This window comes from Gallinula chloropus (assembly GCF_964237585.1).
Source record: "Gallinula chloropus genome assembly, chromosome: 1".
Lineage (NCBI taxonomy): Eukaryota > Metazoa > Chordata > Aves > Gruiformes > Rallidae > Gallinula > Gallinula chloropus.
In genome coordinates, this window is record NC_140085.1 from 378,262 (window position 1) to 439,209 (window position 60,948).

A 60,948-nucleotide genomic window follows, 5' to 3' on the forward strand; every position below is an offset into this window, starting at 1 on the left:
GAGAGAAAGGGAGAAGGAAATTAATAGTCAAAATAACATAGCCACTGTTTCTGGGTAGACTGTTGTGACAGACAGGCAGGAACCAAAAGAGCGTAGAAACAAAGTCACTGATTCACTGTTTCCAGGGGGACCATTTACAGTGATGCACAGGCCAGAACAAAAAAACCAGCGGGAGCCCAAGGCACTAGGTCACTGCTTTTTGGGGGACCTTTGGCCAGCGACCCTGACCTTTGGCCTTCTAAGCTAACCTTTGACAGTTACTTTAGACCCTGACTTGTGACCTGATGACATTTGACCCTTGTGATTGTGGGTTTCCCAGTCACCAGTTGGAAAACAGTTAATTCAGTTACAAACTGAATTCTATTAATTTAGCAGGCGGCAATTAAGCAAACAGCGCTGGGCGGCCAGAGCGTCTCAGCTCTACCAACGGCACGCACTGTCCCTTTCCGAATTCAGGTTTTTATAGTCCTTTAGTTCCGGGTCCCGATTGTTTCACTGAGGCTTCTTCTGCACATGCGCCAGTTGTTGTTAGGGGGTTGTCTTTTACCTCCTGGTGGTCGATGGGATGAAGTTGCTCCTCTTCCTCACTTGTCCCTTAGTTGACCCCTCTCCCATATTTGGTCATCTTTATCAGCAAGCTCATTCATTGGCTCCTTAATTTCTATGGTTTCCACTTCTAAGTTACCTATAACTCAGTTCTATGCTTCGTTAGCAACTAACAATATACGTTACACAATCATTTTTACAAAATCAGAACGTTACGACCTGTTTCAAGGTACATGTGGTTTACATCTATCACAATCCCCCCTTTTTATCACCATTTTGTTCAGTAAACCATTGTAATTCTCGGTGGCTTAGTATAAGAGTTTTAGTCAACCGGGGGAAGAGTTAAACCATGATTCATACCAGCCTTGTTGAGATTCTCTTTCTCGTCCTCTCTTTTCCAACCCTTCCCTAAGTTTAGCCACAGTATCTCTAACAATGCCGGTATGATCTGCATAAATACAGCATTCTTCTCCTAAGGCTACACAAAGTCCGCCTTGTTTTAAAAATAGGAGATCTAAACCTCTCCATTTCTGTAACACCACCTCAGGTCGTGATCTTAGGGATTTTTCCGTTAACATTAACTTTAAGGACCTTTGAATCCTCCCACCTAACAAGGGTCCTTGACATGGTCTAATTAATTGCTCCCAGATACATACAATAATTAAAATAATCAGCCAGGATGGGTGGTGCTATTCCGATTTCCTACAAGGTTTTTCTTGATCCTATTTATTGCCCTCTAGCCCCCCTTTTTCTTTTCCTAGGTGGGTGTGTTCCTGAGGCAGTGTTAAGCCGGGATTGGCACTAGGGCAGCTCCTCTGAGGCTTGCGCGTTACTCTAATCTCGGGGTTCCGTCCTCCACGGTTTTTTACACCTCTGCCTCGCCCGTCGGCTCGGTTGCTTTGAGTCACGGGGTGTTCCATCTTCCCGGCAGCAGGGGTATTCTTCAGGAGGCTCCGAGATTTTTTGCTTAGCGCACCTTCGTTTGAATTTCTCCCGGTTATTCGTTTTACTCTGGGGAGCTGCACCATACTCCACTTAGGTCTCTCCGGCAACACACCTGGACAATAGTTATTGAAAGAGGAATGGGCTCGTTTGGGTGGAAACAATAATATTCTGGTAACCTATATATATTCTACCACTGTGGTGACCATTTTTCAATTTCCCCTTAAGCTGTTTTATACTCAAATATTTCTTGTGTCAATTTCAATTTTTCTGTGTAATTATTCCCATAAATTCCCCTAGGAGGGGTTCCTTCCTAACAATGAGACCACCACCGTCCTTGGCAGATTTTACAAATAAAACACACAAAAGGATAACAATTACAACGTTTGACTCCACACTTAACTGTAAAGTTTTTACACACTTAGAGTTACAAGTTTCTCCTTCATCACTTATCTGTATAAGAGCATCGGTGTTTAAGATCTCTTTAGGGTCATTCTGAGACTTCCAGGGGAATTGGTGACCTTCCAGGATGGCTCTTGCAATGTTGAATCCGAAATAGGTCCCTTCACTCGACTGGCATGTGTCCATCCACACTCAGCAGTCCTAATGGCTGTATCTGTTGTAAGAAAGACAAGAAAAGATCCCTCCCTTTGAGGTGTTAAAGAAGTTTCTTTCCAAGTCTTTATCGGGACTTTGTCACCCAGTTGTATCTTGTGTATCGCCATATCCAAGGGGGGGGGGGGGTTGTGCCAATATTCCTTTTCTTATTAACTCCTTTCTTCCTGCCATTAGTTGTGTTTTGTAAGCCTCTACTAGGGAATCCTCCAATCGCGGATGATTCCCCGGGTTACTCATGTCATATGACATCCCATATAACATTTCAAAGGGAGAAACACCCACATCAGTTCTCGGCTGTGTTTAGATATTTAATAGAGCCAATGGTAAACACCTAATCCAGGACATCCCTGTTTCCAATTTTAATTTTGTTAATTGTTTTTTAATTTCTCCATTCATTCTTTCAACTCTGACAGAACTTTGTGGGTGCCATGGTGTGTGGTGTTGTCACTCCATTCCAAAATCTACAGTTTCAACAATCCCACATCGGGGAGTAATTAATTTTTTTTTTCTAATAATATTTTAACCTCCACCCAGGCCGTGGTTCGTGTTGTCGAATCGGTAAAATCAATTTGTGTATTAGAAAAGGGTCTATGGGCCAGGATTCTTCCTCCTGCTTTTTCCATATGCATCTTGTGCTTCCCTCCAGCCAGTGCAAGCAGCTTCCATGCTTGCTTGGTGAACCGGCCAGGGGAAGCAGCTGAGCTGCCTGCTAAGTCAGCACACCACCATGCGGCTGTAACTCTGTGATCTCCCTGGCCAAGTCCACCCTGCAGATACACTGGCACCAGCAAGATGCCAGCACAGGGGAGGGGCACAGTGCCTGGGAGGAGGAAAACTATTGTTGTAGGCAGCAGTACTGTTAAAAATACTAGTTAAAACATTTTGTGAAACTACAGAATTCAGATGCTTTATTTTTCTTAGATATTGTCTATTGACCCTTTGACGCGGTATACATCCCCTTAAAATTTGCCTAGCCAGATCATATAAACCAATGCACATGTACTTAATTACAAATTGGTCAACTAAGGTTTGAGTGCCCCAGTGTGTACTGCTGTGTATTCTTTGTAAAATTCTGAGGGCCATTGTTTTAGGAAAAACCTCTCGGCTGTCAGGTAATTCTCAGGTTCCTGAACTATTCTTTTGTATTCCCATCTTTATTAGTTTTTCTTACTCCTGTGGTGTGAATTTCGGTACCTGTGGATTTAGTTCTTTCTGCCTCTTATCCGATATATCTGTGTCCCTAGTCTCCAGAATTAGTAAAGCAGCTCTTTTAGCTTCTTGGTCAGCTAAATTATTTGCTCTTATTTGCGGGGTTAACCCTTTCTGGTGTCCCCTCAAGCGTACCACAGCAATTTTCTTAAGGCCCCTTATGGCTTGTAAGCTCTTGATGGATTAGTCTTTTCCTTGTAAATTTGTTAACCCTCTCTATTCCCAAATCTTCTAAATGTATAAGCTATTCCAAAAGCATATTTTGAGTCTGTGAATAAGGCTCAAGATATAAAAATTGAGCCGGATTCTGCAGAGAGGTAGTTTCTACAGACAACTTTGGAGAAGCAATTAATATCCATTTGTCCACCTTTTTTGTTGTAATACTCCCCTGATGTTACGTGGGGAGATTACTTTCAACTCTCCTCCAAAGGTAATTTTGAGAACTTCCTCAACCAATAGTGCCGTGGCTGCTATTATTTGCAGACAAGTGGGCCATCCCCTACTAATTGTGTCTAATAGTTTGATAGGCTATAGGTTTTTGCTTCCTGCCCACTCCTGAGCCAATACCCCGTATGCGACACCTCCCTCTGTATTAACAAATAAGAAAAAGGGTCTCTGCAAGTCCGGTAAACTGAGCATGGGGGCATTTGTCAATTCCCTCTTAAGTGTTTCCAATTTTTCTCCATCCTCTGGAGTCCACTTTAGCAACCCATCGTGAGATAATTTAGCATATAAAAATTTTGCTTTTCCACTACAATTCTCAACCCATTGCCTACAATACCCAAAAAGTCCCAATAATTGTTACACTTGTCGTTTATTTCTGGGCAGAGGCATAGAGAGTATTCCATTAACCCTTTCACGATCCAATTTCTTAGTTCCTTTACTGAGTCTGTGCCCTAGGTACTTTACTACTACTTCTACAGACTGTAATTTTTGCTTAAACACCTTTAAACCCTGTAAACCTAAAAAGTTTAAAAGTTTAATACTCTCCCGTCTAATTGTTTCCTCATCTTCTCAGGCCAACAACAAGTCGTCCACATACTGGACGAGGGTTACTCCTTGGCCCGGCTCATATTCCCGTAAAAGCTGTTAGTCTTTTAATTTCTGGTTTCAATCCCTTCCTACCCTCCTCAGGTAGTGAGCATTGTTTAATTTGTACCGGGACCTCAGGGTCCTTAATCACAATCACAAAAGGTTTAATATTTAATCTTCCCGTGGTCTCTGGGGTATACCATACCTCGGGGTTAATTTGCTTTTCGTCTTCGACTTTAAGGGAGAATAATTTAACTCGTAATTGGGGATTTTTTGTGGGTTTTTTTTTTTTTATTTCCAAAGAAAGTCCTAGTTTAACCATTAAGTCTCATCTCAATAAATTATAGTCGGCTTCAGGCACCAGCAACAATGACTCTAAGCTAATTTTGGAGTTGCTTTCAAATAATATTTCCTTGACCACGGGTATCGCAAAGGGTTCCCCTTTAGCGCCAATTACCTGTACTGTCTCCGAGGAAATTTTACATCCCCGGGGGTAAACTTTGGATGGTGGATCTTTCCGTCCCTGAGTCCACGAGGAACTCAATTTCTTACTGCTGGGGACATACTTTCAGTTTTACCAGGGGCTCTGTCTTACTCCTTATCCCCAGAAAATAAAGTTCTTGACACCCCTAGTCTTCTTTAAACATTTTCTCATCCCCCCATTGCCACTTCTTGTAAGGGGTTCTCTTTCACTTAAAGCATATAAATTTGCCCTTGTATCAGAAATTATCCAAAGGGCTGCATATTCACTTTCTTCTAAACTAAAGGGTTCCTTTTCTTTTACACACAAATTTAGAGCTTGACATACCCAGTCCTCAAAGGAACCAAACCTGTGCCAGTGAACAGATTCACCCCTTATGGGTTGTCCTGCCCAGACTTCCATACATTAATGTATCATCCTTACTTTACTCTTACCCCGCCTAGAAGGGTAAGCATCCCGGTACTGAATCATCAGTCCCGATGGACTACTCGGGGGTACTGGGGAAAGATTCACAGGATCTCCCCCACCCATAGTGACAGTGGGCCTGCTTTTCCTCTGTCCCATCTTCCGGGGTCTGTACTCTTACCCACCTCTCAGGGTGCATCCTCTCCCGCCCTGGGAATCCTAGCCCCAACCGAACGACAGACTGGCCTATACTCACGTGTCCTGCATCTTCGTCCGGGGCTTCGTGCGCAAAGATTAAGGGGCTTTGCTGGCTTTTCTTTGCTTATTGCCAAGAATTTCGGTTCGTCGGTGGAGAGCCGAGCGGATACTCTGGCAGGGCCGCTGATACAGCGGGGCGCCTCCCTGCTCAGAGGCTCACGTCCGGTTGTTCTCCATCTGAGTCATGGCACCAAATTGTGATTGTGGGTTTCCCAGTCACCAGTCGGAAAACAGTTAATTCAGTTACAAACTGAATTCTATTAATTTAGCAGGCAGCAATTAAGCAAACAGCGCTGGGCGGCCAGAGCGTCTCAGCTCTACCAACGGCACGCACCGTCCCTTTCCGAATTCAGGTTTTTATAGTCCTTTAGTTCTGGGTCCCGATTGTTTCACTGAGGCTTCTTCTGCACATGCGCCAGTTGTTGTTAGGGGGTTGTCTTTTACCACCTAGTGGTTGATGGGATGAAGTTGCTCCTCTTCCTCACTTGTCCCTTAGTTGACCCCTCTCCCATATTTGGTCATCTTTAACAGCAAGCTCATTCATTGGCTCCTTAATTTCTATGGTTTCCACTTCTAAGTTACCTATAACTCAGTTCTATGCTTCGTTAGCAACTAACAATATACGTTACACAATCATTCTTACAAAATCAGAACGTTACGACCTGTTTCAAGGTACATGTGGTTTACTAAACAAAGGCTCATCTATCACAACCCTGACCTTAGACTTTTTGGTCCCAAACACCCTAACCTGATGACCCTAACTATACCCCTGATGACCCTGACCCCATAGACCACAACCCCCACCTGTGCGTGGAGGGTTCATCAGGATAAGCTGGTGGGCTTGGTGAGGATGGGAAGGGTGTTATTCATTGGTGGCAGGAGCGTGTATTCCCTATATTTGTATAAATAAAAACAATTTAAAAAACCACTATATGTCTGGTACAGCAGTAGAAAATGGATTGCAACCTGAGAACAGTTTTGGATTTTTATTTAATGAAATTTAATTATTTGAAAAGCTTTTTACTGCTCCCACATGCAATGCCATTTTCTACTGCTGCTGTGGCTGCTGTTTTTTTAAACTGAGGCAAAGGGGAGTGGACAGAGGCAGACACAAAGGGTAGGGGATGGAAGCGGGCATGAAGGAGGGGGAAGGAAGGGGTCAAGGGTGTGGGGCAAGGTGGGGCAGGGAAGGGGTGGGGCAAAAGAGGGGGTGTAGGAATCAGGGGGAAAAAAGGGTAGTGGTAAATAAGGGCGGGGTCGAGGGGAGGTCAAGGGGAAGAGGGGGGCAGGGTCACGGGGAAGAGGTGAGGAGGATAGGGTTGAGGGGATGGCAGGGGGCAGGGATGAGTGGGGCAGGGTCAAGGGGAGGGCAGAGGCGGCATCAGGGGCAGGGCACGGGGGGGGTCTGGTAGGGAGCGGTGTCGATGTGAGGGCAGAGGGCAGGGCCAAGGAGAGAACAGGGGGAGTGGGGACAAGTGGGGCGGGGTTACAGGTATGACAGGGTCACAGGGAGGGCAGGGACAAGGGGAGGTCGGGGTCGTGGGGCAGGGTGGCGGGGAGGGCGGGTCGCAGGGAGGGCAGAGTCCCAGGGAAGGTGGGGGGCAGGGTCAAGGGGAAAGAGGGGGTGAAATCAGGGAGGGGGCAAGGTCGAGGGGAGGGCATGGGGCAGGGCAGAGAAGAGAGCAGGTCAGAGAAGAGGGCAGGGTCAAGGGGAGGGCAGGGGGCAGTGTTGAGGGGAAGGTGGGGAGGGCAGCAACAAGGTGAGGGTGGGGGTTGGGGTCGAGAGAAGGCGGGGTCAAGAGGAGAGCAGGGTCAAGGAGAGAGTGGGGTCACAAGGAGGGTAGGGAGGGCAGAGGGTGAGTTTGAAGGGAGGGTGGGGGCAAGAGAATGGCGGGGTTGAGGGGAGAGCAGGGAGGGCAGGGATGTGGGGAGGGCAGGGTCACAGGGAGGGCAGGGAGGGGGGAGAGCGGGGACACAGGGACAGCAGGGTCGAGGGGAGGGCAGGGGGGCAGGGATGAGTGGAGTGGGAAGGCGGAGAGGGTGGGGGTGGGGTTGAAGGGAGGGGGCTAACTTGAGGGGAGGGCAGAGACGAGGGCAGGGGCTGGTGTCAAGAGGAGGGCGGGGTCGTGGGGCAGGCGGGTGGCAGGGGTGGGGAGGGGGCGGAGTCGAGTAGAGGGTGGAGTGGAGGGCAGGAAAAGCAGGGGGGCAGGGTCGGGGTCGCAGGGGCAGGGTCAAAAGGAGGGCAGGTGGCAGAGAGGAGGACAGGGGGTGGGGTCAAGGGGAGGGCAGGGGCGGGGTTGGGTGGGGGCATGGTCACAGAGGGGGCAGGGTCAAGGGTAGAGCATGGGCGGGGTCGAGAAGAGGGCAGGGTCAAGGAAAGGGCAGGGTGGGGAGCAAGGCAGAGGACAGGCCAGGGGGCAGGGCAGAGGAGAGGGTGGGGGGCAGAGGGGAGGGCGGGGTCAAAGAAAAGGCATGGGGGTCGAGGGGAGGGCAGGGGGCACATGGGGCAGGGCCACAGGGATGGCAGGGTCACAAGGAGGGCAAGCTCGAGGGGAGGGCTGGGTCAAGGGGAGCAGGGTTGGGTGGGGTGGGGTCACAGGGAGGGCAGGGAGTGTGGAGGGCGGGGTCAAGGGGAGGGCAGGGGGGAAGAGACAAATGGGGTGGGGTCACAGGGAGGGCAAGGTTGCAGAGGGGGACAGGGTTAAAGGGAGGGCAGGGGGCTGACTTGAGGGGAGGGTGGGGTGGTGGGGCGAGCTTGTGGGGGGTCATGGAGGGGGCAGGGGCAGAGAGGAGGGCAAGGGTGGGGTCGAGGTGAGCACAGGATCAAGGGAAGGACAGGAAGGGTGGGGACAAGGGGATGGTGGAGGAGGAGTGTGGGGGGCAAGGTCGATGGAGGGCAAGTTCAAGGGATGACGACTGGGTGGTGTTGAATGGGTTGCATGGGGGCGCTGTTGAGGGGGTAGGAGAAGAGGATGGTGTCAACAGGAGGTGGGGAGGGTGCTGTTGAGGGGAGTGCAGGGAGGACATGGTCAAGGGAAGGGCAGTATTGCATGGAGGGCTGGGGGCGGGGTCATTGGGAGGGCGGGGGTGGGGGGCAGAGGGGATGGAGGGATCGAATATCAGTAAAATGCCACACACTTAGAATCAACAATCAATAGATAACCGTATAGTGTCATCTTACAACCCCCTAAAAATACAATACTAAATAAGTAAAATTTTTTAAAAACCCCACATTTGGAATGAAAGACTGATTATCAAACCCCACAAGCAAGGGATGCCTGCGACTCTCCCCTGCAACGCAACACTGGCCCGCTGGGAATGGCTCGCCTGGGCCGAGTCGCCTTCCCTGGAAATGGCCCCCTTTCCTCCTCACTTTGCATCTTCAAAAGGGAAACTGCCACACACACAAATCTTAAAGGTAGAACAGAGCTGCGCACCATTTCATCACGCCGACACCACTGGCCGACCTACCTCCTTGGGGTCTTCCCCTCGACTCCTCTGTCGCTGCATTGGTATGCATCGCCTCTGGCCCCATCTGAAAAACCCAACAATTTATTAAGCAAGTCTCCATGATGCCAACTCATTGCTGCACCATTGCAGACCTCTCGCTTCCATTTAGGAACCCTATCTGGAGTCTAACTGCAAGCAGCCATTAAAACACAAACAGAAAAAAAACCCAGCCGGCATACCTCAGAGCCCCACAGCCTTACACCCCTGCAAAATCCCATCTGCTTCTTCCAACGCTGAAGGGCCCCACCCAGGCAGCTCCCATCCTCTCCCAGGAACAGGACGGAAAGGACGGTCTGCACACCCTGCTGACGGTACCGCCTTTACCAAGGCCTCCCGGGCAGAATCCGGCACGCTAACCCTGGACTCTTACTGCTGTGCCATGTCACCCCAGCTCCACAGCCCCGGGCAGAGCAGCTCCCAGCCAAACATGCACAGAATGACACAACACAGAACCCTGTGTACGATATGACTCCAAGATGGCCAAAGACTGTCAGCAAGAAGAGCTCCTGTACAGGCAACTGTCAAACTACGCCACTGAGAGCGGACGGGAGGAAGCTCTATGGCAACCCCAGAAGAGGGGGGACTGTACAGTAAGTCCTTCCAGCGAGCCGTTCAAAATTGTGATGACGGATGCTCAAGAAGACCATCTTCAAGACCTAACGATGGAAAGATGCAAGGAAAAAGCCTCGGGATGTGAGAATAGGTGACCAGAGAACAGAGCTCCCGCCAGAGCCTGCAATGATGCCCTAAGAGAGGACCGACCGGAAACTTCCAAGACGCAAGGACAAACCGTGCCATGACCCTGCCAGGCAAAGCAAGAAGAGCCCCATGGGCACTATGTTGATGAGCGAGCGTGGGCATCCGAGACCCTAGAGACTATGCCCGAGAGGCACGCTGTGCCCCTTTGAGCGCAAAGAGGATGCTGACACCCAGAGAGGGACTAAGACACAGAAGACACACAAGACACACCACACAACAAGAAGCGCACAGACAGACACGTGCTGGAGCTGCCCTGCCCGGCACACCCTGGCATTGTGCTGACAATTGACCTGCTCCTCCCCATGCAGCCTTACCCAGCCTCACCCCCACCCCTCCCATTTTTGCCCTCTTATCCGGCTCCTCCTACTTAGCTTTGAGGAGTCCGGAGAGCCAAAATCCTTTCTTGACAGGGTAAAACATCTACTGCATGTCTGCTTACTGGGACGCTTTGCTGTGTCAAGCCTCGGGTAGCTCCTGTAAAGCAAAAGAGATGGTTAGAACTTCACAGACACAGTCACCCCTGAAAAAGCGATTGCTGCTTTAGCCCGCTACTCTCAGCTCACCTGGCCGAGGTCACCGCTGGTGCTGACCTCTGGCTTTGCTTGGCAGTTTGAGAATTCAGACAAAAAAAATCAGACCCAAACGGATAAGCTACTCATACAGCCACCGGTGGCATCTTACCATGCGTAACATACGCTGACCTGCTTTCTTAGGGCGCTCCGCTCATCCCGCTGCATCTGCAAAGAGCATTGAGCGAGTCACCCGGATGCAGACCGACAGTTTACCGATTCCTCAGGTCTCCGCAGGAAGCCTCCCTTCCTCCCAGGCTCCAGTTCCCTCATTATTTATCTCCCTTGCTCCCCGGTCCCCAGTTGGCACAGTTCCCCAGAAGCCGCAATTGCGGGGCATACCTCATCTTTTGCAGGCAAGTGCTATGTTTGGTCTTCCACTGAACTCTGGGCTCTGCTACAGGCCTGTGAAATAAAGGGCTAATGCTTACAGTTCACAAGGGGCCATGGTTACCACCACAGGTAACGGCCGCCTCACCTTCTCTGTGTGCCATGGCCATGTCCCACCACCGCCTCCAGGGCCTGAAAAAGAAACAGGTTCCCACCTTCCATTACCATACCTTAACAAATCGCTCACCTGGCCCATGCCATTTACTGGTAGCTGCGCAGACGCTCAGGCCTGGCCTATAAACACACAAACAATGGATGCCTGTAACACTCACGTGCAACACAACACTGACCCGCTGGGAATGGCTCGCCTGGCCCGAGTCACCTTTCCTGGAAACGGACTGCTCTCCTCCTCGCTTCGCACCTTCAAAAGAGAAACAGACACACACACAAAAATCTTACAAGGTGGCACAGAGCCGCTGATCATTTCATCACGCTAATGCCACTGGCCGACCTACCTGCTTGGGGTCTTCCCCTTGACTCCTCTGTCGCTGCATCCGTATGCATCGCCTCTGGCCCCGTCTGAAAAACACTAGTGTCTATTAGGCAAGTCCCCCGATGCCAACTCATTACCGCACCATTCCAGACCTTTCGCTTCCATTTAGGAACTCCCGTCTCACATGGCACACGACAAGCGTAATACAGAGGCAGACGGCGCACAACAAGCGTAATACAGAGGCAGACGGCGCACAACAAGCGTAATACAGAGGCAGACGGCGCACAACAAGCGTAATACAGAGGCAGACGGCGCACGGTGAAGGCAATAGAGACACACTATGCATTATACCACCCCAATAGAGAGGCGCATGGCACAAGGCAAGCGCAATACAGAGGAACGCTATCCCTTAGACCACCCCAATACAGAGGCACACGGCGCAAGGTGACTGCGCAGCATCTGCAAAATCAGAGCCAAACGCTCCATCTACCTGCCATGTCATGCTTTGGTGTTAGACACCAACACAGACGACAACCGCTTCACCTTCTCAGTGCGCTCAGACACGTGGCTATGTCCCAACGATGCTCTCTATGGGGCCTGCAGGAAACAAAGCAGAAGGCCACATGCCAAGAGACCGCCCAAAACCTGTTCCCATCTCCCATTCCCTTACCTGACCGATCGCTCGCAGCCTCCGCCACTTACAGGTGCCTGCGCTGAGGTTCGTGCCGGGGCTATAAAATAAACAAGCGATGCCTATAACTCACCTGCAACGCAGGCACCCTCTCCATTGCCGCTCCCCATCTTGCCCTTTTCTCCTACTCCCTCGACTTAGCATTGAAAAGTCCAGGGATCCCAAATCCATTCTTGAGAGAAATGGAGATGCACACTGGAGGCGACCCTCAGGTGCCACCTGTAAAACGTAAGAAACAGCAGTTAGACCTTCACTGACGGGATCTGCTCAATGGAGCCACGCTTCGGGTATTGCGTACAACGCCTTCCACCAAAGTCTAAAGCCAGTAACATGCCGTAGGAGAAATCAAGTCCCAATACTTATAGCCAACAAAGGACCTGCTGCAAACTGCACTGGTTCTAAAAGGATCACAGTTCTGAGAACAATGAGGAAAAGCCATAAACTGTCCCGTAACCCGGAAGAGAGTTGCCTTTGATACCCATGACTTTATTAGGAAATGCTAAAAGCCTATACGCAAGCAAGAAGCTTACTCAAGCCCTAGCCGGATAAGCTTATCATCAGACCTAGTAACAGAAGCGGTGCTAACGGCTTACAGTTTGAAGAGCAAAGCTGGTGAAATAAAACCCCAACAGTCCATCTTGTGCAAAGTCAGGAACGCCGGTAAAATGCTGTGCACCCAGAAGCAAAAGACCAACAGCTAACCTGATAGGATTGAGTTGCCCTGGCAAAGGCAACACAAAAGACACAAACTAAACGCAACTCAAGCTTCATCAATAAGTACATTTGACTAGGTAGACACTGGCCACACTTAGCTAGTTGCAAAACACTTACCTTGAATGCACGAACCAAGACAACAGCAGCAACTCCAATGCTTCAGCTGCAGAATGAAAACCAGAACACTATGACAGGAGACAGAGAGTAGAATGAGCTGCCAAAGGCAAGGCAGGTGCCTTATATACCCCAGGCTCCACCCACTGCCCTTCCCACAGTGGCCTGGGAAAGGGGATGATGCTGCCTGCAGAGGGATTAAAAGCAGCTGGAGGAGCAGGTGTGGCTCTTGTGACCCAAGTTGTTTATCAGAGAATCAATGCTGAATGGAGAAAAGGATTCTTGCTAAAAACATTCTCTACTCTGCCTTAATAAAGGGCTAATGCTTATAGTCCATGAGGGGCCTGCTGTGACCTCCAAATGAGCTAAAAAAAAAAAAAAACCACGGTGCTCTGGGAACTGTTAGGAATGTCGTGAGCTGACCGGGAACCAGGAAAATGCTACGTATTTGGTCCCCGTTATTTTGTTGGGAAAGGCTAAGGCTCTACAGGCAGATAAAAGGCTCATCCTAACCCCACCTAGACAATCTCATCATTGTGCCTGCTAGGAGAAGCGATGCTCAGGACTTAAACATTACAGAGCAATGTTAGTTAATAAAAGGTGAGGTTCTATCTTCTGTATGGTCAGGAAAGTCAGTAAAACACCACACACTTAGAACCAAAGACCAATAGATAATTGTATAGGGTCATCTTACAACCCCCTAAAAATACAATACAAGATAAAACTTTTTTAAAACCCCATATTTGGAATGAAAGACTGATTATCAGGCAAAGTGGCACAGACAGATGTGGCAAGAGATTAATGTTTAAGATTTGGGGAACCGGAAAGGTAGATGGGCTGGCAGAGAGAGCAAGAAAGAAGCAGATGATCATAGAATATCCTGAGTTGGAAGGGACCCATAAGGATCATCAAGTCCAACTCCTTGCTCCACACAGGACCAGCCAAGTCAGAGCATCTGACTCGGTGCATCATCCAGACACTTGACCTCAGTCGAGTGGGGTGCTGTGACCACTTCCCTGAAAAGCCTGTTCCAATGCCTGACCGTCCTATGAGTAAAGAGCCTCTTCCTAATATCCAACCTAAACAACCCCTGTTGCAGCTTCACAACATTCCCTCAGGTTCAGTCACTAGTCACCAAAGAGAAACCAGTGCCTCCCCCCATAAGGAAGCCATAGAATATGAGGAGGTCTCCCTCCTCAGTCTCCTTTCTCCATGTTGGGGAAAAAAAGAAAAAGGAATGGGCAGGAGGCAGGTAGAGATCTGCACGGCAGCAGAAAAAGCAACTCCCTACCAGCTTCTAACACTAGCAAGAGACCTTCACCACCTTGATGCTTCTCTCCACCTCCGCCCTTTCCTCCTCCATAGCGATGCCTGCCAGACCCTTACCTGGTCTGATGTCTTGATTGTCCTGTTTTACAAAACTTCCTCACTACACAGCAGCTTAGTACGTAGTCAACAGAGGCACTGAGCTCCTATCATCATGTGCTAGTCGACTACCTTGTAGGCAGCTTCAGGAGATTCTTCCTCACTGTGAGGACCAGCTGTCCTTTCCCAGAGGCAGCTGCATACCTGCAAGACAACAACACACAACACACACACCTTTTTGGATCTTCTCCTCAGCCCGTTCCCCCTTGTCAGCTCCCACAGACATGCTCAAATAACCCCCTTTAGAGCTGGAGCCCCTTTATGGAGCAGGGTTGGCCCCACCCTCAGCCTCATTGGCCACACCTGGGGCTGCCCCAGCTGCAGTCCCACAGCACATCACCCCCTCCTCTGCACCTGTCCACAGCCATGGGTTCTGCATCCAGTGGCTACAAACTCATCCAGACGCGACAAAAAGTTTACTCATTTGTGCACATAACAAATCCCAGCAGCAAGCTGGCTACAAGGTTCGGTGCCCAAATGCAGCAGGAGACAGAGAAAGAAAAACCAAAAGCAGGAGGAAGGATAGAGGGACATAGAAAAGAGTTGTGGGACAGGGAGATGGAAAGCAGAACATTGCTAACAAGAGAGGAATTAAACCTGATATGGAGTTAAAAGAACCACACAGCCATTTGCTGGCTCGCTCCTCTCTAGTAAAATGGGGGAAGAGGATCAAAAAGAAAAACATAAAACTTGGTTCCGGGTCTCTCTGGAGGCACCTAGCCTGGGCTGGTCCTGCTGCTGCACCTGTCAAGTAAGTTCATTATACCTGAGACTCTGCTGTGCAAAACCTAAGGTCAAGCTTGAAAGAGGAGGAAGTGCACCCACGTGTGTGTGCAATGAATACGAGTGTGAATAATGCATGAATGCTCAGGCAACAGCTATTAAGGGCAAGGCAGGGGAGAGGGAGGAAGAGGGTCTGGGAACTAGTCAGAGAGATGGAGAAAGAGTATGTCAGAAGGTATGGGCTCCATGTAATAGAGGTACTAGGTGGACTCGGCTGTGCTAGGCTCACATTTGGACCTGATAATAAAGGTCTTTTCCAACCCTAACAATTCTAGGAGTTAATAAATAAATAAAAACAGGATCTTGAGCAACACAGAAGGAGAGAGATGGATAAAACAAAACCAGCCATAGGCAACAGGGCAAAGACAGAGGAATCAAAAGGTGGAGAGAGGGAGTTGTACTGGAGAGTAAGAGGAAAATGTGTCCTGATGGACTTCCACGGAGCAAGGGAGGAAATAGAAATTAGAGAGAGATGGACAGAGAAAGAGAAAGTTAAAACAGTGGTGGTTGACAGGGACTCAGAAGGGCAGAGCAGGAAGGAGAAAGAAAAGAAGGGACAGGCAATACAGCAGAGAGGAACAAAAAAAAAAAAAAAAAGAGAGAAAGGGATCCTGACAAACTGAGAGGGGAAAAGAAAAATCTAGCAGTGGGCTACAGATTAGAGGGGAGAGGCTTTAGAAAAACAGGGACAGGGAACAAGACAGGGGGTGCAACAGAGAAAGGGGAAAATAGTGACGGGACAGAGAGGAAAGAATTAAAAATGAGGGGCAGAGAACAAGATCAAGAGAGACAAAGAAATTGAAATGGGGTGTTACACTCTCAAACAACAGGAACACTGAGCCAGACAGAGCCAAAGATGGCAAAAATACCAACGGGCTACAAGGGAAAACGCAAAAATAGTGGCTGAGGGCCCTACGTGACAGAGAGAGGGAACCAGAGAGAGATGGAAAAAGAAAAAAAGACCCCTTTCTTTGGCTCAAAATACTTGCCCATGTCAACTGTTGCTTCCAGGGAGGGGGGTGGCCAGCAGAGCTGGTGTCTGTGACAGACCTGCCAAAACAAAATTACGTCCCAGACCAAAATGCCCCCGAACTAATCACACAGTCACAGTATCCAGGCAGCATTCAGGGACCGTTGCATTTCATTGGGGTATTTCATGCTCCAAATTTTAATCTTTATGGTATTTCAATGGTAAAATAGTCCCTGGAGAACTTCCGACCATAAACACACACACACACAAAATCAAAATCTGCTATCTTGGTAGTTAAACGGCCTCCGGAGGACTTTCGGCCAGAGATGAAACTCACTGCGGCATTTCGGCGGTAAAATGGCCGCCGGAGGACTTACGATCATAGAGAGGAAACCGCTGTGGCGCTTCGCCACTAAAATGGCCGCCGGAGGACTTACGATCATAGAGGGGAAACCGCTGCGGCGCTTCGCCGCTAAAATGGCCGCCGGAGGACTTACGATCATAGAGGGGAAACCGCTGCGGCGCTTCGCCGCTAAAATGGCCGCCGGAGGACTTACGATCATAGAGGGGAAACCGCTGCGGCGCTTCGCCGCTAAAATGGCCGCCGGAGGACTTCCGATCATAGAGGGGAAACCGCTGCGGCGCTTCGCCAGTAAGGTGAGGTTCCATCTTCTGTACGGTCAGGAATGTCAGTAAAATGCCACACACTTAGAACCAACGATCAATAGATAACCGTATAGCGTCATCTTACAACCCCCTAAAAATACAATACTAAATAAGTAAAATTTTTTTTTAAAACCCATATTTGGAATGAAAGACTGATTATCAAACCCCACAAGCAAGGGATGCCTGCAACCCTCACCTGCAACGCAACACTGGCCCGCTGGGAATGGCTCGCCTGGGCCGAGTTGCCTTCCCTGGAAATGGCCCCCTTTCCTCCTCGCTTTGCATCTTCAAAAGGGAAACTGCCACACACACAAAAATCTTACAAGGTGGCACAGAGCTGCGCACCATTTCATCACGCTGACACCACTGGCCAACCTACCTCCTTGGGGTCTTCCCCTCGACTCCTCTGTCGCTGCATTGGTATGCATCGCCTCTGGCCCCATCTGAAAAACCCAACAATTTATTAAGCAAGTCTCCATGATGCCAACTCATTGCTGCACCATTGCAGACCTCTCGCTTCCATTTAGGAACCCTATCTGGAGTCTAACTGCAAGCAGCCATTAAAACACAAACAGAAAAAAAACCCAGCCGGCATACCTCAGAGCCCCACAGCCTTACACCCCTGCAAAATCCCATCTGCTCCTTCCAACGCTGAAGGGCCCCACCCAGGCAGCTCCCATCATCTCCCAGGAACGGGACGGAAAGGACGGTCTGCACACCCTGCTGACGGTACCGCCTTTACCAAGGCCTCCCGGGCAGAATCCGGCACGCTAACCCTAGACTCTTACTGCTGTGCCATGTCACCCCAGCTCCACAGCCCCGGGCAGAGCAGCTCCCAGCCAAACATGCACAGAATGACACAACACAGAACCCTGTGTACGATGCGACTCCAAGATGGCCAAAGACTGTCAGCAAGAAGGGCTCCTGTACAGGCAACTGTCAAACTACGCCACTGAGAGCGAATGGGAGGAAGCTTTATGGCAACCCCAGAAGAGGGGGGACTGTACAGTAAGTCCTTCCAGCGAGCCGTTCAAAATTGTGATGACGGATGCTCAAGAAGACCATCTTCAAGACCTAACGATGGAAAGATGCAAGGAAAAAGCCTCGGGATGTGAGAATAGGTGACCAGAGAACAGAGCTCCCGCCAGAGCCTGCAATGATGCCCTAAGAGAGGACCGACCGGAAACTTCCAAGACGCAAGGACAAACCGTGCCATGACCCTGCCAGGCAAAGCAAGAAGAGCCCCATGGGCACTATGTTGATGAGCGAGCGTGGGCATCCGAGACCCTAGAGACTATGCCTGAGAGGCACGCTGTGCCCCTTTGAGCGCAAAGAGGATGCTGACACCCAGAGAGGGACTAAGACACAGAAGACACACAAGACACACCACACAACAAGAAGCGCACAGACAGACACGTGCTGGAGCTGCCCTGCCCGGCACACCCTGGCATTGTGCTGACAATTGACCTGCTCCTCCCCATGCAGCCTTACCCAGCCTCACCCCCACCCCTCCCATTTTTGCCCTCTTATCCGGCTCCTCCTACTTAGCTTTGAGGAGTCCGGAGAGCCAAAATCCTTTCTTGACAGGGTAAAACATCTACTGCATGTCTGCTTACTGGGACGCTTTGCTGTGTCAAGCCTCGGGTAGCTCCTGTAAAGCAAAAGAGATGGTTAGAACTTCACAGACACAGTCACCCCTGAAAAAGCGATTGCTGCTTTAGCCCGCTACTCTCAGCTCACCTGGCCGAGGTCACCGCTGGTGCTGACCTCTGGCTTTGCTTGGCAGTTTGAGAATTCAGACAAAAAAAATCAGACCCAAACGGATAAGCTACTCATACAGCCACCGGTGGCATCTTACCATGCGTAACATATGCTGACCTGCTTTCTTAGGGCGCTCCGCTCATCCCGCTGCATCTGCAAAGAGCATTGAGCGAGTCACCCGGATGCAGACCGACAGTTTACCGATTCCTCAGGTCTCCGCAGGAAGCCTCCCTTCCTCCCAGGCTCCAGTTCCCTCATTATTTATCTCCCTTGCTCCCCGGTCCCCAGTTGGCACAGTTCCCCAGAAGCCGCAATTGCGGGGCATACCTCATCTTTTGCAGGCAAGTGCTATGTTTGGTCTTCCACTGAACTCTGGGCTCTGCTACAGGCCTGTGAAATAAAGGGCTAATGCTTACAGTTCACAAGGGGCCATGGTTACCACCACAGGTAACGGCCGCCTCACCTTCTCTGTGTGCCATGGCCATGTCCCACCACCGCCTCCAGGGCCTGAAAAAGAAACAGGTTCCCACCTTCCATTACCATACCTTAACAAATCGCTCACCTGGCCCATGCCATTTACTGGTAGCTGCGCAGACGCTCAGGCCTGGCCTATAAACACACAAACAATGGATGCCTGTAACACTCACGTGCAACACAACACTGACCCGCTGGGAATGGCTCGCCTGGCCCGAGTCACCTTTCCTGGAAACGGACTGCTCTCCTCCTCGCTTCGCACCTTCAAAAGAGAAACAGACACACACACAAAAATCTTACAAGGTGGCACAGAGCCGCTGATCATTTCATCACGCTAATGCCACTGGCCGACCTACCTGCTTGGGGTCTTCCCCTTGACTCCTCTGTCGCTGCATCCGTATGCATCGCCTCTGGCCCCGTCTGAAAAACACTAGTGTCTATTAGGCAAGTCCCCCGATGCCAACTCATTACCGCACCATTCCAGACCTTTCGCTTCCATTTAGGAACTCCCGTCTCACATGGCACACGACAAGCGTAATACAGAGGCAGACGGCGCACAACAAGCGTAATACAGAGGCAGACGGCGCACAACAAGCGTAATACAGAGGCAGACGGCGCACAACAAGCGTAATACAGAGGCAGACGGCGCACAGTGAACACAATAGAGACACACTATGCATTATACCACCCCAATAGAGAGGCGCATGGCACAAGGCAAGCGCAATACAGAGGAACATTATCCCTTAGACAACCCCAATACAGAGGCACACGGCGCAAGGTGGCTGCGCAGCATCTGCAAAATCAGAGCCAAACGCTCCATCTACCTGCCATATCATGCTTTGGTGTTAGACACCAACACAGACGACAACCGCTTCACCTTCTCAGTGCGCTCAGACACGTGGCTATGTCCCAACGATGCTATCTATGGGCCTGCAGGAAACAAAGCAGAAGGCCACATGCCAAGAGACCGCCCAAAACCTGTTCCCATCTCCCATTCCCTTACCTGACCAATCGCTCACAGCCTCCGCCATTTACAGGTGCCTGCGCCGAGGTTCGTGCCAGGGCTATAAAATAAACAAGGGATGCCTATAACTCACCTGCAACGCAGGCACCCTCTCCACTGCTGCTCCCCATCTTGCCCTTTTCTCCTACTCCCTCGACTTAGCATTGAAAAGTCCAGGGATCCCAAATCCATTCTTGAGAGAAACGGAGATGCACACTGGAGGCGACCCTCAGGTGCCACCTGTAAAACGTAAGAAACAGCAGTTAGACCTTCACTGACGGGATCTGCTCAATGGAGCCACGCTTCAGGTATTGCATACAACGCCTTCCACCAAAGTCTAAAGCCAGTAACATGCCGTAGGAGAAATCAAGTCCCAATACTTATAGCCAACAAAGGACCTGCTGCAAACTGCACTGGTTCTAAAAGGATCACAGTTCTGAGAACAATGAGGAAAAGCCATAAACTGTCCCGTAACCCGGAAGAGAGTTGCCTTTGATACCCATGACTTTATTAGGAAATGCTAAAAGCCTATACACAAGCAAGAAGCTTACTCAAGCCCTAGCCGGATAAGCTTATCATCAGACCTAGTAACAGAAGCGGTGCTAACGGCTTACGGTTTAAAGAGCAAAGCTGGTGAAATAAAACCCCAACAGTCCATCTTGTGCAAAGTCAGGAACGCCGGTAAAATGCTGTGCACCCAGAAGCAAAAGACCAACAGCTAACCTGATAGGATTGAGTTGCCCTGGCAAAGGCAACACAAAAGACACAAACTAAACGCAACTCAAGCTTCATCAATAAGTACATTTGACTAGGTAGACACTGGCCACACTTAGCTAGTTGCAAAACACTTACCTTGAATGCACGAACCAAGACAACAGCAGCAACTCCAATGCTTCAGCTGCAGAATGAAAACCAGAACACTATGACAGGAGACAGAGAGTAGAATGAGCTGCCAAAGGCAAGGCAGGTGCCTTATATACCCCAGGCTCCACCCACTGCCCTTCCCACAGTGGCCTGGGAAAGGGGATGATGCTGCCTGCAGAGGGATTAAAAGCAGCTGGAGGAGCAGGTGTGGCTCTTGTGACCCAAGTTGTTTATCAGAGAATCAATGCTGAATGGAGAAAAGGATTCTTGCTAAAAACATTCTCTACTCTGCCTTAATAAAGGGCTAATGCTTATAGTCCATGAGGGGCCTGCTGTGACCTCCAAATGAGCTAGAAAAAAACCCACGGTGCTCTGGGAACTGTTAGGAATGTTGTGAGCTGACCAGGAACCGGGAAAATGCTACGTATTTGGTCCCTGTTATTTTGTTGGGAAAGGCTAAGGCTCTACAGGCAGATAAAAGGCTCATCCTAACCCCACCTAGACAATCTCATCATTGTGCCTGCTAGGAGAAGCGATGCTCAGGACTTAAACATTACAGAGCAATGTTAGTTAATAAAAGGTGAGGTTCTATCTTCTGTATGGTCAGGAAAGTCAGTAAAACGCCACACATTTAGAACCAAAGACCAATAGATAATTGTATAGGGCCATCTTACAACCCCCTAAAAATACAATACAAAATAAATAAAACTTTTTTAAAACCCCATATTTGGAATGAAAGACTGATTATCAGGCAAAGTGGCACAGACAGATGTGGCAAGAGATTAATGTTTAAGATTTGGGGAACCGGAAAGGTAGATGGGCTGGCAGAGAGAGCAAGAAAGAAGCAGATGATCGTACAATATCCTGAGTTGGAAGGGACCCATAAGGATCATCAAGTCCAACTCCTTGCTCCACACAGGACCAGCCAAGTCAGAGCATCTGACTCGGTGCATCATCCAGACACTTGACCTCAGTCGAGTGGGGTGCTGTGACCACTTCCCTGAAAAGCCTGTTCCAATGCCTGACCGTCCTATGAGTAAAGAGCCTCTTCCTAATATCCAACCTAAACAACCCCTGTTGCAGCTTCACAACATTCCCTCAGGTTCAGTCACTAGTCACCAAAGAGAAACCAGTGCCTCCCCCCATAAGGAAGCCATAGAATATGAGGAGGTCTCCCTCCTCAGTCTCCTTTCTCCATGTTGGGGAAAAAAAGAAAAAGGAATGGGCAGGAGGCAGGTAGAGATCTGCACGGCAGTAGAAAAAGCAACTCCCTACCAGCTTCTAACACTAGCAAGAGACCTTCACCACCTTGATGCTTCTCTCCACCAGTTAAAAGCTGGCAACAGGAAAAATGAACAGACTAAAATACCCAAAGAACCCCCACAAAGCCCAAAACCCAAAGAAGCTACAAAACCCATTTAGAAACACCCACAAACCTCAGACCCCACAAGAAAAGTCACAAAACCCTGTGACTCTGGGAACATCCAGGAAAGCCATGAGCTGTCCTGAAACCCAGAAGATACTACACCTTTGATACCCATTACTTTATAGGAAAAGACTAAAACTCAGTACGTGGACAAGATGCTCGCCCTAATCCCAACTAGAAAAATCTCATCATTAGGCCTGTTAGAAACAATACTCACAGCTTACAGCATACAGAACAAAGCAAAAATAATAATAAAAAAGTCACTTTACAATCCCCTGAAAACATAAACACTCAAAACTACACACAAAGATGCTTTCCATTATATACATGCTGCTTAACCTGAAGTTCTTACCTCAGATATATCTCCCCAAACAGCCAAGCCATCGCAGATACACGTTCCTAAAAAGCCAAGCCAACTACAAAGCTCCATCTGCCAAAAGACAGAGAGAGCACTAACCCCAAAGAAAACCTTCAGGAAAGTAAGCAGCCTAGGCCAAGGCCAGCTGCTCATATACCCCTGGCCCCACCCACCACCCTTCCCACAGTCCCCTGGGAAAGGGGAGAGTCCTGTCTGCAGAAGATTCAAAGGCAGGAATGGGTTTTCTGACTTAAATTGATGGATTGCAAAGTGCTGAATGGAGAAAGGGACTCTTACTGAAACCAATAATTGCCACTTTTACTGCATCTGTCATATTGATGCTGCAACTTGGTATGTAAATAGTTTTTATTTGTACAGCTGGAGCCCCTTCATGGACCAGGGCTGGCCCCTCCCTCAGCCTCATTGGCCATGCCTGGGGCTGCCCCAGCTGTAGCCACACAGCACATCATCCAGCACATCATCCCTGCACCTGTCCACAGCCACAGGCTCTGCATCCGAGGGCTGCAAACACATCCAGAAGTGACAGGAAAATTTTACTCCTTAGTGCACATAACAAATCCTGGTAGTGAGTTGGATACAAGGCTCGGCACCCAAATACAGCAGAAGACAGAGAGAGAAAAATGAAAAGCAGGAGGAAGGATAGCAGGATGTAGAAAAGAGTTGTGAGACAAGGAGATGAAAGCAGGATGTGGCTAATGAGAGATGGATTTAACCTGGTAGAGAGTTAACTACACAGCCATTTGCTGGTTTACTCCTCTCCAGTGAGGGGGGGGGGGGGGAAGCTAATCAAAAAGAAAAGCATAAAACTCATGGCTTGAGATAGAAACAGTTTAATAGGAAAAAAATTAAAGACAATAGTAATAATAAAAGAATGTACAAGCAATACACAGCACAACTGTTCACCAGCCAGAGCCAATGCTCCTGAGTTGCCTGCCCCCCTCAGTTATACTCAGAGTATGATATCATACACTTGGATTATCCCTTTGGCCAGTTCCAGGCAGCTGTCCTGGCCCTGTCCATTTCTGACTTCTCAGGTGCCCCTAACCTTCTTGTCAGCTAGCTGCTATGAGACACTCAGGAACCCTTGACTCCTTGGCAAGAACTAAAATACTAGTGATATATCACCATTGTTCTTATCCTAAATACAAAACATCACACTATACCATCTGCTAGAAAGAAAACTAACTCTATCCCAGATGAAAGAATGACAAATGAGGACACAAAAAATGAGATGCTGCAAACAAGAGAGGGAAAGAACAAGCAATTCATCCATAGAGAGGACTGTATCTCTCCTCAGACAACAATCCCATCTTCTGCCAGAGCATTTTGAGATGCCACTGTTTCCCCAATCGATGCTAATGACAACTGTAGCCCTTTTACAGAGAGGGGCCTTCTTCATCACCCTCACTGCCCACCCACCCCCTGCCAGGCTCCTCTGGCACCAGCCCACAGCTGCAGCAGTGGCCCTTATACTCACTGTGTAACCTGACTCTGTGACAGCTACTTGCAAGCACAAAGGACTACAAACACAGCCATGAGTGCAAAAAGGACAGCAAGTGGTTATTGATTAGTGTGTGTAAAGCCCAGAAGTGAGTCTGCTCTGGGGCTTGGTGTCTGTACAGTAACCCTTCCTTGAGGACAACTTGTCAGCTGTTACTGGAGCAGCAGACACAGAGAATGAAAATACAGCAACGGGGAACAAAACAGAGGAACAGCAGGAGAAAAAAAATGAGCATTATTAAGGAACACATAAAGAGGTACAGGAGAAAGGACAACAAGATGGAAAATAATTCAAAAGGCATGAGGAGACCTGCAGGGATGTGGCAAAAGAAAAACACGGTCAGAGAGCAGAAATGAGGGAAAGGAAATGACAAGAAGGGAGCAGAACACATAGATTAAAAAGAAAAGAAAGAAAAAAGGCAGGAAGAAGAGAAAAGTACAGAACAAGTCAGAAGGAGGTGGGGCAGGGAGGCGGTGCTGGGCGGAGAAGAGAGAGACAAATCAAACCAAAGAAATGGAAGGGAAAAAACAGTGATGAACTGTGGTAGAAGAAAAATAGACCAGGAAGCAGGACAGGAGGGAATAATGGGACAGTGAACTGGGCAGGAGGATATAGCAACAAATGATAGGACAGCCAGTGGGGTGGAAATGTACAGACATAAAGTTAGGGAAGAAAAGAAAATGGACAGGAAAGGCATTAGAATGAAATATTAGAGATGGAGAGAGAGCAGGACAGTAACAGGACCGAGGCAGAGAGATGGACAAAGGGGGGGGGTGGGGGGGGGGGGGAGGATGAGGAAAAAAACCACATCACCATCACTGGCAGAAGGCCAGAGGGACAAGGAAAGACAGAAAGACACAAAAAAGGGCGCAGAAAACATGTGAGGGACAGGTAGATAAAAAGTGGGACAATACAAAAAACAGGTGGACTCAGAGGAGGATGCTGGGAGAGAGCCAATGAAAGTGCCAGTGAAAAATGACAGAAAGATGGAACAGGAGAGGAAAAAACAGAAACAGGAACAGAAAGCAGGACAAAGGCTCAGAGAGAGTAAGAGAGAAGACCAGTGAGATGCAGAATGAAAATGACACCAAACTGCAGAGAGAAGGATAAAGATGAAAAGAGAAATTGAGGGCGGGGGGGAGAGAGAGATAAAAAGCCAGGACATGGAGTGGCATGTACAGGTATAGAGAGGAAAAGAACAAGTTAAAAAAAAAGGGTGGTAGGAGTGGTGGGGGATAGGGGGATAGGAGAGGGGTGCAGGGGGAGGCAGGGGGATATGGAAAGGTGAGAAAGAGAAAAAGAAAAAAGAAGATAGATTGATGCAGTTCAGGGCAAAGAAATGGAAAAAGAAGAAACAATGAGCAGCTACAGGACCGAGATAGAGGATGAGGAAAAAATGCTGAGAGAAAGCAGGGCAAAAGCATAAAGGTTAAAATAAAAGGGAGAATGAGTACAAGAGGGATAGAGAAAGAGGAAGCAGGGCAGAAGAAAAGAGAGAAGAGAAAAGGTAAAGGGAAGCAAAGAAAATCACAGCAGCATGGGAAAGAGATGGGGGCAGGGCAGATGGGGCCAGTGGCACTGCCTGATCCTCAACAGCTCATCCCCTGGCCTCCCTCAAAGCCCTTTCCCCAGGACAAAGGACAAGCAGATGCAGCCAGGAGGTCAAAGGCTGCAGGTGTTTATTCAGCATGGAACCAGTCCTGGGAGTCACTTTGTTCCAGAGGCCACTCCAAGGTACCTCAGCACTCGTTCCCAGAGCTGTGCTCCGCAGTCCAGTGGGAAACGGACAGCTGGCCTAGCAGGCTGCTGGAGATATGGGCTGCTATGCCAAGGTGGAAGACGCTACCAACAATTGAGGAGCAGAACACTAGAGTACAGAATGTTAGAAAAGTGGTGCCAGTGTGATAGCTGGGCTGTAGCAAGAAAGCAGGACATGGGGAAGGGGACGGCCAGAGAAAGATGGAGCCAGGGAGCTTGTCAGATACGGAGAAAGAAGCAGCAGGCAGATAGGAAGAGAGGCAGGAAAAAGTCCATACTGTCTTAGACAGGTAGAGGAAGGAATTAAAAAATAGGGACAGTCAGTCAGAGAGAGATGAACAAAACAAGTAAGCAAAAATAGCCACAACCAAAGTAAACCCTGTCCTGGTTCCAGCCAGGACAGAGTTAAGTTTCACAAGGAGCCAGCACAGTTGACCTGAGGTGGCCCAGACTGCTTTCCATACCACGTGACACTACACCACCCATAAAAGGGGCAGGTCAAGGAGGAGTGGGGCTGTGTGGTGCTGACACAGTCTGTGTGTGGTCCAGCATCCATGAAGTACTCTAAGTTATCAGAGGCTGATATGTTTTCTATGTTTGTCTATGTTTTTGGTCACAGACTCTGTTGTTGCTCCCCTCACTGTGCCGTGTCCGTAAATTCGCCTTATCCCAGCCCGTGAGGCCTTTGTGTGTTTCTCCTGGTTTAGTAGAGGACAGGTATGGTTGGACTCCATGATCTCAAAAGTCTTTCCCAACCGAGTAATTCTGTCATTCCTGCTGTGGTAGGGGGGAGCGAGCGGCATGTGGAGATCAGCTGCTGCCTGGGGCTGAACCAGGACACCCTACAAACTGCCAAACCCCACAAGCACACACAATCCACCAACGCAAATACCAAAAACCAATTTAAAAAAAAAAACCAAAAAATTTACACAAACCCTAGACGCAAATAAACACACAAACCCCAAAAAAACTCACAAACAACAAAAAAACTCCATACAAACCCTCAACTCACCTAAAAAAAAAAAAATTCAACCTCTCCCAACTCAACCTCGTCCCCGAGCACACACACAAAACAACTATGACATACTAAAGAGCAGAGAGGGAGCAATTGATGACTGGGAAAAAGAAGCTGGTAAGACAACATAAAACCCTACGATATCTCTCCAGTAAAATGGCCGTCAGACATCTTCCGAGCATAAAGATGAAGTTGTCTGTGGTACTTCGGGGGTAAAATGGCTGTCGGAGGACTTCCCGGAATAGAGAGTAAACTCTCGATGGTGTTCCGGCGGTAAAATGGGCATCGGAGAACTTCCGGGCATGGCGGCGCCCATCTCCGTGCGGCTCCGGCGGAAAAATGGCCGCCGGGAGGCTTCCGGGCATGGCGGCGCCCATCTCCGTGCGGCTCCGGCGATTAAATGTCCGCCGGGGGGCTTCCGGGCATGGCGGCGCCCATCTCCGTGCGGCTGCTGCGATTAAATGGCCGCCGGGGGGCTTCCGGGCATGGCGGCGCCCATCTCCGTGCGGCTGAGACGGAAAAATAGCCGCCGGGGGGGTTCCGGGCATGCCGGCGCCATTCTCAGTGCAGCTCCGGCGGAAAAATGGCCGCCGGGGTGCTTCCGGGCATGGCGGCGCCCATCTCCGTGCGGCTCCGGCGGTTAAATGGCCGCCGGGGGGCTTCCGGGCATGGCGGCGCCCATCTCCGTGCGGCTCCGGCGGAAAAATGGCCGCCGGGGGGCTTCCGGGCATGGCGGCGCCCATCTCCGTGCGGGTGCGGCGGTTAAATGACCGCCGAGAGGCTTCCGGGCATGACGGCGCCCATCTCCGTGCGGCTCCGGCGGAAAAATGGCCGCCGGGGGGCTTCCGGGCATGGCGGCGCACATTTCCGTGCGTCTGCGGCGGTTAAATGTCCGCCGGGGGGCTTCCGGGCATGGCGGCGCCCATCTCCGTGCGGCTACCGCGATTTAATGGACGCCCGGGGGCTTCCGGGCATGGCGGCGCCCTCCTCCGTGCGGCTGCGGCGGTTAAATGGCCGCCGGGGGGCTTCCGGGCATGGCGGCGCCCATCTCCGTGCGGCTGCGGCGGTTAAATGGCCGCCGGGGGGCTTCCGGGCATGGCGGCGCCCATCTCCGTGCGGCTCCGGCGTTTAAATGGCCGCCGGGGGCTTCCGGGCATGGCGGCGCCCATCTCCGTGCGGCTCCGGCGGTTAAATGGCGACCGAGGGGCTTATGGGCATGGCGGCGCCCATCTCCGTGCGGCTCCGGCGGAAAAATGGCCGCCGGGGGGCTTCCGGGCATGGCGGCGCCCATCTCCGTGCGGCTTCGGCGGTTAAAAGGCGGCCGGGGGGCTTCCGGGCATGGCGGCGCCCATCTCCGTGCGGCTCCGGCGGAAAAATGGCCGCCGGGGGGCTTCCGGGCATGGCGGCGCCCATCTCCGTACGGCTCCGGCGGTTAAATGGCGACCGAGGGGCTTACGGGCATGGCGGCGCCCACCTCCGTGCGGCTACGGCGGAAAAATGGCCGCCGGGGGGCTTCCGGGCATGGCGGCGCCCATCTCCGTGCGGCTTCGGCGGTTAAAAGGCGGCCGGGGGGCCTTCCGGGCATGGCGGCGCCCACCTCCGTGCGGCTACGGCGGAAAAATGGCCGCCGGGGCCTTCCGGGCATGGCGGCGCCCATCTCCGTGCGGCTCCGGCGGTTAAAAGGCGGCCGGGGGGCTTCCGAGCATGGCGGCGCCCATCTCCGTGAGGCTCCGACGGAAAAATGGCCGCCGGGGGGCTTCCGGGCCCCCGTTTGGGGGCGCGAGCTTGGGGGGGGCTACACAGCACAGCTGCCCCGTTCGGGAAGCTAAGCAGGGACCAGTTCGGTCAGCGCCCGGATGGGCGACCTCACCCCGTCTTCGAATCCCCGCACCTAACAGTGCCCCCGCCACGTGCGCCCCTCCTCCCAAAATCTGACCCCCCCCGAGGGAGTCCCATCACCTTCGAGGGTTCCCCGGACCTGACAGTGCCCCGGCCGACCCCGCGACGGGCGAAGGAAACCCCGCCTCACCGGGAGGGAACTTTCGGAACGCTGCGGCTTCCGTGCGCTGCGCCACCCGGGCGCAGTACCGCTGCGTGTCCGCAAGGCGGCAGCACCGAGTGATCCCGCGAGGGGGGGGGCGGGGGGGGGGTACCGGCGCCTCTCCGGGAGGGAGCGTCCGGTGACCTCACAGCTTCCCCGTCCGGGAAGCTAAGCAGGTACCAGCTCGGTCAGCGCCCGGATGGGCGACCTCACCCCGTCTTCGAATCCCCGCACATGACAGTGACCCCCCCCCCACCCGCGCGCCCCCTCCCAAAATCTGCCCCCCCCGAGGGAGTCCCATCGCCTTCGGGGGTTCCCCGGACCTGACAGTGCCCCGGCCGACCCCGCGACGGGCGGCGGAACCCCCCCCTCACCGGGAGGGAGCGGCCGCCCCGCAATGGCGGCGTCCCTCGTTAAAGCGCCCTGCCGCTCGCGCTGCGCCGCCCGGCCGCAGTCCGCACGCAGCGGGCTCTGCGCGCACCCGCGCAGGAACGCGGCGAGTGTGCACGGAGGCAGCAGAACGCGGCGGCTTCCGTGCGCTGCGCCACCCGGGCGCAGTACCGCTGCGTGTCCGCAAGGCGGCAGCACCGAGGACCCCCGTGTTCGAATCCCCGCTCGGGCCTTTCCGCCAGTGCTCGGGCCTTTCCGCCAGTGCTCGTATCTCTCCGCCTCTGCTCGGCCCTTTTCGGCTCCCCCTGCCCCACTAATTACCCGTCTGCCGCTGACCTGCGCTCATTAACAACCCCCCATCTCCTCCAGCGAATTCAACCCCCCTCCCAACCCTACTGCGACCCCTCTGAGAGCCCTCGAACCCCACCATGGCCCCTGACCCCCTAGAAGACCCCCGAAGGAACCCCCAACACCCCAAAAATAGACCCTAGAGAGACCCCCCCAGAACCCCTCAGAGACACACCCCCCCCCCCCCAAAGAGCCCCCCCACGATCCCCTAAAAAGGCCCTTAGGGCCCCCCAACTCCCCAAAGCCCACAAAGAGCCCCCCCAAAAAACCCAGACCCCCCAAACAGACCCCATAAAGAACCCTAACCACCCCCCAAAAAACCTGAGACTCCTTAAAGACGCCCCCAAGCCCCTCACATCCCCCCCAAAATGAGACCCCATAAAGATCCCCTCAAAGAACCCCACACCCCCCCTTAGAGAACCCCCCCCAAAAGCCCTAGACCCCACCAAAAAGAGACCCTGTAAAGACCCCATAGTCCCCCAAAAAGAGCCAACCGCCCTGACTCAGCTGCTGCCAGCCCCATCGATGGAAAGATGCCACAACAACAGTGGCCTTGGCCACGCTTTCTTGGAAACAACTGGTTCCCTCATCACCTCTGAATAATAAAAATTCTAAGGCATTTTACAACAATGTCCAATACAACAGTAAACTGCTGCCAAGTATAACCCAGAAAATTGTTAGCCGATTCTCCTCTGTCGAAACCGTTGCCAGCTTTGGGCTGAGATGCCTCCAAGGTTTGGTCACCTTCGTCTTCAGCCAACATTGCCAAGTCTCTTGGCTGTTCTTCTGGATCCCCTGGAAGAAGACTGGTGACTGCCTGGAGAAGTGACTCAATCTGCTCTTCTGTTAGTCTTTCCTCACTTTCTTCCACCATCTGCAGGTCAAAAAACAATACATTGTTATTCAATCCATACTTCCTTCCTCAGCTCCAAACAGGAAGACTCGGCCCCAGTAAATACTGCTTTCAATGGATGCAAGACGTAGCCTGAACTCATCACAAAAGCATTTTACAAAGTGGAACTCTTGTAATATTTATAACAACACAAAACAAAAAAGCTCCCTTGTTAGCCACGACAGCTGGCATGCCACAGTGAGACCCTGCTTCTGTTACAAGGAGAACACCACGCTCAGAACAGGCTTTCCTCCTAAAGCCTCTCAGCCTAAGAAAAACCAAACCAAAATACCCAAAGAATTCCCACAAACTAGAAACCCCCACAAAGCCCAAAAACCAAAGAAGCCACAAACCCCCATTAAAGACACACACAAACCCCAGACCCCACAAGAAAAGCTGCGGGAACTCAAAACACCACAGAAGCCCCTAGCCCTCCCCCAAACCCGCAACCCACAGAACCCCAAAGCCTTCAAAAGGCAGAGAACCAAACCCCCCCTTAGAACCCCAGTTAAAAAAAACAAACCAACAGAAAAACCTCACAAGCCCACACTAACCCCACAAATCCCAGAGCCTGTAAAAATCCAACCCACCCAACCCCTATAGCCACAAAAACCAGGAAAAAAAAAAAAAAAAAAATCAGTAAAACTACAAACACCTTACCAACCTCCTTGGCTCATTTTCTGAGAGGAGCCTGCACCAGCAGACAGACTAACACATTTTAATCCTAAACTCGGTTCTCTGCGTTCTTTCTCTGCCCCTTCTCTACATCCTTTTCTTTCAACTTCCTCTTCCTACCCACAAGGCTGTCTAAACCAATGGATAGAAACACTAACCCAGGTAACAGTACATCCAGTTCAGATAAAGGCAATGAAATCACCAGCGCCAATACTACGACCTTCTTACAGGTACCACAAGCTCCCAAGAACTCACCTGTAACAGGAAAAGAGGAGAAACCATAGAGACCTTAAATGCAATACGCCAAAACCCGAAAGAGACTTATTCTTGTATATTGAATGTTAAAATCACATGCATAATTACAGAATTCTTTACAGCTGAAAAAATATTTTTAGAAGACGACCCTGACAGTCTACCTGCAACTGCTGCAAGATGTCTATAATAAACCCCCACAATTTTCTGTAATTAAAAACAAACAAACAAAAAAAAAAAAAAACCAGGAAAGAATGCAATCAATCATCCAGGTAATTCTGAGTTAACTGATGCCCTGAATGGGACAAGTCGAACCCAAGCTAACACCAGCCAGTTTACTGCAATGCTTGTCTAGCATACACATATATAAATCAAAATGACATGTGGCTAGAGGCCAGGTGCAAAAAGAATAAGACATTTGCACACCACAGCAGACAACCTGCCGAGGGCCACGATATGATATGCTGCAGCAGAGTCTTGTGGCTGTTCGCTCAAACACGCTGGTGGAATAGTCTGCATAACCGGCCCTGGGCACGATTTACATGGGGTTTTCTAAGCTATGCCTGATGTGGCTAAGGGATTTTTACTGGGCAATCCTGGTTTAAGACCAGTCTCGGCTCCTAAGGAATGCCAGCCAACAAAGATGTTTTCAGCCGTTAACAAGAGGAACAGAAATCCAACGACGAGCTGCTGCTTTTAAAACGTGGAGTCATCATTGTGACAAATGGCACCACACAGATCTCTGTTAACACATTTGTAGACAAAGTGGAAGACCTGGGGTTGGGGACAGCTGTGCAACTCAGCCTTCATTTCCCGAGGGCAGGTATGCTCCGTCAGCTGCTGCCAGGTGTCATCGACAACAAGAAACGGGCTGCACTCTGACGGCTTGTCCACCTCGAACTTCTCAGCGCAGAGCTGGCGAACATCTTCGGTGGTTATAGACAGTCTCACCAGGAAAGATCTTTCCTGTACATCCACAGTACACTCCCGGGAACGCAACATGAAGGTGGTTCTGTAGAATGAGAAAACACACATCAGCAACTCAAAAACCCCAACAGCTGAAGTGTCAGCAACAAACCTGTCCCCACACTGAGACTCACCCCCGCGATTCCCACGCCCGACAGCCACCTCGCCAACTGCAATACTGGTGGCAAAACTGTGGCAAGCGGAACAGAAATTCCTAAGCCAACACCCTCCTTTCCTCATATTACACTCTAACCCTGCAATTACAGCCAAACAGGACTTGTCCTGCCGAGCAAAACCAGGAAACAAAATGCAGTGAGGCTAAGCAATGTCTGAGGCAGCAGGGTCGAGAGATGGTGCTGCTGCACTACTGCCACAAAACAGGCACCTCCTATCGCCGTGTCAGTCAGAAGGAATAAGAAAAAAGCCTCTGCCAGTGGCAGCAAACGGTGCTGATCCCCAAGTTACTGCGTGATAAGCCATCTGCATTCTTATGCTGCAGCACGCAAAGTGTTTTAGGGTGCTTCAGTCCAGTCAGGACACTTTCATTGCATTAAACCGGTGACAATCTGGGGTCCGAGCCCGATTTAACCGGCTTTCCCATGACAGCTTTTTTTCTTTTTTACAGTAAGGCTTAGAGGGAAGCAGAAAGAAAGCTTCCTCGGCAACATTAGGCTAAACCCTAATGGCAAAAGCCTCGTGGCAAAAGCTGGACCTTTTTTCTGTGTTGAAACTGACATGTTCTTACAACTCCGATAACATGGAAAAAGTCTAAGTGCACCCTACAAGGAAATGCAGTTCTACCTTTCAGAAAGCATTTAAAGAGGAAAAAAAACCAAGCAACAACTGGGGGAAAAGCAACCACAAACATCTTTTGAACACATGAACAAAGCAAGCTGCTGTAGTGTGCTTTTTTTAAAAAAAAAAGACATTAACTGTGGTTACAGACTGAAAAAGATACAATTAAAGGAAGTGGAAAAATGGCACAGTGAGAAAGACCTGTTTATCAACTCAGCGGGTGCCAATGTCTGTATGCTAAACCAATCAGGCACGCTAAATCACAATGGCAAAGATGTACATTGCACAAAAGCAAGCCAGCAAAAGCTACCATTGAGAAGGTGGTTCTACCACTTAAGTTCCAAGAAGCACTCTTATCTTTAACAAAGTATTTTTACAGCTTGCAAACTGAAACACTGAAGCTTTGCAGCAGCATTTAAACGAGGTCAGGACTGACCCTGACGAAACAGGGCCTATCCGTTTCTGTTACCGGGGTGAAGCAATTATGAAAAATCAGCCCTAGAGGAGGAAAATCAAGCTGCAGTTTTAGTTCCTAATGTATGTAACACACAGATGTTTTTAAAAGCACGCGCTTTAGACAGACGGGACTGCTTCGAGAAGAGGCTGAAGCTCCCACAAGCACTCCTAACATATACTAAGTATCAAAGTTATTTATGGAGCGGCAGAAAATTGTACTCAATCATCCTCACAATATGGCATGTTTTGCCTTTTCATCCTAGAGACGGAGGGAGGATGAAGGCCTTCCGGGGTCCGATAGCTGATAAAACTGCAGGAGCCCATCACAAGTGTAGCTACCACATTGTTAAGTCACGATGACTCCCCCTGCTCGATCGAAAATATCTCACCTCATAAGGCAGAGTCCATCAGTAGATTCCCAGGTCACACAGGCCTGCACTCTGCGAGCTGAACAGCTTTCTGTACTTCCACTTTACAGCGGAACCATGAGACTCTCTTGTTATGCTACTGATGTTGCCAACTTTAGGACCACCCTTGGATGGATTTCTACTCCAACAATGTCATCAAAATCTGCGCTGTGAAGAAGAACCCACCTTCCCTAGTCCTTTGCTTCATTTTAAGAAAAATAAACGAATGACAGGTTACCTTCTCCATGCAGAAAACACAGATCCATCGATTCCACCACGTACTCAACTTCAGTATCCAGCTCCAGCATGTCACACCTACTCACCCAGTGTGATAACACAGTCAAGAAGTCATCATTTTCATTCAGCCTCCCTGAGACAAAGGGAATAGAGACAGTCAGAGACAAACTGCGCTTTCCTTACCAGCCTCACCGTTTGAAAGGAAAGTGTTGCTTCGCTGCCTTCGCTGAGAAGTACATCTGTATTACTCTAGATCCTCCTGTAACCAGTGCGCAGCAAAGTGGGTGTCACCTGACACTGGCTGGACAGGACGCCAATGCCAGCTTCGTCCCATACTCTCTAGCGAGCGCAAATCTGACGATGCACACTTTGAGGCGTGCTCTCCTCAGGCAGCAACTCTGTCTTCTACAGGATCTGCTGGAGATGCCCCTCGTTTCATGAACTGCTGCCAACAGCACCTGCATTTATGGAGAATAAAGCATATTCAAGGGCCAGCTTGCTGCCTGGGACAGTGAGATATAGAATGAAAAAAAAAAAAAAGAACACCAGACAACAGGCTAGAGAAATTTTTGGAGAAAACAAGACAGGTGCAGATCACGACAAAGAGATGGAAAAGGAAAGTAACTGCAGTGGCCTGCAGGACAGAGATGGAAGACGAAAAAAGGAGGAAGAGAAAGCAGGAAAAAAGCACAGAGAGAAAAAGAAAAGGGAGAGGGAGATGAAGAAAGAGAAAGGGAGAGAAGAAAAGGGAGCAGGACAGTAGAATAGAGAAGTACAGGCAAGGGGAAAAAAAAAAAAAAATCAGAGGAGTAGTAAGAAAGGGCAGGGGTCAGTGGAGGGCTGGGAAGGACCAAGACTCACAAGAAGGACAACAGGTTCTGGATGGGTAACCACCCAACTCTTAAACTTTTGGGGACTTAATGGGTACAAGGTATCCAAGAAGAAAGCTCAAATAGCAAGCCAAACAGTAATGTCTCCAATGGGCTTGGACATTTCACAAGGGCAACAAAGGCTGACAAGGAAACAAAAGGCAGAGCAGAACCTGTGCTCCATTTTCATTTACCATAAAAAATTATAGAAACCCTGCGAGCCACGGAACCCCCAAAAACCCAATTAAAACCACAAAAGAAACCCAAACCAGAAAACCAAGAAAAGACCAGAGCAAAATAACCACCGAGCCGAAGAAACCAGCAAACCCGGAAACCCCAGACACCACAAGAACCCCCGATAACCACTGAACGCCACAGCAGCCACAAGAGAAGCCCTAAGCCCTCCTCTGCCAAAAGAGCCCCGCGAGACAGAAAACCCACAAGCCGCAACTAGAGAGAGACACAGACCCACGCAAACCCCCAAATCCCCCCAAACCTGCCAGCCCCGCGGCCCGGACACGCTCAGACTGACCGGAAGAGCCCAGTCGCGCCCCGCCCCGCCGGCCCCTTCGGTGCCCCGTGTCTCCCGTGCCGGCTGCTCGGGGAACGGGAGCTCTGGCCCGGCCGCACCCCCAAGCCCCCGCCGCGACCCCCTCCGCGCACTGCCCGCGCGGCGCGGAGCCCCCCCTCCCGGCCCGGACACCCCGCCGGACGCCGCGGAGACACGTCCCGGCACGGACCGGCGCCGGCAGAAGGCCGGCCGCGGCTGGGGGGGGGTGGAAGGCGCGGCGCCTCGCCGCCCGCGCGCCCCGCACCGACCCCCGGCCCGCCGCGACCACTCGCGCCGCGACCCGCCGACCACCCGGCCCCGGCCGACCCCGCGACGGGCGGCGGAACCGGAGCCTCACCGGGAGGGAGCGCCGGCATCCCGACGGGCCCCCTCATCGCCCCGGAAAGCACGGGCAGGCTCCTCGTGGCAGCTCCGCGGTTATACTGCCCGGAAAGGAGCGGGGCATGCCGGGATATACTGCCCCGGAAAGGAGCGGGGCATGCCGGGATATACTCCCCCGCAAGGGAGCGGGGCATGCCGGGATACGTTCCAGTGCGGCTCCGGCGGAAAAATGGCCGCCGGAGGACTTCCGGGCATGGCGGCGCCCATCTCCGTACGGCTCCGGCGGTTAAATGGCGACCGAGGGGCTTACGGGCATGGCGGCGCCCATCTCCGTGCGGCTACGGCGGAAAAATGGCCGCCGGGGGGCTTCCGGGCATGGCGGCGCCCATCTCCGTGCGGCTTCGGCGGTTAAAAGGCGGCCGGGGGGCTTCCGGGCATGGCGGCGCCCATCTCCGTGCGGCTACGGCGGAAAAATGGCCGCCGGGGGGCTTCCGGGCATGGCGGCGCCCATCTCCGTACGGCTCCGGCGGTTAAATGGCGACCGAGGGGCTTACGGGCATGGCGGCGCCCACCTCCGTGCGGCTACGGCGGAAAAATGGCCGCCGGGGGGCTTCCGGGCATGGCGGCGCCCATCTCCGTGCGGTTTCGGCGGTTAAAAGGCGGCCGGGGGGCTTTCCGGGCATGGCGGCGCCCACCTCCGTGCGGCTACGGCGGAAAAATGGCCGCCGGGGGGCTTCCGGGCATGGCGGCGCCCATCTCCGTGCGGCTCCGGCGGTTAAAAGGCGGCCGGGGGGCTTCCGAGCATGGCGGCGCCCATCTCCGTGAGGCTCCGACGGAAAAATGGCCGCCGGGGGGCTTCCGGGCCCCCGTTTGGGGGCGCGAGCTTGGGGGGGGCTACACAGCACAGCTGCCCCGTTCGGGAAGCTAAGCAGGGACCAGTTCGGTCAGCGCCCGGATGGGCGACCTCACCCCGTCTTCGAATCCCCGCACCTAACAGTGCCCCCGCCACGTGCGCCCCTCCTCCCAAAATCTGACCCCCCCCGAGGGAGTCCCATCACCTTCGAGGGTTCCCCGGACCTGACAGTGCCCCGGCCGACCCCGCGACGGGCGAAGGAAACCCCGCCTCACCGGGAGGGAACTTTCGGAACGCTGCGGCTTCCGTGCGCTGCGCCACCCGGGCGCAGTACCGCTGCGTGTCCGCAAGGCGGCAGCACCGAGTGATCCCGCGAGGGGGGGGGCGGGGGGGGGTACCGGCGCCTCTCCGGGAGGGAGCGTCCGGTGACCTCACAGCTTCCCCGTCCGGGAAGCTAAGCAGGTACCAGCTCGGTCAGCGCCCGGATGGGCGACCTCACCCCGTCTTCGAATCCCCGCACATGACAGTGACCCCCCCACCACCCGCGCGTCCCCTCCCAAAATCTGCCCCCCCGAGGGAGTCCCATCGCCTTCGGGGGTTCCCCGGACCTGACAGTGCCCCGGCCGACCCCGCGACGGGCGGCGGAACCCCCCCCTCACCGGGAGGGAGCGGCCGCCCCGCAATGGCGGCGTCCCTCGTTAAAGCGCCCTGCCGCTCGCGCTGCGCCGCCCGGCCGCAGTCCGCACGCAGCGGGCTCTGCGCGCACCCGCGCAGGAACGCGGCGAGTGTGCACGGAGGCAGCAGAACGCGGCGGCTTCCGTGCGCTGCGCCACCCGGGCGCAGTACCGCTGCGTGTCCGCAAGGCGGCAGCACCGAGGACCCCCGTGTTCGAATCCCCGCTCGGGCCTTTCCGCCAGTGCTCGGGCCTTTCCGCCAGTGCTCGTATCTCTCCGCCTCTGCTCGTATCTCTCCGCCTCTGCTCGGCCCTTTTCGGCTCCCCCTGCCCCACTAATTACCCGTCTGCCGCTGACCTGCGCTCATTAACAACCCCCCATCTCCTCCAGCGAATTCAACCCCCCTCCCAACCCTACTGCGACCCCTCTGAGAGCCCTCGAACCCCACCATGGCCCCTGACCCCCTAGAAGACCCCCGAAGGAACCCCCAACACCCCAAAAATAGACCCTAGAGAGACCCCCCCAGAACCCCTCAGAGACACCCCCCCCCCCCCAAAGAGCCCCCCCACGCTCCCCTAAAAAGGCCCTTAGGGCCCCCCAACTCCCCAAAGCCCACAAAGAGCCCCCCCAAAAAACCCAGACCCCCCAAACAGACCCCATAAAGAACCCTAACCACCCCCCAAAAAACCTGAGACTCCTTAAAGACGCCCCCAAGCCCCTCACATCCCCCCCAAAATGAGACCCCATAAAGATCCCCTCAAAGAACCCCACACCCCCCCTTAGAGAACCCCCCCCAAAAGCCCTAGACCCCACCAAAAAGAGACCCTGTAAAGACCCCATAGTCCCCCAAAAAGAGCCAACCGCCCTGACTCAGCTGCTGCCAGCCCCATCGATGGAAAGATGCCACAACAACAGTGGCCTTGGCCACGCTTTCTTGGAAACAACTGGTTCCCTCATCACCTCTGAATAATAAAAATTCTAAGGCATTTTACAACAATGTCCAATACAACAGTAAACTGCTGCCAAGTATAACCCAGAAAATTGTTAGCCGATTCTCCTCTGTCGAAACCGTTGCCAGCTTTGGGCTGAGATGCCTCCAAGGTTTGGTCACCTTCGTCTTCAGCCAACATTGCCAAGTCTCTTGGCTGTTCTTCTGGATCCCCTGGAAGAAGACTGGTGACTGCCTGGAGAAGTGACTCAATCTGCTCTTCTGTTAGTCTTTCCTCACTTTCTTCCACCATCTGCAGGTCAAAAAACAATACATTGTTATTCAATCCATACTTCCTTCCTCAGCTCCAAACAGGAAGACTCGGCCCCAGTAAATACTGCTTTCAATGGATGCAAGACGTAGCCTGAACTCATCACAAAAGCATTTTACAAAGTGGAACTCTTGTAATATTTATAACAACACAAAACAAAAAAGCTCCCTTGTTAGCCACGACAGCTGGCATGCCACAGTGAGACCCTGCTTCTGTTACAAGGAGAACACCACGCTCAGAACAGGCTTTCCTCCTAAAGCCTCTCAGCCTAAGAAAAACCAAACCAAAATACCCAAAGAATTCCCACAAACTAGAAACCCCCACAAAGCCCAAAAACCAAAGAAGCCACAAACCCCCATTAAAGACACACACAAACCCCAGACCCCACAAGAAAAGCTGCGGGAACTCAAAACACCACAGAAGCCCCTAGCCCTCCCCCAAACCCGCAACCCACAGAACCCCAAAGCCTTCAAAAGGCAGAGAACCAAACCCCCCCTTAGAACCCCAGTTAAAAAAAACAAACCAACAGAAAAACCTCACAAGCCCACACTAACCCCACAAATCCCAGAGCCTGTAAAAATCCAACCCACCCAACCCCTATAGCCACAAAAACCAGGAAAAAAAAAAAAAAAAAAATCAGTAAAACTACAAACACCTTACCAACCTCCTTGGCTCATTTTCTGAGAGGAGCCTGCACCAGCAGACAGACTAACACATTTTAATCCTAAACTCGGTTCTCTGCGTTCTTTCTCTGCCCCTTCTCTACATCCTTTTCTTTCAACTTCCTCTTCCTACCCACAAGGCTGTCTAAACCAATGGATAGAAACACTAACCCAGGTAACAGTACATCCAGTTCAGATAAAGGCAATGAAATCACCAGCGCCAATACTACGACCTTCTTACAGGTACCACAAGCTCCCAAGAACTCACCTGTAACAGGAAAAGAGGAGAAACCATAGAGACCTTAAATGCAATACGCCAAAACCCGAAAGAGACTTATTCTTGTATATTGAATGTTAAAATCACATGCATAATTACAGAATTCTTTACAGCTGAAAAAATATTTTTAGAAGACGACCCTGACAGTCTACCTGCAACTGCTGCAAGATGTCTATAATAAACCCCCACAATTTTCTGTAATTAAAAACAAACAAACAAAAAAAAAAAAAAACCAGGAAAGAATGCAATCAATCATCCAGGTAATTCTGAGTTAACTGATGCCCTGAATGGGACAAGTCGAACCCAAGCTAACACCAGCCAGTTTACTGCAATGCTTGTCTAGCATACACATATATAAATCAAAATGACATGTGGCTAGAGGCCAGGTGCAAAAAGAATAAGACATTTGCACACCACAGCAGACAACCTGCCGAGGGCCACGATATGATATGCTGCAGCAGAGTCTTGTGGCTGTTCGCTCAAACACGCTGGTGGAATAGTCTGCATAACCGGCCCTGGGCACGATTTACATGGGGTTTTCTAAGCTATGCCTGATGTGGCTAAGGGATTTTTACTGGGCAATCCTGGTTTAAGACCAGTCTCGGCTCCTAAGGAATGCCAGCCAACAAAGATGTTTTCAGCCGTTAACAAGAGGAACAGAAATCCAACGACGAGCTGCTGCTTTTAAAACGTGGAGTCATCACTGTGACAAATGGCACCACACAGATCTCTGTTAACACATTTGTAGACAAAGTGGAAGACCTGGGGTTGGGGACAGCTGTGCAACTCAGCCTTCATTTCCCGAGGGCAGGTATGCTCCGTCAGCTGCTGCCAGGTGTCATCGACAACAAGAAACGGGCTGCACTCTGCCGGCTTGTCCACCTCGAACTTCTCAGCGCAGAGCTGGCGAACATCTTCGGTGGTTATAGACAGTCTCACCAGGAAAGATCTTTCCTGTACATCCACAGTACACTCCCGGGAACGCAACATGAAGGTGGTTCTGTAGAATGAGAAAACACACATCAGCAACTCAAAAACCCCAACAGCTGAAGTGTCAGCAACAAACCTGTCCCCACACTGAGACTCACCCCCGCGATTCCCACGCCCGACAGCCACCTCGCCAACTGCAATACTGGTGGCAAAACTGTGGCAAGCGGAACAGAAATTCCTAAGCCAACACCCTCCTTTCCTCATATTACACTCTAACCCTGCAATTACAGCCAAACAGGACTTGTCCTGCCGAGCAAAACCAGGAAACAAAATGCAGTGAGGCTAAGCAATGTCTGAGGCAGCAGGGTCGAGAGATGGTGCTGCTGCACTACTGCCACAAAACAGGCACCTCCTATCGCCGTGTCAGTCAGAAGGAATAAGAAAAAAGCCTCTGCCAGTGGCAGCAAACGGTGCTGATCCCCAAGTTACTGCGTGATAAGCCATCTGCATTCTTATGCTGCAGCACGCAAAGTGTTTTAGGGTGCTTCAGTCCAGTCAGGACACTTTCATTGCATTAAACCGGTGACAATCTGGGGTCCGAGCCCGATTTAACCGGCTTTCCCATGACAGCTTTTTTTCTTTTTTACAGTAAGGCTTAGAGGGAAGCAGAAAGAAAGCTTCCTCGGCAACATTAGGCTAAACCCTAATGGCAAAAGCCTCGTGGCAAAAGCTGGACCTTTTTTCTGTGTTGAAACTGACATGTTCTTACAACTCCGATAACATGGAAAAAGTCTAAGTGCACCCTACAAGGAAATGCAGTTCTACCTTTCAGAAAGCATTTAAAGAGGAAAAAAAACCAAGCAACAACTGGGGGAAAAGCAACCACAAACATCTTTTGAACACATGAACAAAGCAAGCTGCTGTAGTGTGCTTTTTTTAAAAAAAAAAGACATTAACTGTGGTTACAGACTGAAAAAGATACAATTAAAGGAAGTGGAAAAATGGCACAGTGAGAAAGACCTGTTTATCAACTCAGCGGGTGCCAATGTCTGTATGCTAAACCAATCAGGCACGCTAAATCACAATGGCAAAGATGTACATTGCACAAAAGCAAGCCAGCAAAAGCTACCATTGAGAAGGTGGTTCTACCACTTAAGTTCCAAGAAGCACTCTTATCTTTAACAAAGTATTTTTACAGCTTGCAAACTGAAACACTGAAGCTTTGCAGCAGCATTTAAACGAGGTCAGGACTGACCCTGACGAAACAGGGCCTATCCGTTTCTGTTACCGGGGTGAAGCAATTATGAAAAATCAGCCCTAGAGGAGGAAAATCAAGCTGCAGTTTTAGTTCCTAATGTATGTAACACACAGATGTTTTTAAAAGCACGCGCTTTAGACAGACGGGACTGCTTCGAGAAGAGGCTGAAGCTCCCACAAGCACTCCTAACATATACTAAGTATCAAAGTTATTTATGGAGCGGCAGAAAATTGTACTCAATCATCCTCACAATATGGCATGTTTTGCCTTTTCATCCTAGAGACGGAGGGAGGATGAAGGCCTTCCGGGGTCCGATAGCTGATAAAACTGCAGGAGCCCATCACAAGTGTAGCTACCACATTGTTAAGTCACGATGACTCCCCCTGCTCGATCGAAAATATCTCACCTCATAAGGCAGAGTCCATCAGTAGATTCCCAGGTCACACAGGCCTGCACTCTGCGAGCTGAACAGCTTTCTGTACTTCCACTTTACAGCGGAACCATGAGACTCTCTTGTTATGCTACTGATGTTGCCAACTTTAGGACCACCCTTGGATGGATTTCTACTCCAACAATGTCATCAAAATCTGCGCTGTGAAGAAGAACCCACCTTCCCTAGTCCTTTGCTTCATTTTAAGAAAAATAAACGAATGACAGGTTACCTTCTCCATGCAGAAAACACAGATCCATCGATTCCACCACGTACTCAACTTCAGTATCCAGCTCCAGCATGTCACACCTACTCACCCAGTGTGATAACACAGTCAAGAAGTCATCATTTTCATTCAGCCTCCCTGAGACAAAGGGAATAGAGACAGTCAGAGACAAACTGCGCTTTCCTTACCAGCCTCACCGTTTGAAAGGAAAGTGTTGCTTCGCTGCCTTCGCTGAGAAGTACATCTGTATTACTCTAGATCCTCCTGTAACCAGTGCGCAGCAAAGTGGGTGTCACCTGACACTGGCTGGACAGGACGCCAATGCCAGCTTCGTCCCATACTCTCTAGCGAGCGCAAATCTGACGATGCACACTTTGAGGCGTGCTCTCCTCAGGCAGCAACTCTGTCTTCTACAGGATCTGCTGGAGATGCCCCTCGTTTCATGAACTGCTGCCAACAGCACCTGCATTTATGGAGAATAAAGCATATTCAAGGGCCAGCTTGCTGCCTGGGACAGTGAGATATAGAATGAAAAAAAAAAAAAAGAACACCAGACAACAGGCTAGAGAAATTTTTGGAGAAAACAAGACAGGTGCAGATCACGACAAAGAGATGGAAAAGGAAAGTAACTGCAGTGGCCTGCAGGACAGAGATGGAAGACGAAAAAAGGAGGAAGAGAAAGCAGGAAAAAAGCACAGAGAGAAAAAGAAAAGGGAGAGGGAGATGAAGAAAGAGAAAGGGAGAGAAGAAAAGGGAGCAGGACAGTAGAATAGAGAAGTACAGGCAAGGGGAAAAAAAAAAAAAAATCAGAGGAGTAGTAAGAAAGGGCAGGGGTCAGTGGAGGGCTGGGAAGGACCAAGACTCACAAGAAGGACAACAGGTTCTGGATGGGTAACCACCCAACTCTTAAACTTTTGGGGACTTAATGGGTACAAGGTATCCAAGAAGAAAGCTCAAATAGCAAGCCAAACAGTAATGTCTCCAATGGGCTTGGACATTTCACAAGGGCAACAAAGGCTGACAAGGAAACAAAAGGCAGAGCAGAACCTGTGCTCCATTTTCATTTACCATAAAAAATTATAGAAACCCTGCGAGCCACGGAACCCCCAAAAACCCAATTAAAACCACAAAAGAAACCCAAACCAGAAAACCAAGAAAAGACCAGAGCAAAATAACCACCGAGCCGAAGAAACCAGCAAACCCGGAAACCCCAGACACCACAAGAACCCCCGATAACCACTGAACGCCACAGCAGCCACAAGAGAAGCCCTAAGCCCTCCTCTGCCAAAAGAGCCCCGCGAGACAGAAAACCCACAAGCCGCAACTAGAGAGAGACACAGACCCACGCAAACCCCCAAATCCCCCCAAACCTGCCAGCCCCGCGGCCCGGACACGCTCAGACTGACCGGAAGAGCCCAGTCGCGCCCCGCCCCGCCGGCCCCTTCGGTGCCCCGTGTCTCCCGTGCCGGCTGCTCGGGGAACGGGAGCTCTGGCCCGGCCGCACCCCCAAGCCCCCGCCGCGACCCCCTCCGCGCACTGCCCGCGCGGCGCGGAGCCCCCCCTCCCGGCCCGGACACCCCGCCGGACGCCGCGGAGACACGTCCCGGCACGGACCGGCGCCGGCAGAAGGCCGGCCGCGGCTGGGGGGGGGTGGAAGGCGCGGCGCCTCGCCGCCCGCGCGCCCCGCACCGACCCCCGGCCCGCCGCGACCACTCGCGCCGCGACCCGCCGACCACCCGGCCCCGGCCGACCCCGCGACGGGCGGCGGAACCGGAGCCTCACCGGGAGGGAGCGCCGGCATCCCGACGGGCCCCCTCATCGCCCCGGAAAGCACGGGCAGGCTCCTCGTGGCAGCTCCGCGGTTATACTGCCCGGAAAGGAGCGGGGCATGCCGGGATATACTGCCCCGGAAAGGAGCGGGGCATGCCGGGATATACTCCCCCGCAAGGGAGCGGGGCATGCCGGGATACGTTCCAGTGCGGCTCCGGCGGAAAAATGGCCGCCGGAGGACTTCCGGGCATGGCGGCGCCCATCTCCGTACGGCTCCGGCGGTTAAATGGCGACCGAGGGGCTTACGGGCATGGCGGCGCCCATCTCCGTGCGGCTACGGCGGAAAAATGGCCGCCGGGGGGCTTCCGGGCATGGCGGCGCCCATCTCCGTGCGGCTTCGGCGGTTAAAAGGCGGCCGGGGGGCTTCCGGGCATGGCGGCGCCCATCTCCGTGCGGCTACGGCGGAAAAATGGCCGCCGGGGGGCTTCCGGGCATGGCGGCGCCCATCTCCGTACGGCTCCGGCGGTTAAATGGCGACCGAGGGGCTTACGGGCATGGCGGCGCCCACCTCCGTGCGGCTACGGCGGAAAAATGGCCGCCGGGGGGCTTCCGGGCATGGCGGCGCCCATCTCCGTGCGGTTTCGGCGGTTAAAAGGCGGCCGGGGGGCTTTCCGGGCATGGCGGCGCCCACCTCCGTGCGGCTACGGCGGAAAAATGGCCGCCGGGGGGCTTCCGGGCATGGCGGCGCCCATCTCCGTGCGGCTCCGGCGGTTAAAAGGCGGCCGGGGGGCTTCCGAGCATGGCGGCGCCCATCTCCGTGAGGCTCCGACGGAAAAATGGCCGCCGGGGGGCTTCCGGGCCCCCGTTTGGGGGCGCGAGCTTGGGGGGGGCTACACAGCACAGCTGCCCCGTTCGGGAAGCTAAGCAGGGACCAGTTCGGTCAGCGCCCGGATGGGCGACCTCACCCCGTCTTCGAATCCCCGCACCTAACAGTGCCCCCGCCACGTGCGCCCCTCCTCCCAAAATCTGACCCCCCCCGAGGGAGTCCCATCACCTTCGAGGGTTCCCCGGACCTGACAGTGCCCCGGCCGACCCCGCGACGGGCGAAGGAAACCCCGCCTCACCGGGAGGGAACTTTCGGAACGCTGCGGCTTCCGTGCGCTGCGCCACCCGGGCGCAGTACCGCTGCGTGTCCGCAAGGCGGCAGCACCGAGTGATCCCGCGAGGGGGGGGGCGGGGGGGGGTACCGGCGCCTCTCCGGGAGGGAGCGTCCGGTGACCTCACAGCTTCCCCGTCCGGGAAGCTAAGCAGGTACCAGCTCGGTCAGCGCCCGGATGGGCGACCTCACCCCGTCTTCGAATCCCCGCACATGACAGTGACCCCCCCACCACCCGCGCGTCCCCTCCCAAAATCTGCCCCCCCGAGGGAGTCCCATCGCCTTCGGGGGTTCCCCGGACCTGACAGTGCCCCGGCCGACCCCGCGACGGGCGGCGGAACCCCCCCCTCACCGGGAGGGAGCGGCCGCCCCGCAATGGCGGCGTCCCTCGTTAAAGCGCCCTGCCGCTCGCGCTGCGCCGCCCGGCCGCAGTCCGCACGCAGCGGGCTCTGCGCGCACCCGCGCAGGAACGCGGCGAGTGTGCACGGAGGCAGCAGAACGCGGCGGCTTCCGTGCGCTGCGCCACCCGGGCGCAGTACCGCTGCGTGTCCGCAAGGCGGCAGCACCGAGGACCCCCGTGTTCGAATCCCCGCTCGGGCCTTTCCGCCAGTGCTCGGGCCTTTCCGCCAGTGCTCGTATCTCTCCGCCTCTGCTCGTATCTCTCCGCCTCTGCTCGGCCCTTTTCGGCTCCCCCTGCCCCACTAATTACCCGTCTGCCGCTGACCTGCGCTCATTAACAACCCCCCATCTCCTCCAGCGAATTCAACCCCCCTCCCAACCCTACTGCGACCCCTCTGAGAGCCCTCGAACCCCACCATGGCCCCTGACCCCCTAGAAGACCCCCGAAGGAACCCCCAACACCCCAAAAATAGACCCTAGAGAGACCCCCCCAGAACCCCTCAGAGACACCCCCCCCCCCCCAAAGAGCCCCCCCACGCTCCCCTAAAAAGGCCCTTAGGGCCCCCCAACTCCCCAAAGCCCACAAAGAGCCCCCCCAAAAAACCCAGACCCCCCAAACAGACCCCATAAAGAACCCTAACCACCCCCCAAAAAACCTGAGACTCCTTAAAGACGCCCCCAAGCCCCTCACATCCCCCCCAAAATGAGACCCCATAAAGATCCCCTCAAAGAACCCCACACCCCCCCTTAGAGAACCCCCCCCAAAAGCCCTAGACCCCACCAAAAAGAGACCCTGTAAAGACCCCATAGTCCCCCAAAAAGAGCCAACCGCCCTGACTCAGCTGCTGCCAGCCCCATCGATGGAAAGATGCCACAACAACAGTGGCCTTGGCCACGCTTTCTTGGAAACAACTGGTTCCCTCATCACCTCTGAATAATAAAAATTCTAAGGCATTTTACAACAATGTCCAATACAACAGTAAACTGCTGCCAAGTATAACCCAGAAAATTGTTAGCCGATTCTCCTCTGTCGAAACCGTTGCCAGCTTTGGGCTGAGATGCCTCCAAGGTTTGGTCACCTTCGTCTTCAGCCAACATTGCCAAGTCTCTTGGCTGTTCTTCTGGATCCCCTGGAAGAAGACTGGTGACTGCCTGGAGAAGTGACTCAATCTGCTCTTCTGTTAGTCTTTCCTCACTTTCTTCCACCATCTGCAGGTCAAAAAACAATACATTGTTATTCAATCCATACTTCCTTCCTCAGCTCCAAACAGGAAGACTCGGCCCCAGTAAATACTGCTTTCAATGGATGCAAGACGTAGCCTGAACTCATCACAAAAGCATTTTACAAAGTGGAACTCTTGTAATATTTATAACAACACAAAACAAAAAAGCTCCCTTGTTAGCCACGACAGCTGGCATGCCACAGTGAGACCCTGCTTCTGTTACAAGGAGAACACCACGCTCAGAACAGGCTTTCCTCCTAAAGCCTCTCAGCCTAAGAAAAACCAAACCAAAATACCCAAAGAATTCCCACAAACTAGAAACCCCCACAAAGCCCAAAAACCAAAGAAGCCACAAACCCCCATTAAAGACACACACAAACCCCAGACCCCACAAGAAAAGCTGCGGGAACTCAAAACACCACAGAAGCCCCTAGCCCTCCCCCAAACCCGCAACCCACAGAACCCCAAAGCCTTCAAAAGGCAGAGAACCAAACCCCCCCTTAGAACCCCAGTTAAAAAAAACAAACCAACAGAAAAACCTCACAAGCCCACACTAACCCCACAAATCCCAGAGCCTGTAAAAATCCAACCCACCCAACCCCTATAGCCACAAAAACCAGGAAAAAAAAAAAAAAAAAAATCAGTAAAACTACAAACACCTTACCAACCTCCTTGGCTCATTTTCTGAGAGGAGCCTGCACCAGCAGACAGACTAACACATTTTAATCCTAAACTCGGTTCTCTGCGTTCTTTCTCTGCCCCTTCTCTACATCCTTTTCTTTCAACTTCCTCTTCCTACCCACAAGGCTGTCTAAACCAATGGATAGAAACACTAACCCAGGTAACAGTACATCCAGTTCAGATAAAGGCAATGAAATCACCAGCGCCAATACTACGACCTTCTTACAGGTACCACAAGCTCCCAAGAACTCACCTGTAACAGGAAAAGAGGAGAAACCATAGAGACCTTAAATGCAATACGCCAAAACCCGAAAGAGACTTATTCTTGTATATTGAATGTTAAAATCACATGCATAATTACAGAATTCTTTACAGCTGAAAAAATATTTTTAGAAGACGACCCTGACAGTCTACCTGCAACTGCTGCAAGATGTCTATAATAAACCCCCACAATTTTCTGTAATTAAAAACAAACAAACAAACAAAAAAAAAAAACCAGGAAAGAATGCAATCAATCATCCAGGTAATTCTGAGTTAACTGATGCCCTGAATGGGACAAGTCGAACCCAAGCTAACACCAGCCAGTTTACTGCAATGCTTGTCTAGCATACACATATATAAATCAAAATGACATGTGGCTAGAGGCCAGGTGCAAAAAAAATAAGACATTTGCACACCACAGCAGACAACCTGCCGAGGGCCACGATATGATATGCTGCAGCAGAGTCTTGTGGCTGTTCGCTCAAACACGCTGGTGGAATAGTCTGCATAACCGGCTCTGGGCACGATTTACATGGGGTTTTCTAAGCTATGCCTGATGTGGCTAAGGGATTTTTACTGGGCAATCCTGGTTTAAGACCAGTCTCGGCTCCTAAGGAATGCCAGCCAACAAAGATGTTTTCAGCCGTTAACAAGAGGAACAGAAATCCAACGACGAGCTGCTGGTTTTAAAACGTGGAGTCATCACTGTGACAAATGGCACCACACAGATCTCTGTTAACACATTTGTAGACAAAGTGGAAGACCTGGGGTTGGGGACAGCTGTGCAACTCAGCCTTCATTTCCCGAGGGCAGGTATGCTCCGTCAGCTGCTGCCAGGTGTCATCGACAACAAGAAACGGGCTGCACTCTGCCGGCTTGTCCACCTCGAACTTCTCAGCGCAGAGCTGGCGAACATCTTCGGTGCTTATAGACAGTCTCACCAGGAAAGATCTTTCCTGTACATCCACAGTACACTCCCGGGAACGCAACATGAAGGTGGTTCTGTAGAATGAGAAAACACACATCAGCAACTCAAAAACCCCAACAGCTGAAGTGTCAGCAACAAACCTGTCCCCACACTGAGACTCACCCCCGCGATTCCCACGCCCGACAGCCACCTCGCCAACTGCAATACTGGTGGCAAAACTGTGGCAAGCGGAACAGAAATTCCTAAGCCAACACCCTCCTTTCCTCATATTACACTCTAACCCTGCAATTACAGCCAAACAGGACTTGTCCTGCCGAGCAAAACCAGGAAACAAAATGCAGTGAGGCTAAGCAATGTCTGAGGCAGCAGGGTCGAGAGATGGTGCTGCTGCACTACTGCCACAAAACAGGCACCTCCTATCGCCGTGTCAGTCAGAAGGAATAAGAAAAAAGCCTCTGCCAGTGGCAGCAAACGGTGCTGATCCCCAAGTTACTGCGTGATAAGCCATCTGCATTCTTATGCTGCAGCACGCAAAGTGTTTTAGGGTGCTTCAGTCCAGTCAGGACACTTTCATTGCATTAAACCGGTGACAATCTGGGGTCCGAGCCCGATTTAACCGGCTTTCCCATGACAGCTTTTTTTCTTTTTTACAGTAAGGCTTAGAGGGAAGCAGAAAGAAAGCTTCCTCGGCAACATTAGGCTAAACCCTAATGGCAAAAGCCTCGTGGCAAAAGCTGGACCTTTTTTCTGTGTTGAAACTGACATGTTCTTACAACTCCGATAACATGGAAAAAGTCTAAGTGCACCCTACAAGGAAATGCAGTTCTACCTTTCAGAAAGCATTTAAAGAGGAAAAAAAACCAAGCAACAACTGGGGGAAAAGCAACCACAAACATCTTTTGAACACATGAACAAAGCAAGCTGCTGTAGTGTGCTTTTTTTAAAAAAAAAAGACATTAACTGTGGTTACAGACTGAAAAAGATACAATTAAAGGAAGTGGAAAAATGGCACAGTGAGAAAGACCTGTTTATCAACTCAGCGGGTGCCAATGTCTGTATGCTAAACCAATCAGGCACGCTAAATCACAATGGCAAAGATGTACATTGCACAAAAGCAAGCCAGCAAAAGCTACCATTGAGAAGGTGGTTCTACCACTTAAGTTCCAAGAAGCACTCTTATCTTTAACAAAGTATTTTTACAGCTTGCAAACTGAAACACTGAAGCTTTGCAGCAGCATTTAAACGAGGTCAGGACTGACCCTGACGAAACAGGGCCTATCCGTTTCTGTTACCGGGGTGAAGCAATTATGAAAAATCAGCCCTAGAGGAGGAAAATCAAGCTGCAGTTTTAGTTCCTAATGTATGTAACACACAGATGTTTTTAAAAGCACGCGCTTTAGACAGACGGGACTGCTTCGAGAAGAGGCTGAAGCTCCCACAAGCACTCCTAACATATACTAAGTATCAAAGTTATTTATGGAGCGGCAGAAAATTGTACTCAATCATCCTCACAATATGGCATGTTTTGCCTTTTCATCCTAGAGACGGAGGGAGGATGAAGGCCTTCCGGGGTCCGATAGCTGATAAAACTGCAGGAGCCCATCACAAGTGTAGCTACCACATTGTTAAGTCACGATGACTCCCCCTGCTCGATCGAAAATATCTCACCTCATAAGGCAGAGTCCATCAGTAGATTCCCAGGTCACACAGGCCTGCACTCTGCGAGCTGAACAGCTTTCTGTACTTCCACTTTACAGCGGAACCATGAGACTCTCTTGTTATGCTACTGATGTTGCCAACTTTAGGACCACCCTTGGATGGATTTCTACTCCAACAATGTCATCAAAATCTGCGCTGTGAAGAAGAACCCACCTTCCCTAGTCCTTTGCTTCATTTTAAGAAAAATAAACGAATGACAGGTTACCTTCTCCATGCAGAAAACACAGATCCATCGATTCCACCACGTACTCAACTTCAGTATCCAGCTCCAGCATGTCACACCTACTCACCCAGTGTGATAACACAGTCAAGAAGTCATCATTTTCATTCAGCCTCCCTGAGACAAAGGGAATAGAGACAGTCAGAGACAAACTGCGCTTTCCTTACCAGCCTCACCGTTTGAAAGGAAAGTGTTGCTTCGCTGCCTTCGCTGAGAAGTACATCTGTATTACTCTAGATCCTCCTGTAACCAGTGCGCAGCAAAGTGGGTGTCACCTGACACTGGCTGGACAGGACGCCAATGCCAGCTTCGTCCCATACTCTCTAGCGAGCGCAAATCTGACGATGCACACTTTGAGGCGTGCTCTCCTCAGGCAGCAACTCTGTCTTCTACAGGATCTGCTGGAGATGCCCCTCGTTTCATGAACTGCTGCCAACAGCACCTGCATTTATGGAGAATAAAGCATATTCAAGGGCCAGCTTGCTGCCTGGGACAGTGAGATATAGAATGAAAAAAAAAAAAAAGAACACCAGACAACAGGCTAGAGAAATTTTTGGAGAAAACAAGACAGGTGCAGATCACGACAAAGAGATGGAAAAGGAAAGTAACTGCAGTGGCCTGCAGGACAGAGATGGAAGACGAAAAAAGGAGGAAGAGAAAGCAGGAAAAAAGCACAGAGAGAAAAAGAAAAGGGAGAGGGAGATGAAGAAAGAGAAAGGGAGAGAAGAAAAGGGAGCAGGACAGTAGAATAGAGAAGTACAGGCAAGGGGAAAAAAAAAAAAAAATCAGAGGAGTAGTAAGAAAGGGCAGGGGTCAGTGGAGGGCTGGGAAGGACCAAGACTCACAAGAAGGACAACAGGTTCTGGATGGGTAACCACCCAACTCTTAAACTTTTGGGGACTTAATGGGTACAAGGTATCCAAGAAGAAAGCTCAAATAGCAAGCCAAACAGTAATGTCTCCAATGGGCTTGGACATTTCACAAGGGCAACAAAGGCTGACAAGGAAACAAAAGGCAGAGCAGAACCTGTGCTCCATTTTCATTTACCATAAAAAATTATAGAAACCCTGCGAGCCACGGAACCCCCAAAAACCCAATTAAAACCACAAAAGAAACCCAAACCAGAAAACCAAGAAAAGACCAGAGCAAAATAACCACCGAGCCGAAGAAACCAGCAAACCCGGAAACCCCAGACACCACAAGAACCCCCGATAACCACTGAACGCCACAGCAGCCACAAGAGAAGCCCTAAGCCCTCCTCTGCCAAAAGAGCCCCGCGAGACAGAAAACCCACAAGCCGCAACTAGAGAGAGACACAGACCCACGCAAACCCCCAAATCCCCCCAAACCTGCCAGCCCCGCGGCCCGGACACGCTCAGACTGACCGGAAGAGCCCAGTCGCGCCCCGCCCCGCCGGCCCCTTCGGTGCCCCGTGTCTCCCGTGCCGGCTGCTCGGGGAACGGGAGCTCTGGCCCGGCCGCACCCCCAAGCCCCCGCCGCGACCCCCTCCGCGCACTGCCCGCGCGGCGCGGAGCCCCCCCTCCCGGCCCGGACACCCCGCCGGACGCCGCGGAGACACGTCCCGGCACGGACCGGCGCCGGCAGAAGGCCGGCCGCGGCTGGGGGGGGGTGGAAGGCGCGGCGCCTCGCCGCCCGCGCGCCCCGCACCGACCCCCGGCCCGCCGCGACCACTCGCGCCGCGACCCGCCGACCACCCGGCCCCGGCCGACCCCGCGACGGGCGGCGGAACCGGAGCCTCACCGGGAGGGAGCGCCGGCATCCCGACGGGCCCCCTCATCGCCCCGGAAAGCACGGGCAGGCTCCTCGTGGCAGCTCCGCGGTTATACTGCCCGGAAAGGAGCGGGGCATGCCGGGATATACTGCCCCGGAAAGGAGCGGGGCATGCCGGGATATACTCCCCCGCAAGGGAGCGGGGCATGCCGGGATACGTTCCAGTGCGGCTCCGGCGGAAAAATGGCCGCCGGAGGACTTCCGGGCATGGCGGCGCCCATCTCCGTACGGCTCCGGCGGTTAAATGGCGACCGAGGGGCTTACGGGCATGGCGGCGCCCATCTCCGTGCGGCTACGGCGGAAAAATGGCCGCCGGGGGGCTTCCGGGCATGGCGGCGCCCATCTCCGTGCGGCTTCGGCGGTTAAAAGGCGGCCGGGGGGCTTCCGGGCATGGCGGCGCCCATCTCCGTGCGGCTACGGCGGAAAAATGGCCGCCGGGGGGCTTCCGGGCATGGCGGCGCCCATCTCCGTACGGCTCCGGCGGTTAAATGGCGACCGAGGGGCTTACGGGCATGGCGGCGCCCACCTCCGTGCGGCTACGGCGGAAAAATGGCCGCCGGGGGGCTTCCGGGCATGGCGGCGCCCATCTCCGTGCGGTTTCGGCGGTTAAAAGGCGGCCGGGGGGCTTTCCGGGCATGGCGGCGCCCACCTCCGTGCGGCTACGGCGGAAAAATGGCCGCCGGGGGGCTTCCGGGCATGGCGGCGCCCATCTCCGTGCGGCTCCGGCGGTTAAAAGGCGGCCGGGGGGCTTCCGAGCATGGCGGCGCCCATCTCCGTGAGGCTCCGACGGAAAAATGGCCGCCGGGGGGCTTCCGGGCCCCCGTTTGGGGGCGCGAGCTTGGGGGGGGCTACACAGCACAGCTGCCCCGTTCGGGAAGCTAAGCAGGGACCAGTTCGGTCAGCGCCCGGATGGGCGACCTCACCCCGTCTTCGAATCCCCGCACCTAACAGTGCCCCCGCCACGTGCGCCCCTCCTCCCAAAATCTGACCCCCCCCGAGGGAGTCCCATCACCTTCGAGGGTTCCCCGGACCTGACAGTGCCCCGGCCGACCCCGCGACGGGCGAAGGAAACCCCGCCTCACCGGGAGGGAACTTTCGGAACGCTGCGGCTTCCGTGCGCTGCGCCACCCGGGCGCAGTACCGCTGCGTGTCCGCAAGGCGGCAGCACCGAGTGATCCCGCGAGGGGGGGGGCGGGGGGGGGTACCGGCGCCTCTCCGGGAGGGAGCGTCCGGTGACCTCACAGCTTCCCCGTCCGGGAAGCTAAGCAGGTACCAGCTCGGTCAGCGCCCGGATGGGCGACCTCACCCCGTCTTCGAATCCCCGCACATGACAGTGACCCCCCCACCACCCGCGCGTCCCCTCCCAAAATCTGCCCCCCCGAGGGAGTCCCATCGCCTTCGGGGGTTCCCCGGACCTGACAGTGCCCCGGCCGACCCCGCGACGGGCGGCGGAACCCCCCCCTCACCGGGAGGGAGCGGCCGCCCCGCAATGGCGGCGTCCCTCGTTAAAGCGCCCTGCCGCTCGCGCTGCGCCGCCCGGCCGCAGTCCGCACGCAGCGGGCTCTGCGCGCACCCGCGCAGGAACGCGGCGAGTGTGCACGGAGGCAGCAGAACGCGGCGGCTTCCGTGCGCTGCGCCACCCGGGCGCAGTACCGCTGCGTGTCCGCAAGGCGGCAGCACCGAGGACCCCCGTGTTCGAATCCCCGCTCGGGCCTTTCCGCCAGTGCTCGGGCCTTTCCGCCAGTGCTCGTATCTCTCCGCCTCTGCTCGTATCTCTCCGCCTCTGCTCGGCCCTTTTCGGCTCCCCCTGCCCCACTAATTACCCGTCTGCCGCTGACCTGCGCTCATTAACAACCCCCCATCTCCTCCAGCGAATTCAACCCCCCTCCCAACCCTACTGCGACCCCTCTGAGAGCCCTCGAACCCCACCATGGCCCCTGACCCCCTAGAAGACCCCCGAAGGAACCCCCAACACCCCAAAAATAGACCCTAGAGAGACCCCCCCAGAACCCCTCAGAGACACCCCCCCCCCCCCAAAGAGCCCCCCCACGCTCCCCTAAAAAGGCCCTTAGGGCCCCCCAACTCCCCAAAGCCCACAAAGAGCCCCCCCAAAAAACCCAGACCCCCCAAACAGACCCCATAAAGAACCCTAACCACCCCCCAAAAAACCTGAGACTCCTTAAAGACGCCCCCAAGCCCCTCACATCCCCCCCAAAATGAGACCCCATAAAGATCCCCTCAAAGAACCCCACACCCCCCCTTAGAGAACCCCCCCCAAAAGCCCTAGACCCCACCAAAAAGAGACCCTGTAAAGACCCCATAGTCCCCCAAAAAGAGCCAACCGCCCTGACTCAGCTGCTGCCAGCCCCATCGATGGAAAGATGCCACAACAACAGTGGCCTTGGCCACGCTTTCTTGGAAACAACTGGTTCCCTCATCACCTCTGAATAATAAAAATTCTAAGGCATTTTACAACAATGTCCAATACAACAGTAAACTGCTGCCAAGTATAACCCAGAAAATTGTTAGCCGATTCTCCTCTGTCGAAACCGTTGCCAGCTTTGGGCTGAGATGCCTCCAAGGTTTGGTCACCTTCGTCTTCAGCCAACATTGCCAAGTCTCTTGGCTGTTCTTCTGGATCCCCTGGAAGAAGACTGGTGACTGCCTGGAGAAGTGACTCAATCTGCTCTTCTGTTAGTCTTTCCTCACTTTCTTCCACCATCTGCAGGTCAAAAAACAATACATTGTTATTCAATCCATACTTCCTTCCTCAGCTCCAAACAGGAAGACTCGGCCCCAGTAAATACTGCTTTCAATGGATGCAAGACGTAGCCTGAACTCATCACAAAAGCATTTTACAAAGTGGAACTCTTGTAATATTTATAACAACACAAAACAAAAAAGCTCCCTTGTTAGCCACGACAGCTGGCATGCCACAGTGAGACCCTGCTTCTGTTACAAGGAGAACACCACGCTCAGAACAGGCTTTCCTCCTAAAGCCTCTCAGCCTAAGAAAAACCAAACCAAAATACCCAAAGAATTCCCACAAACTAGAAACCCCCACAAAGCCCAAAAACCAAAGAAGCCACAAACCCCCATTAAAGACACACACAAACCCCAGACCCCACAAGAAAAGCTGCGGGAACTCAAAACACCACAGAAGCCCCTAGCCCTCCCCCAAACCCGCAACCCACAGAACCCCAAAGCCTTCAAAAGGCAGAGAACCAAACCCCCCCTTAGAACCCCAGTTAAAAAAAACAAACCAACAGAAAAACCTCACAAGCCCACACTAACCCCACAAATCCCAGAGCCTGTAAAAATCCAACCCACCCAACCCCTATAGCCACAAAAACCAGGAAAAAAAAAAAAAAAAAAATCAGTAAAACTACAAACACCTTACCAACCTCCTTGGCTCATTTTCTGAGAGGAGCCTGCACCAGCAGACAGACTAACACATTTTAATCCTAAACTCGGTTCTCTGCGTTCTTTCTCTGCCCCTTCTCTACATCCTTTTCTTTCAACTTCCTCTTCCTACCCACAAGGCTGTCTAAACCAATGGATAGAAACACTAACCCAGGTAACAGTACATCCAGTTCAGATAAAGGCAATGAAATCACCAGCGCCAATACTACGACCTTCTTACAGGTACCACAAGCTCCCAAGAACTCACCTGTAACAGGAAAAGAGGAGAAACCATAGAGACCTTAAATGCAATACGCCAAAACCCGAAAGAGACTTATTCTTGTATATTGAATGTTAAAATCACATGCATAATTACAGAATTCTTTACAGCTGAAAAAATATTTTTAGAAGACGACCCTGACAGTCTACCTGCAACTGCTGCAAGATGTCTATAATAAACCCCCACAATTTTCTGTAATTAAAAACAAACAAACAAACAAAAAAAAAAAACCAGGAAAGAATGCAATCAATCATCCAGGTAATTCTGAGTTAACTGATGCCCTGAATGGGACAAGTCGAACCCAAGCTAACACCAGCCAGTTTACTGCAATGCTTGTCTAGCATACACATATATAAATCAAAATGACATGTGGCTAGAGGCCAGGTGCAAAAAAAATAAGACATTTGCACACCACAGCAGACAACCTGCCGAGGGCCACGATATGATATGCTGCAGCAGAGTCTTGTGGCTGTTCGCTCAAACACGCTGGTGGAATAGTCTGCATAACCGGCTCTGGGCACGATTTACATGGGGTTTTCTAAGCTATGCCTGATGTGGCTAAGGGATTTTTACTGGGCAATCCTGGTTTAAGACCAGTCTCGGCTCCTAAGGAATGCCAGCCAACAAAGATGTTTTCAGCCGTTAACAAGAGGAACAGAAATCCAACGACGAGCTGCTGGTTTTAAAACGTGGAGTCATCACTGTGACAAATGGCACCACACAGATCTCTGTTAACACATTTGTAGACAAAGTGGAAGACCTGGGGTTGGGGACAGCTGTGCAACTCAGCCTTCATTTCCCGAGGGCAGGTATGCTCCGTCAGCTGCTGCCAGGTGTCATCGACAACAAGAAACGGGCTGCACTCTGCCGGCTTGTCCACCTCGAACTTCTCAGCGCAGAGCTGGCGAACATCTTCGGTGCTTATAGACAGTCTCACCAGGAAAGATCTTTCCTGTACATCCACAGTACACTCCCGGGAACGCAACATGAAGGTGGTTCTGTAGAATGAGAAAACACACATCAGCAACTCAAAAACCCCAACAGCTGAAGTGTCAGCAACAAACCTGTCCCCACACTGAGACTCACCCCCGCGATTCCCACGCCCGACAGCCACCTCGCCAACTGCAATACTGGTGGCAAAACTGTGGCAAGCGGAACAGAAATTCCTAAGCCAACACCCTCCTTTCCTCATATTACACTCTAACCCTGCAATTACAGCCAAACAGGACTTGTCCTGCCGAGCAAAACCAGGAAACAAAATGCAGTGAGGCTAAGCAATGTCTGAGGCAGCAGGGTCGAGAGATGGTGCTGCTGCACTACTGCCACAAAACAGGCACCTCCTATCGCCGTGTCAGTCAGAAGGAATAAGAAAAAAGCCTCTGCCAGTGGCAGCAAACGGTGCTGATCCCCAAGTTACTGCGTGATAAGCCATCTGCATTCTTATGCTGCAGCACGCAAAGTGTTTTAGGGTGCTTCAGTCCAGTCAGGACACTTTCATTGCATTAAACCGGTGACAATCTGGGGTCCGAGCCCGATTTAACCGGCTTTCCCATGACAGCTTTTTTTCTTTTTTACAGTAAGGCTTAGAGGGAAGCAGAAAGAAAGCTTCCTCGGCAACATTAGGCTAAACCCTAATGGCAAAAGCCTCGTGGCAAAAGCTGGACCTTTTTTCTGTGTTGAAACTGACATGTTCTTACAACTCCGATAACATGGAAAAAGTCTAAGTGCACCCTACAAGGAAATGCAGTTCTACCTTTCAGAAAGCATTTAAAGAGGAAAAAAAACCAAGCAACAACTGGGGGAAAAGCAACCACAAACATCTTTTGAACACATGAACAAAGCAAGCTGCTGTAGTGTGCTTTTTTTAAAAAAAAAAGACATTAACTGTGGTTACAGACTGAAAAAGATACAATTAAAGGAAGTGGAAAAATGGCACAGTGAGAAAGACCTGTTTATCAACTCAGCGGGTGCCAATGTCTGTATGCTAAACCAATCAGGCACGCTAAATCACAATGGCAAAGATGTACATTGCACAAAAGCAAGCCAGCAAAAGCTACCATTGAGAAGGTGGTTCTACCACTTAAGTTCCAAGAAGCACTCTTATCTTTAACAAAGTATTTTTACAGCTTGCAAACTGAAACACTGAAGCTTTGCAGCAGCATTTAAACGAGGTCAGGACTGACCCTGACGAAACAGGGCCTATCCGTTTCTGTTACCGGGGTGAAGCAATTATGAAAAATCAGCCCTAGAGGAGGAAAATCAAGCTGCAGTTTTAGTTCCTAATGTATGTAACACACAGATGTTTTTAAAAGCACGCGCTTTAGACAGACGGGACTGCTTCGAGAAGAGGCTGAAGCTCCCACAAGCACTCCTAACATATACTAAGTATCAAAGTTATTTATGGAGCGGCAGAAAATTGTACTCAATCATCCTCACAATATGGCATGTTTTGCCTTTTCATCCTAGAGACGGAGGGAGGATGAAGGCCTTCCGGGGTCCGATAGCTGATAAAACTGCAGGAGCCCATCACAAGTGTAGCTACCACATTGTTAAGTCACGATGACTCCCCCTGCTCGATCGAAAATATCTCACCTCATAAGGCAGAGTCCATCAGTAGATTCCCAGGTCACACAGGCCTGCACTCTGCGAGCTGAACAGCTTTCTGTACTTCCACTTTACAGCGGAACCATGAGACTCTCTTGTTATGCTACTGATGTTGCCAACTTTAGGACCACCCTTGGATGGATTTCTACTCCAACAATGTCATCAAAATCTGCGCTGTGAAGAAGAACCCACCTTCCCTAGTCCTTTGCTTCATTTTAAGAAAAATAAACGAATGACAGGTTACCTTCTCCATGCAGAAAACACAGATCCATCGATTCCACCACGTACTCAACTTCAGTATCCAGCTCCAGCATGTCACACCTACTCACCCAGTGTGATAACACAGTCAAGAAGTCATCATTTTCATTCAGCCTCCCTGAGACAAAGGGAATAGAGACAGTCAGAGACAAACTGCGCTTTCCTTACCAGCCTCACCGTTTGAAAGGAAAGTGTTGCTTCGCTGCCTTCGCTGAGAAGTACATCTGTATTACTCTAGATCCTCCTGTAACCAGTGCGCAGCAAAGTGGGTGTCACCTGACACTGGCTGGACAGGACGCCAATGCCAGCTTCGTCCCATACTCTCTAGCGAGCGCAAATCTGACGATGCACACTTTGAGGCGTGCTCTCCTCAGGCAGCAACTCTGTCTTCTACAGGATCTGCTGGAGATGCCCCTCGTTTCATGAACTGCTGCCAACAGCACCTGCATTTATGGAGAATAAAGCATATTCAAGGGCCAGCTTGCTGCCTGGGACAGTGAGATATAGAATGAAAAAAAAAAAAAAGAACACCAGACAACAGGCTAGAGAAATTTTTGGAGAAAACAAGACAGGTGCAGATCACGACAAAGAGATGGAAAAGGAAAGTAACTGCAGTGGCCTGCAGGACAGAGATGGAAGACGAAAAAAGGAGGAAGAGAAAGCAGGAAAAAAGCACAGAGAGAAAAAGAAAAGGGAGAGGGAGATGAAGAAAGAGAAAGGGAGAGAAGAAAAGGGAGCAGGACAGTAGAATAGAGAAGTACAGGCAAGGGGAAAAAAAAAAAAAAATCAGAGGAGTAGTAAGAAAGGGCAGGGGTCAGTGGAGGGCTGGGAAGGACCAAGACTCACAAGAAGGACAACAGGTTCTGGATGGGTAACCACCCAACTCTTAAACTTTTGGGGACTTAATGGGTACAAGGTATCCAAGAAGAAAGCTCAAATAGCAAGCCAAACAGTAATGTCTCCAATGGGCTTGGACATTTCACAAGGGCAACAAAGGCTGACAAGGAAACAAAAGGCAGAGCAGAACCTGTGCTCCATTTTCATTTACCATAAAAAATTATAGAAACCCTGCGAGCCACGGAACCCCCAAAAACCCAATTAAAACCACAAAAGAAACCCAAACCAGAAAACCAAGAAAAGACCAGAGCAAAATAACCACCGAGCCGAAGAAACCAGCAAACCCGGAAACCCCAGACACCACAAGAACCCCCGATAACCACTGAACGCCACAGCAGCCACAAGAGAAGCCCTAAGCCCTCCTCTGCCAAAAGAGCCCCGCGAGACAGAAAACCCACAAGCCGCAACTAGAGAGAGACACAGACCCACGCAAACCCCCAAATCCCCCCAAACCTGCCAGCCCCGCGGCCCGGACACGCTCAGACTGACCGGAAGAGCCCAGTCGCGCCCCGCCCCGCCGGCCCCTTCGGTGCCCCGTGTCTCCCGTGCCGGCTGCTCGGGGAACGGGAGCTCTGGCCCGGCCGCACCCCCAAGCCCCCGCCGCGACCCCCTCCGCGCACTGCCCGCGCGGCGCGGAGCCCCCCCTCCCGGCCCGGACACCCCGCCGGACGCCGCGGAGACACGTCCCGGCACGGACCGGCGCCGGCAGAAGGCCGGCCGCGGCTGGGGGGGGGTGGAAGGCGCGGCGCCTCGCCGCCCGCGCGCCCCGCACCGACCCCCGGCCCGCCGCGACCACTCGCGCCGCGACCCGCCGACCACCCGGCCCCGGCCGACCCCGCGACGGGCGGCGGAACCGGAGCCTCACCGGGAGGGA

General features: G+C 52.2%; 4 long non-coding RNA genes across 6 annotated transcripts; all 4 read right to left on the reverse strand.

Annotated features, from left to right (window-relative positions):
* Nucleotides 1-30,023: 30,023 nt before the first annotated feature.
* On the reverse strand, nt 30,024-36,005 carry LOC311195815. 2 transcript variants are annotated; one of them, XR_014617540.1, is made up of 6 exons: nt 35,933-36,005; nt 34,447-34,613; nt 34,157-34,288; nt 32,069-32,306; nt 31,201-31,297; nt 30,024-30,349 (listed from the first exon to the last, which is right to left on the reverse strand). It is a non-coding gene; the product is annotated as an uncharacterized lncRNA (long non-coding RNA). The 2 variants fall into 2 exon arrangements; XR_014617541.1 differs by lacking the exon at nt 35,933-36,005 and having other exon boundaries at nt 34,447-35,490.
* A 2,353-nt stretch (nt 36,006-38,358) lies between these two features.
* On the reverse strand, nt 38,359-44,340 carry LOC311190131. 2 transcript variants are annotated; one of them, XR_014617190.1, is made up of 6 exons: nt 44,268-44,340; nt 42,782-42,948; nt 42,492-42,623; nt 40,404-40,641; nt 39,536-39,632; nt 38,359-38,684 (listed from the first exon to the last, which is right to left on the reverse strand). It is a non-coding gene; the product is annotated as an uncharacterized lncRNA (long non-coding RNA). The 2 variants fall into 2 exon arrangements; XR_014617191.1 differs by lacking the exon at nt 44,268-44,340 and having other exon boundaries at nt 42,782-43,825.
* A 2,353-nt stretch (nt 44,341-46,693) lies between these two features.
* Nucleotides 46,694-52,161, reverse strand: LOC311205094. Its single transcript, XR_014618132.1, has 5 exons — nt 51,118-52,161; nt 50,828-50,959; nt 48,740-48,977; nt 47,871-47,967; nt 46,694-47,019 (listed from the first exon to the last, which is right to left on the reverse strand). It is a non-coding gene; the product is annotated as an uncharacterized lncRNA (long non-coding RNA).
* Nucleotides 52,162-55,029: 2,868 nt separating this feature from the next.
* Nucleotides 55,030-60,497, reverse strand: LOC311200019. The gene is made up of 5 exons (XR_014617797.1): nt 59,454-60,497; nt 59,164-59,295; nt 57,076-57,313; nt 56,207-56,303; nt 55,030-55,355 (listed from the first exon to the last, which is right to left on the reverse strand). It is a non-coding gene; the product is annotated as an uncharacterized lncRNA (long non-coding RNA).
* Nucleotides 60,498-60,948: the final 451 nt, after the last annotated feature.